The sequence below is a fragment of the Nelumbo nucifera genome, chromosome 2 (assembly GCF_055504915.1).
Source record: "Nelumbo nucifera cultivar China Antique chromosome 2, China Antique-T2T, whole genome shotgun sequence".
Classification (NCBI taxonomy): domain Eukaryota; kingdom Viridiplantae; phylum Streptophyta; class Magnoliopsida; order Proteales; family Nelumbonaceae; genus Nelumbo; species Nelumbo nucifera.
In genome coordinates, this window is record NC_142650.1 from 51,413,523 (window position 1) to 51,485,611 (window position 72,089).

Genomic DNA, 72,089 nt, shown 5'->3' on the forward strand with positions numbered 1-72,089 from the left:
TAAATGTCGAAACATCCGATGTTGTCCAGGTGACAAGGTGCACAAGTTGTGCAGGTGCCAAAGTGATTAGATTCATAATTTTGACTATGTCAAAAATGATACCAACCTGTCGAACTGTCAATGTATCCCAAGGTCGGCATAGGGGTTCTTAGTTAAATGCGGTTTGGCTTCCCCTTAGAATTCGGTTTAACCAGGTCGCCAAAGTGGATGGTCATTCTATAGTAGCTTTAAACATGGTTGTATCTATACCATCACATGGGCTTGACTCTCCCGGGTCTGCATTTGCAGGTTAGTGTCGCACATGTACTGCACCTACTCTTAGAACTACCGGTCTCCCACTCCTACTAGAGCCATGGGGGGCTCACCTTGAGGGGGTAGTTCTACTATCTACAGGTCACCTACTCTCACGGGAACCATGAAAGGTTCAATCTGTTAGGCTGGTTCCACAATCAGCCAGCTGCCAACTCTCACGGGAGCCATGAAGGGCTCGATCAGTAGTGAGGCTTTGCAGTTTGGGCTAGGAGACAATCAAGACTAGATCATTAAAGCTCGCCCAGGCTGATCGTTTAGATTCTACCCCCCTTGTCATAGCATCGTCGATACGTGCATTACTGTTGGCATTGAACAGTGGGTCGGTGCCACAACTACACTATGTCAGCCTTCAGAGACGCAGAACATCCACTCCTATGATAAGCCAGAGGGAGCTCAACCTACGGGGGCGGATCTACTATCTGTAGGTCACCAACTCGCACGAGAGCCTTGAAAGGTTCAACCCGCAAGGGCAATTACATAGTTTGTTGGCCACCAACTCCCACATGAGCCACAAAGGGCTCGACCTATAGAGGCAACCTCGCGAACATAGTCGATGAGGCTTGTTCGGGATGATTACCATTGAGTGTGAATTTAAAATTAGAGTTAAGAACTTGGCTTTTAAGTAATAGTTCCAACAGACGGCGCCAGTCGATGATGTGCGATCTAACAGCTCGAATGTAGAACTGGTGAGTTCGCCAGGTTGACCTGCAATAGGACATTATCAGAGTACCCGAGTTGTTTTACCCGAGTCAGGCACTTCGATGCTTAAGTCAACAAAGTATATTGGAGAGGTAGAACATTGTGAGAGCTAAATCGCACATACCTTCTCTGAGGGAGCAGATGCCTTTATATAGGTGTAAGAAACTGGGAGCTTCCTATAACACGTCCGAGATTCCAAGAAAACCGTGTCTACCATGTCCGGAGGAGATCTCTTAGTCGAATACGTGATCCACATAGAGGGATAAGGTCCATCCGATCAACTCCAATGCAGTCAATACGGAAAGACGAGTCTAACGGTCGAGCATCATGATTTCGGAGATGTTGGAGACGATAACTCACTCGTTGCAGGAGTCGGCCACCACATCCTATAGGTCGCCAATCGCATTCTAACCAGGTCAACGGAGAGAGGTCACCTCTCATGCCTAGGTCCCTAGCTAGCTTGAACCTACGATGGCCGACCTAGTCCTAAGCCGAGGTGCTTAAGTGGCACCGAGGTGTTAAGTAACAGTTCAAATTTGCCACGTGGTGTAATATCACTGGAGGGCCAAATCGCCCCTCATCATTAACCATATTTAAATTATCTTAATTAATTATTTCCTTACTTATTTTATTTTTTGATATTATTAATTATAAACTAATGATTAATGTAAACATTTATAATCATGTAAAAAAACAAAATATATAATATTCAGTGTTAAAAGACCCAAGAAAGTCAAGCAGATTTATCTAGAGAGGTAATATTATAACGCGTACAGACCATTCTCAAAGATTACAACATTCAGACATCCAAAATTCCAACAAAACAATTTCACTATATTGAGGATTAAAAAAAGGCAGATTCAACTTTTCGGTGATCATTAGAACTGTTAACAAAATTTCTCATTTATTGGGAGACATAAAAAAAAGAGAAAATCATATGATTTGAATTTTAAGAAAGGTCTAGCTAGCATGTCTGTTGTGCAGATGTGATGTGTGATCTCCCACTGAACGGCTCTAGTGAAACCCATTGACACCAATTTCCCAATCTTGAGTCGTGGATCATGTTCAGACGGTTGAAAGCTTTGCACAAATTAATAATTTTATCTGTATAACTGCTCCTAGTAACATTATTAAGAAAAAAGTTGAAAGGTTCATACTTTTCCTTTCTTTGGGCCCGTGGAGCACTTGCAGAGACCCTCTTCAATTTAGGAATAGACAGGTTAAAGCACAATTGCAATAGCATGAGTTTAGGAGCCTCAATTATGGCAGTATGCATGGATGGCTAGGATGAGCCCAAAAATCCCAAAGATAAAAACTATGGCCAGTATATATGGCATGCACCACTTGCTGGCCTTCAGGTTCAATCATTCAATCATGTAATTAATGTAGTCTCTAGTCTACAGGCTTACAGCCTGAGGGGTTTTGTCAAAATAGAAAAATATTAAATATGATCTTTTATGAAATTACACAAAGGATATATACATATATACATACATATATATATTGAAAAGCACACAGACAAAGGATATATAATTATTCACATAAAACGCCAAAAAATATTCAATCAAATTACCATTTATGGGGATTTTGGCATAAATTAAAATAAGATAAAATACATACTTCGTTGATGAAGTTGTAAAGTTTAGTAATTAATTCAGATATATGTCAAAAGAAACTAATATAATTACCATCTAAATGGCACGCTCGGCTTTATTCAATCCCAGATGAAGTTGTAGCTAGCTAAGACTTGGAGGGTATGGGTATGGATGACGGGCTAGCTACCGCGTTGTTGTGTAGGGGAGAGAGAGAGAGAAAAGAAGAAGAAGAAGAAGAAGAAGAAGAAGAAGAATCTCACAACATCTTCATCTGGGGACAAAAGACCCATTTAAGCAGCAATTTAATTGATTTGGTATTGAAAAAAAATAGTTGTTCTAAGAGAGATCATTTTATACAGTATAGCCCTCTAGCTTGTTCATCTCCTCCTTCAACACTGACCAATATCTTCCTTTAACAACCTAGCTAGCTTCTAATATCAAGCTAGAGGACAATAACATATAGCTAGTTGATTCATTCCTTGCTAATTATCAATTATACTTGAATCTTGCAAAGTAATGAACATTGGGCCTGAGGCTTTGAAATCAATAATTGCTTTGCATGTTGAATGGAGAAGACTAGCAACCAACCAGAAAATACTTTTAGAAGAAGCTGATCAGATCAGAAAATAATCCAGAAATCTTAGAAAGAATTAACGTTCCATATATATGTGGGGAGAACGTCGGGTTTCAGTTCAGACATCATGAGGATTCCTATATAATTTCCCCGTGGACAGCACCTTCGCATCGCATGTAGTACTCTTCCAATATGACTGCTAATTAGTGCTTGTCCATGTGCATGCAGCAGACACATGCAAAGCAGCATAGAAATGTTTAATTTCTCTCAGCGATATCATATATATATAACATCTGCAAATTAAAGAGAGCACTTGCAGTAGTATGTATCTGTGGACAGAAGAAGAGAAAAGAAACCCAGAAAAGAAAGAAACAAACTAAGAATAGAAACAATTGTAAATCAAATCATGCACGTACCAACATATATATGCAGCAGAGATTAGAGATTCTTTAGGTGGTGCAGGAGATTTGAGCGCGCATTGATGCAAGGCACTATATATTAATTAGTGTTGGTGAGGAAGAGGTAACCTGCATCCAGAGGATTAGATTGTCATGCTCATGGCTTTCTAAACCTAAACCTCAGGATGCAGATTATCCACTCCTAACTCAACGGGATTTGATGATGATGATGATCAGGGAGAAAAACTCCATACAGATCTATTTGAGAGAATAATATGCGTGTAAGCTTGCTTGCTAGCTCCATGGAAGAGTTAGTTTGGTGCCTATGCTATGCTAGCGAGCAATTTATAATAGTTCTTAAAGCTTAGGAGGGCATTTCTCCAACTAGACGATGGTATGGTGTAAAGAGATATATGCAGAGAGTATAAAGCCAGGATTAGGTTCTCTGAGAGCCGAATCATTTGAGGGTTTGTTCTTTCCTCACAATGATATATTGGATTTGTGCTCTCACTTTCTGTAGACATGGGTGTGTTCATCTTCAAGTACTACTTTCTCAATAAGAATACTCACTCCCATTGTAATTGAAATCCATCCACATATGATGACCATGATGATGATAAATTGAAAACCCTGCATCTCGATATGATTAATGATGTGATCATTGTCGCCCTATGACACCCCCGAATAATTTCATGCTTTATGCACTCTCTTTGTGCTCAGAGATATTCTCCATATATATCCCATCATTTTCACACAAAAAGGCATTAATGCATATTGCCGACTCAGGTCTTTTACTCAACTCGGCAAGGGTGGAAGATGGACTCAACTGGATCGAGAGTTATGGAATAATTGACTCAATGGTTCAATTATATTAAATTATAGTTTATATAATTATTAAATTAACACCAAACTTTGTATTTAAAATAGTGGGTATATAGTGACATAGGTTATGAGTAGGAATGGATGAAAAACAAACTCACCTAGAAGTCAAGTGCCTCACTGCCTTGACCGAGTATCAATGGAGTAATTATATATAAAGGAGTCATGCAAAACGAGTCACCCCCACGACTCGACTCTCCATGCTTGTGGGTTGACTCAAGTTGGAGAAGCAACTGGAATCAACCCCTGAGTCTGAAAACTATGCGAAAAGATGGCGAGATGAATGAGAAAATTAGTGATAGTTACATTTTGTGTCAAGTTTGGTGGTCTCTTTCAGCTTTTATGACATATATTCTATTCCCTAAAGATTTGCAAATGGCACCATATTTTTCTAACCATTCAGATCGGGACAACCAAGGATGGTATCTCATTTATTTATCTTCCCTCCTTTGCGAGTTTGGATTTCCTCCTTACACCCACTTCGCAGCATTTACATTTATACATTGAAAATATTTCTCATGAATAAAAATATATAAGTATACGAAAAATGTTATCCATGTACAGCTGCAACATGTTGTGAGATGAGTGTAAAGAGAGGAGGAAATACCGATTCCTTTTAAGCATGCAGCACATGATCAGGTGTCAGGCTATTCTGGTAGTTAGAATATATAGAAGCTGTTTCAGGAATTATTATTGTTTTGTAAAATTTCCCAAATCAGGTTGAAACTCTATTTACAGAAATTATCTACTGATCCTAACAAGTTAAAATTTTTTTAAATGTTTAGAAAATCATGGTGTAAATTGAACTATTGTCTTATACTATAAGACTAGAACCCAATTCATGCATAGATATTCTCTATGAATCAATATGTTCTAGCTTTAGTAAGAATTGTGGAATCTATCTCTCTCTCCCAAAACCTTTTTTGGGAGGTGGGCCTGTAAGTACGGATTACAATTATTGGCAGCTACGTTGCAAACGTCATTGACCTATACTGGAGTAGAGTTTAAGATATATATATATATATATATACAATTGTAGAAAACTAAACCGCAAGACAATATCTAAACAGTAAGGGTATAAAACCTCTCTTGCCGTTAATTATCCGGCACACTCCGTTCACATGTGACATCACGTGAGTGGTAATTATTTTAAAATTCCTAAAATACCCATATTGTTTATCGCTACTGTTGGAAGTTGCAGCGGTGGCGATGATTTTGGTATCGTCATTACAGGCAACAATGGCCACACGGTTGCCGGTGCTAGAGTCAACCCTCTTTTCCTTCTCACCAACCCAGAACTGGCCTCTCTCTCTGCAACGGACATTCTTGGAAGACGATGATGCCGATGATAGTTCTCTATTCACCGTTAAGAAGACAATGAACAGAGATGAAGAAGAAGGAAGTTGAAGCAGAGGAAAGAGAAAGAGAAGAAGAAGAGGAGGAAAGAGAGAGGGAAGAGGAGAGAGATCGGGGAAGGAACCTGGCCGTCTGTATCCGAGTGCATGAAGGGGTTTCAACGTGATCAGGGATGAGGAATGGAAGTTAGCAGAAAGACCTCTCTCCACACCATACTTGTCCAAATCTCCAAGATTTTTGCACACAAAGGCTAGCTTCCATATTCCGAAAGGATTCGAAGGATGACAAATGTTGATGAAATTTCCCCCACCCACATCACCACACGAACAACATGGCTATTCATTTTTGGAGAGGGAGTGGAGCTCGGAGAGTCCAGTTTGGTAGTCGAATGCGATTGAGATCGAGGGATGAAGGATTTTAGAGAATTCGAAAAGGCATCCCAACCACCTCCAGACAAACCTTTTGGGATGCAAATCCCCATTGTTCTCTCCTCACCCACCTAAGAAGCTAGGCGGAAAAAACGACCACGAACATTTGATCTTAGTTGAATGGTCCGGTGACGACCATTTAGGAACAACTTCCTTAACTATGGACCTTCACGATCTCTCCCTAGGAGGATAGAGAGAAATCTAATGAGGGTTAAGCGAGTCCAAAAACCCCTACCTCTCTTTGTGATAGAATAGGTTGGATTACCTTTCTCATGCGGGAGCCTTCAAACTCAAAAGACTTGCTTCAATCTAAACGAGGCTTTTCCCCGAGATGGTTATCATCATTTAGAAGGAAGTGAAGTTTTTTTCTCTGAGAATGCTGAGTAGCCGATGATTTAGTGTTGCCAGCTTGCCGTTGTCATTGGCGAAGGGCTGTCATTGAGCCCTTCGTTCTCTCTCCCTCTCGGCATAGCCGTAGGCGACGACAGCCACCTGCGAAGGGGAGGATGAGAGAAAGAGAGGGAGGAAGCCCTTTGTCGGTGGTTGCCGTCACGGCTATGCCGAGAGGGAGAGAGAGAACGAAAGGAGATTGCTCAGCACAAGCGACGAGCCCTTCGTTCTCTCTCCCTCTCGGCACAGTTGTCGCAAGCGACGGCAACCACCGGTGAATGGCTCCCTCCCTCTCTTTCTCTCTTCCTCCCCTTCGTTCTCTCTCTGTCCCACCATTCTCTCTCATCCCTGTTTCACAGCGGACCCCTCCATCTTTAGCATTTGTGATTAAGCTTCTAGGGCACTTGAATCAAAGACCGGTGACAAAGAAGATGACCATTGCAAATCCCAGTCTCCATTCTTTGTCACTATTGGAGAAGGAGAAGAGTCCAGGGAAAGAGAGTAGTCCATCTAAGTCGAAGAATCCAGATGAGGGTTTTAGAGCAGATGAACACCAAAATTAGGAGGGCTTTGTTGAGAATTGTTGTTGGGCAAGTGAGCTCTAGTTTCCTACTTCTGGTTTTATCTTTTTTCTTTTCTAGAGATGGGATTTGCCATGTAGCCAAAAGCATTGCCAGAAGAGCAATCCCAGGTGGAGGTTAAGAGAGAGAGAGAGAGACCAGAGAGAGACAAAGGTGGAGGGGGAGGTCTGAGGATGGAGAAAGAAGGAGAGAGAGAGAGACCAAAAGCAGAGGGGGAAATCTGAGAATGGAGAGAGAGAGCAAAGGCGGACGATGAAACAGGGGATGAAATTTGAAGAATAGTGGAGGGCAAATTTGATGTTTTGTTTCCTTCTGTTAGCACTTAACGGCAATGTCAATTGTTAGAAAACTTAAGAGATTATATATATATATATAAATCTATCCTTATTTGTTCACGAAATTGACAAACTGTACCCTTATTGTTTAAATATATATATATATATATATATATATATAAATCTATCCTTATTTATTCACGAAATTGACAAACTGTACCCTTATTGTTTAAATATATATATATATATAATCAGACATCCATGAATAATGGAAGTGGTGTCCTAAGGTGGATTGAGGATTTGACGGGCATTTCTGTTAAAATTGAAGAGAGAGGAGAACTATTCTGGGCTACCTTTATTAATTTGAAACGAAAAGATACAGAGAATAAGTAATAATAGTAATAGTCTAAAGTATCGTCACGATGAACTCATGAACATGGCCCAAAAAGTAGAAGCAATTCAAAAACGTATCTTACAAAGTTCAATGTAAGGATGTTATATATAGCTATATACCTATTTTAATTTATTTAGGGCACTACTATTTTAATTTGATTTAGGATATTAAATTTGATTTTATTTGTGATTAAACAATTCAGTTTAGCTATAGGAATGGGATCCAACAAACGTAGGTACCATCCACGAAAAAAAAAGTAATTTGAAAGCCTAACTTTCAAATTACTTTATTAAATCAGAATTATATATTTTGTTATTGAAGAATATAAGTTAACTTTCCAATTTAAATTATAAACTAAACAACTTTAAAAGTAGAGTGGGGCCCATGCCACTTTACATATATTTAATTTTGAATTAAAAATTTTTAACCCCCTGATTTTTTAGTGCGAGGCCAAGGCACCTGTTTGTAGGAGAAGTTTTCCTATCTGAGGATTTTCTTTAGGCTATGTTTGGTTTGAAGGATAAAGTAAGAAAAGGAAGGGAAAGGTAAAGAAACCTTTACAAACTTTGCATAGGTTTCTCTGCCTTTCCCTTCCTTTTCCCACTTTTTCCTTTAAACCAAACACAGCTTAAATGTATAACAGGAGATTTAGGGAAAAGAGGTATATTTAACCACCAAAAGAAAACTTAATGATTGGGAAAAAAAAGGTTTTGGATTGGTAGGGAGAAAGTAGGAGATGAAAGCAAGTTAGAACTTAGAAGAGAAATGGATCATGGTGAATGGTCATGTGGTAGGAGAAAAAAAAGATAAAGTAAGAAATAAGAAAGGAGAGGAAACATATTCCTGGTGTCATGTGTGAATTAAATTTTACAATTGTCTCTATCCTATGATATAGAGCATAGGTACTCTCATCCTTAGTAAGGGGCCTTCGACTATTGGTGTGACAAGTCTAGAAGCAATTTAGATTGGTTTTTTGCTTGATTGAGGAGACTAAATTAGGCTTCATTTGCAATAAACATATTTTATCTAGGGGAATGGAATCTAACATCTTGGAATTGAACTCACTTCCTCTGTCTCCTTGCTACAACCAATAGTAATCTGCCACACCAGCCTCTTTTCCCATTTCAAAATTAAAGTGTTTTTTTTTTCTTTTTAATGATGTGGGACATTGTTATTGGTCTGGTGTAGAAAATTTTCTGTACCAAGGGGAGAAGATGCGAACTTTTTGGAATTAAGAAACTAATTAGATTTGGTTTGTGGTGAAAGGATATGAACTAAGGCTACATTTGGAAATGATGCAAATAAGTGTGAATGCAAATATGTAGAGTGTAAAACGGTTCATATAAATTGCAAAGTTGGACTAGTTTTGCATCGACAAATTTACCTTTTTACCAAACAGACTTTTAGCTGTAATTGATGCAAACAAGAATTCCAAGAAAGCATATGCTTTTTTTATCAAAAGCCCACTTGAATGCAAATTTACTATTTTTTTATTGATGTACTTTTACATTTTATTATCAATGTAAATATGCATTGGAAAATGTGTTTTCTGTCATTTGCCAATGCATAAATGTTGTGTTGCCAAATACAAATAAAAGTGAACCATAGTGCAAATTCACCCTGAACCGGGATTTACACTCTATTTGCATCGTTTCCAAATGCAGCCTAAATTTTTTATTTGAATTAAGAAACAAGATGATTTTAAAGCTAGCATAGCATAGGACACACTCCACATTACATATATAGTCCCTACTGTATTCTCAAGTTGAAGGAGTAGCCATGTATTTTAAGGAGAGAAGCACCCTTAGGCTGCGTTTTGAAACGATGCAAATGGAGTGTAAATCCCGGTTCAGGGTAAATTTGCACTTTGGTTCACTTTTTCCTGTGTTTGGCAACATTACATTTATGCATTGACAAATAAATGACAGATCAATGCATATTTACATTGATAATAAGATGTAAAAATATATCAATAAAAAAAAGTAAATTTGCATTCAAGTGGGCTTTTGATAAAAAAAAAAAGCATATACTTTATTAGAATTCATGTTTGCATCCATTACAACAAAAGTCTGCTTGGTAAGAAGATAAATTTGTCTGTGCAAAATTAATCTAATTTTATAATTTATATGAACCGTTTTACACTACATATTTGCATTCACACTTATTTGCATCTTTTCCAAACGCAGCCTTAAAGACAGTGAAAATGTAAACTAGTAGGAAAGCCCATGCAGATGCATGGGTGTGCACGGCATGAATTGCAAAATGTAAAAATAGATCCCACATAATAGATGGCATGTTTATTGTTAAATAAGGTTATCAACGGGGCGATCTTCAATGTGAATTGTTTTTATTATATATGTGCTTTTTTTTTCAAAACTGAAACGAGAAACGTGTTCATGAATTTCTAATTTAAAGAACATGTTTTCATCTGTTTGTTTAATATCATATATTCTATAAATTATATAATTTCTATGCTACAAAATTTAATTGTTTTTGTTTTTAAAAATTATATTTTGATGATTTGAAAAATATGTATTATTTTTTAAATAAAACTAACCTTTTTGGCTTTTCAAAACAATAACACAGTTCAAGAACATTTTTATGAATATTTTCTGTTTTTTCATGTAATTTTGGTATTTTATTCACTTTGGATTGGATTGGACCCAATTTGGTCCATTTACAGATTAATTGGTTTAGATTGGATTGCAGCAGATGTTGTAGTTTTTTTATATATTTTATGAGTTTCTTATATTATTTTGGCATTTTATTCACTTTAGATCTGATCCCATCTATTTGCATTTTATTTGAACTGGGTTGAATTTGATTTGTATAGGTTTAGACTGGATTGGGTCAAATCTATTTGTAAATGGGCCAATATTGAATTAGATCGAATTGGACCAAATCCAATCCAATAATTGACAGCCCTACCCACAATCGCTCCATCTCTCATTTTGCATTTTATAACTGGCAGAATCTGTATTTGTTCTTCACTTTAAAATGCCAAAATCTGTTTTTTCATGAATTTCTAATTTAAAGAACATGTTTTCATCTGTTTGTTTAATATCATATATTCTATAAATTATATAATTTCTATGCTACAAAATTTAATTGTTTTTGTTTTTAAAAATTATATTTTGATGATTTGAAAAATATGTATTATTTTTTAAATAAAACTAACCTTTTTGGATTTTCAAAACAATAACACAGTTCAAGAACATTTTTATGAATATTTTCTGTTTTTTCATGTAATTTTGGTATTTTATTCACTTTGGATTGGATTGGACCCAATTCGGTCCATTTACAGATTAATTGGTTTAGATTGGATTGCAGCAGATGTTGTAGTTTTTTTATATATTTTATGAGTTTCTTATATTATTTTGGCATTTTATTCACTTTAGATCTGATCCGATCTATTTGCATTTTATTTGAACTGGATTGAATTTGATTTGTATAGGTTTAGACTGGATTGGGTCAAATCTATTTGTAAATGGGCCAATATTGAATTAGATCGAATTGGACCAAATCCAATCCAATAATTGACAGCCCTACCCACAATCGCTCCATCTCTCATTTTGCATTTTATAACTGGCAGAATCTGTATTTGTTCTTCACAAAGCGCTTAGTGCTCCTTACACCAACCTGATAAGTCATAACACTTGATATTCCTAATACACAGCTTTAACATGCTATGAGAAGCCCTCTGTGGAGAGCAAATACGAAGCTCCAAAACTTAATAGGTATGTATATATAGATTAACCTCCAAAACTTAATAGGTATATATAGGGGTGATTGTATGCATTTTGTTTTTAAAAACAAAAACAATTACCATATTGTCAAAAAACAATGTGATTTTGGTGATATATAACTGTTAATTTTGTTTTGAATGATGAAAACACACGTACTGGAGAACAGTCATTGTATCTCATACTACTAAGGCCCCGTTTGAAATCGGAATAACCTATTTCAATTCTAACTGTTTGGTTAGATAGAATCAGAATCTCATTTTCAATCCTGCTGGAATGACATTTCCCCATTTAAGGGAATGGTCATTCTCTGTCCCTCCCTTGGGAATGAAATTTCATTCCTAGTGACTTCAATTCATATTCTCATTCTTATCTGAATCAAACAGACTATAGGAATGGATCATTCTGATTCCAATTCCGGAGGATTTTGATTCCGATTCTAACTACGAACCAAACAGGCCTTAATATCAAATGAATCGCTGTCCCTAATCGTGTTTATAAAGCTTGTTGAAATATTTCCCTTTTTTTTTGTTTTTTTAAACACTAACAAAATAAACCAAGGCAACATTTGATTGTGGGAATAAGGGTTTGAAATCAGAATGGATTATTCTAATTCCAACTGTTTGGTTAGCAGAATTGGAATCTCATTCCCATTCCTGCTGAAATGGCATTTCCCCATTAAAGAGAATGGCCATTCCCTACCCCTCCCTAGCTTCAGAAAGAAATCCCATTCCTGTGAGGGAATGGCCATTCCCTATCCCTCCCTAGTTTCGGAATGAAATCACATTCCTGTCTAAACCAAACAAACTATGGGAATGAATTCTGATTCAGAAGGATTTCATTCCAATTCCGACTACAAACCAAACGAATCCTATAACAGTGATTATCAAAATATTTGGCTTTGTAAACTAATATATGAGCAACTATGGTGAAAGACACTAGAAATGTAATTACAATAAAGGTTCGAAAAAATTCCAGAAACTGATAAAATTTGGTTTGTCATGCCATTATACTTCCAGCGTAGCTCTTTCCCTTACAGATTACTGTATTGCCATTTTAGCCTAAGAAAATTCAGAACAATTCCTTCAACCTTTACCTAGAACAAAAACCAGAGCTATCAATTCTGCACACAATTTCCCATCGACAATTCCCAATAAACCACCTGAAGCCACCAAAAATTCATTATTGTTACTATAGATACAAAAACCATATGAGCCATATAAAGCAACATCCTTCATAAAGGTATACCCCATACTGAATTATAATTCGATCACATTCCACATTTATATTGATAAAGTCTGATTAGAGGCATACCCCATACTATCCTCATAATTCCTCATCATTTCATTCAAGAAAAAAATCACTGAAGGCATCACCCAATTATCATGTTGTCTGATATTTGGTTGTAGTGCAAATTTATTTACACAAGTACAAATGTATGGAGGTGCAAATATAAAAAATGCAAATTCTTGTTTAATTTTGTTTGGATTTTATTTTATTCTATTTTATGTTTTAATTTATTTTATTTATACTGCAATCAAACAAAATAAGCTAAATTTTGAAATAAAAATAGGTCAGAATTTACACTCAAATCATTTGCACTGTCATGATTTTGCATTAGTACAAACTTATTTGCATTACAACCAAACACAGCCTTAAGCTCAGTTTGGAAAGAGAACAAATGCAAATATGTACAGCATTTACATATAAAATAATACAAAATATAAGGTTTTGCACTCTACATATTTACATTGCAACCAAAATATAAGGTTTTATGAGAACACACACACATATTATATATTTTATATCACGAATGCTTTGACTTATCCAAACAACATTTGATATCATTGTTGTTTCTTGAAGAGACATCAAATTTGGTGTTTCTATTATAAATGCCAACACCAAATTTGATGCTTATGTTTTTTTTATCTGATGTGATATGATAAGACAATTTCTCAAAAACTCGTATTGATCAACGTAAAATGTTGCAAGTGGTAATCTTACCAAATACAACTTTAATGAAGGGTCAAATGTCTACAATGGCCAACAAATACTTTTTACTTTAGATTTAATTATTTATACTAAATATTTTGATTTGAGGCTTTTTTTTTTGGAAAAAAGGGGGTCTAAGGCACCTTCACAACCGTAAAAAATTGCCCACAATAAAAAAATAATAAAAAAGGAGAACATTATCACTAAGCTCAAAATTATGGCCTCCTGAAGTTTTCATATAGCTTTTGAACCAAATCAACGAGTTTGACCAATTGCTAGGTTCAGGGTTAACCTGGACCACAATTGACGCCAGATGTTAGTTCAAAGGGTCCAACCACTTAGGTCAATGACAGTTTGAACTTTGAAACACTATAAAAAACCCATATCTCTGCTCGCATTTCAGTTTGGCAACTGACCATAGCTTCCAAATTTCATTGTATGAACCTATTTACTTACAAAATGAAGCCACTTCAAGTAGGTCTACGTGAATATTTCAAGTAAGGTTTAGTTAAACGTTTTGGCTGTTTAGCGGGCTGTAGAATCAATGATAAAGTTCTGCAGCAGTAATAAAATACATGGGCCTGCACCTTTCACAGTGGGCCCATGAATTTTATATCCTGGCATGGAACTTGATCATTGATTCTACAGCCAAAGCATTCAGCTAATCCAAATTCAAATATTTCATCATATGAACCAATGAAATGATCCCATGTAAGGAGTGTGTCCACATCAAAGTGATGAATAAAATTTAGCCGTGAAGAAGAGACTTGGGGGGTATTCTACAACATGACTTGGTTTTCTTGTTTCTGATTTCAAGAATAAATCAAAACCATCTGATCTGAAAATAAATTGTTTTTCAAAACAAAAATACAAAAAACATGTTCTTGATTGTATATTACTTTTTATTTTCAAAACTGAATCATGTTCTTTAATTTTTGTTTTACAAACATATTTTCATCTGATTATCCAACATTATGTTTCATAAGTTATACAATATAAAAATTTTTATGGTTCCATGACAAATTCAACTTGTTGAAACAAAAAACAAGTTTAGGTCTCACTTTTTTCGGGGGGCGGGGGGGGGGGGGGGGGGGTTGACCATTTGTAGTTCGGCCTAGCCCAGCCTTAACATTTCCAAGCTTTGTGAATATGTTTATTTTGTGCCCAGGCCCAATGCTTTAAGCCCAACCTGTGCTTTTATATGTTACCATCCCCTCCATTAAAATGGTGAGAACTTGAAAGAGCATATTCATGGTTCTTTGGATTGTATTTGGTTCGCAATAAACAGAAGGTCGAAATAAAGTTGTTAAGAACGTAGGCTTTTTAGGAGCAGATAAAAAATCATAAATCGGACTTAAATATCAAAATCCCCCATATTGCTCATCTTGGACACCTTGTATGTAGTTTCATAGATTTTCGAAATCAGGGTCACTTTGGTTTTTCTTTAATAAGTGCCTGCAATTTGAGTCGGATTTTTTAATATAATGAATATACAATTTAAAGATGCACTATAAATATTTTCTGTATTTTTTATATTTTATTTATGTTTTTATCTTTTTATTTATATTATTAATTATAATATAAAAGGTTGACACATTTACCATCTGTTTGGCATCCATGCCATTGCTCCAGAAAACGGTGATAAATCAGTGCCACGTTGGAAAAAATGGTGCTTTAGGAAATGTCAATATGTTTGGAACTGTTTTTCCATAAAAGACGGTGTTCTAAGTCATGCCTTGAAAATCGAGAAGGCATGGTTTGGAGCAACGTCGAATTCAACATTTTCTCATATTGGAGCCCGTTGCTGCCAACGAGGACATGATATGGCAGTGACATGCAATTCCTATAATGGGTACCAGTACTGAAAACAAATATGGAGCACTGATACCAAATAAAAAGTGTTGTTGTTGCTCTAAGAAACGTCCTAACTAGCTGCAAAGTTTCCAAAAAAAAAAAAACACCATTTTCTCAGAAAACGATACTTCTAACCCATACATCAGCAGAAAATGATGTTGTATCTGCAGTATCAATGCCAAACATATTACTTAACTTAAAAATTAAATGTTAATCCACCGCCAAATTGAAAAAAAAAACAATTTCATTTTTTGTTAACTTTAAATTTTTATTTAATTTCCATCATCAATTATTTCATTCATTAGCTTTTAATTATATAAACATCTCAACCAAATCTTTTTATTCCCATGTTCACTTGAATAAGCACTACCAATATTCTCTTGGACAAAGTGCGCCTTCACATGGTCGAAGTACAATGTCTTCGTGTGCTGAATGCCAATGGACCCACACCGCCCCTATGGGGCCAAGGCCGAATCAAATTTCAAATGTACCAAAACCACACACATTGAGTAGAGTCTGGTGAAAGGTGTAATATTCTTTTTTTTTTAATATTTATGAAATGAGAATAAAAAATAAAGGCCGTATATTCTTCTTATTAAATCTGCAGCCTTCTGTGCATTGAAGTTATTGTTTTTTGCTTACCAGTACACTTACCAAGCTAAGTTACATTCTTTCTAATTTCCTTTATATAGCGTCCTGTTAGAGAATCCTTGCCTTGTTTGAACCTTTATATCCTTCATCCATAATTTCTTAATTATACACACCTCTGAAACAAATCTTTTATTCCGAGAGAATTACAAATCCATTGCATCAGGATATGGATATCTTTAACATAATTTTTAATTTATTTATATCCAATATCAATGTACTTTAGTCAAATGATCCTTTACATGGGCATCTCTATTCCTGCACCACTTTATAAATAAAAGGCTAAAAACGACTTCTGAAATACTATAGTTTCCTACAAAAAACTGAAAAAAAAAAATTAAAAGAAGAAACCGCAACTTCCTCAAAAGAGTAATATGAAATTTAAATATATATATATATATATAAGAGCCCAATGGCCAAAGAAAATAAATGAACATCGGAAAAATTATAGTTAAGTGTACTGCGCTCCTTTTAATCATCATACACCACAGCACAACACAATGCAATGTTCCCTTTATGATGCACTCACACCAATCATAACGTACATTTGTGTCATTTCAGATGGACCTAGAGTTGAAGCTTCCCCACCCAATATATTCATGTCTGCTTGTATAAATGTAAAACATATTATGTATCTAAGCTTTTTTATTATTTTTGTTTTTTCTTTCTTTCTATTTCTTCTTGTTTGATTAGATATTGTACGTATAGCTAAGTTTAAAGGATAGGATTTTTCTTGTATAAGCATACTATTCTATCAGTGACCTAGTAGGGATCAATGGCAGAGTCGGAAATTTTTCTTTTAGGCTATGTTTGGTTTGAAAGAAAAAAATAGGAAAAAGGTAGAAGAACAAGTGGGATAGGGGAAGACATGACAGAGAATTGAGACATGGCAAAATTTTTTTATAATACACCTAGAAGCAGAAAATTTGTACATCTCAAAAAGTTCAATTTGAAGTTTCTCCACAAGTTCAGACCCATGAAGAAGTTAGTGGACCTCACATGAAGCAGAGATATTGGGTTTTGGATTATAGTTGGGATACGCTCCCAACAAAATCTGTCCCAATGCATTTTCGATATGATTTCTATATACACATCTCACCATGAGACTAAGCTCTGATCTCACAACATTTCCAGCTGTCAGGAGCAGATGCTGCGAGGTTGGTGTGATGAGTGTTCTGTGAAGGGCAAACCTGGATTCTATGATAAAAATGGGACCCATCATGATGTGTGAACATGCATTATGTTGAAACATTTTGTTAGGAACAAGCACCATCCCACCGTATGTTGGGAACATCTCCCTCACATGCCTATATGAGGAGTATACCCACACTCGCATTCCACACCAGAGTTGACCTTTTACACGATTGACGCAGGACACTACAATCAGTCAATCACGATTACACGATTTACCAAACTGTTAAATGGCAATAAGGTAAATAACTCAAGTTCCCTGCCTCCCGCTCCCGGCAAAAGAAGCCTCAAAATCATTTTTTTTTTTTTAATTAAAATAGTTAAAAGGGAACGTAAAAAGAATTCCCTTCACCATGCGTGCGCTTCCCGCTGTCCCGCAGCTTCTTTCTCTTCTCAGTTGTGTCTCAACCGTCCACCTCCTCTATCCTTTTCGGCTTATTTTCTTTTCGGTTTTTTTTACCCAGTGTCTTCCCAAATCCCAATCAGCAGATTCCCTTAAAATTTATCTTTTTGTCGATCGATCAACTTTCTTCGTCATTGCCTTCGAAGCAAGAATCTATCTCACTCTATCCATCTTTCTTTCTTCAACAGATATTCCCTTCTCCTATCTCTTTCTCTTTCTATATCTCTTTTTATGATGCCTTGTTCTTCCTTTTTCTCTCTATTCCAATATTTTCACCATTCTTCTTCTTCTTCTTCTTCTTACTTCTTTTCGTTCCACGGAGGTTCAACTAAATCTACAATTGGGTTTTGTTGTTCATGGCTTCTTCAGAAATCAACCATGTCTCTCATCCCTGCATCCATGGTGTGCTTCCTATTTTTCTTCCCTTTGTTATTACTTTTTAGTACTATTTTTATGCTTGTTTTAAGATCTTTACTCTATTTGATTCTATTTTCACCTTCAACATTTTTGGTAAAATGCATTAGCGGTACTGTTTCCTGTAAATTCACTACTATTATTGTTGTTAGATGTCACAATGGTAATAATGCCAACGATGATTATTGATGGATGGTGATATTCAACCAATTTTTGTTCCAATAAATTCTTTGGATTGCAGTTGCTACATTTTGGAATTTTTACACTTCATGTTTGGCCAAGTTAGTTGTGGTTGGAAATAATTAATGTTGGTTTGATATTAATAAGCATTTGCTATTAGAAGAGTAGTGAAGGATCAGGTTTCTCTCACTTTTCTTTTCTTTTGTGTTTTTTTTTTTTTCTGAAATTTGATTACAAAAGCAGGGCACATTTCTGCTGAGAGAAAGTTTGGCTTTATGAGGTGGATTACTAAGATACTTAAGTTGGGCTCAAATCAAGGGGTAATGAATAGACGTTCTCCGCAGTTCCTTGGTGAGGATAATGTGGCTTTTCATACTCCGGTTAGATCCATGGTAATTTCACATGTTTTTTTTTTATTTTTTTCACATGATTTTTAAATTTTAATTGTTCTTTTACCCATTTCGTTTTAACTTCATTGTTATAATGATGGAGATAATGGGACAGTAATGAAGGCGGGAATTCATTAAGAATAGTTATATACAACGTTTATGGAGATAAATAGAAAAAGTTCAGTAAACCCTTTATGCTTTAGGTACTCAAGAATTTTAGTTTCATCTTTACAGTATTTTTTTTTTTAACTTTTCCCTTTCTTTGTTAGAATGAAAAGAACTTGAATTCAGTATTGAAATCTAAGTGGTATGGGGAAAAAATGATAGATTGATGCCATTTGTGTACAAGTAGATCTAACTTTTCTTGTGTAAATAGTCCGTCACTGTTCTAAATGGCTTTGTTGCTCTCTCTGTTTTTCTTGGGATCAGTCCCCTTCAAACAATTTTCTGTCAAAAAGCTGCATGACTTGTTTTTGTATAAGCTTATCAGGATGACCATTCCAGATCTGAGCATGAGGAGTTGGACCGTGCAGCTGCGCTTTCTCTCGCTGATGACTTGAAAAGGCCTAATGGTAAGTTTAGTATGGTGAAAATTTAAACCACAGTTGCTGGCTTTGAGATTTGTTTGACCTTCACAAACGCTCCCACCCCTGAGAAAAAAGTGTGTAAGGATATGTATAATAGCTCATAATACTTCTCCTTCTCTCTTTTTCTTTGGTTTATAATATTATACTGAATATTTGAGATTTCTTCAGGATACAGAAGACACACAAACAATGATGAAGACCTAGCTAGAGCACTCCAAGATAGCTTGAACATGCCTTCATATCCTCCATATGCTCCTCCACAATTTTCGCCTGGAGGATATAGGTCAGTTTTGTTAAATCTTTCTTTGTTTTGGTCCCTCACGCTCTCACTGTACTTCAAAAAGTTGGAGTCGAACTCATGGTTCGAATTAATTACTGCTTCTGGAGTTCTGGATGGCAAACTAAGTCAAAATGCCAGGGGCCTTGGGTAGGACCAATAACAAAATTAGTAACTTTGTGATAAACTTATTCCCCCCCCCAAAAAAAAAAAAAAAGAAAAAAAAAACTACCAAAATCATGTGGCTGGAATTGCCAACAAAAAGACTATTACACTGTGGCCAAGTCCTATTAAAACCAAAAGAGGAGTTAATAACATATTCAACAGGACGACCCTTTGATTGAAACACCCTGCCGTTTCTCTCTAATCCAACAGCCCAAATTACAGCCAGAGGAATGCAGACCAACAAATCTTGCCTCTCCTGTTCTTGCCATTTACCCTCCAAGCATTGAGCAACTCCGACACAGATTCCAGCTGAAAACCTTGGAGATGAATAGTCAACAAAGTGCATGGCTTATCAAGTAATAGACTTGATTCAACTATGTCACAGCTCACAATCTTATAAACAACTTATGGGATTTCCCAGACGTAAATTTCCTGACATTTGTCTTGATTGGTTATGGCAGTACATATACGCATGTTCCTCTCAGATACTGTAGTGGCTGCAATCGTGAAATAGGCTATGGCAAATACTTAGGATGCATGCAAGCTTTTTGGCACCCAGAGTGCTTCTGCTGTCATTCTTGCGGTTACCCAATCACTGAGAATGAGGTACATTATTCTTTGTTGGAGTTTCAGCACTCTTTCCATCTAAGTAATCTTGACTCATTACAGGAGGCTTTGAATTCTAGAAGCCCTACCTCTTTTTTCTGTTAAATCAGTTAAACTACAGTATAAAATAAAATGTCAAATGTTTATTATACCTTGTTCTTACATTTTTATTTGTCAAATCAAGTTTTCTTTGTCAGGGAAAAATCCATACCACAAGTCTTGTTTCAAAGAATTGCATCATCCCAAGTGTGAAGTTTGCCTTCAATTTGTAAGCAAAGTTTCAGTATATTTTAACTTCATTGCTTGTTTTTACTTTATTGAAGGAAAATGAATAAATTTCAACCCCTAAACCCAACATTGATAAATTAGAATATACAAGTCCTCCTATAACTGTTTTGCTTTCAGTTTAGTTCTCCCATCTTAGAGACAGTTTGTAGTAAATGAAACTGTATTTATAATGATAATAGAGGACTAAAATCATTCAGTTAATGTAAGAATAACTTGACTTATGTGAATTATGTAAATTTTAGTGTCCAAATCTATTCAACCATTCCCTTTCTATGTTTGAATTACAGATCAAGTAATTCCAGAAAGGGAATGTGGATCATGATACTAAAATATTATCTCATTGACCAAAAACAAAATGTGGATCATGATACAAAAGTTTGTACACCACAATCCAGAAAAGGAAACCCATTTCAACCTCTCTCTCTCTCTCTCTCTGGTACATAGAAAATCCTTTTTTCCTTTCTCCATTTAACCATCTTTTCTCATTAAAAATGTAAACTCCTTGTATGAGGCTTTTTTCCATTTTTCACTTAATACATAATACAATAATCTTTAATTATGAAAAGAAAAATAAATAAATACTCCTTCAGTCCTTTATCTTATGCCAATAAGATACTTAGATACAAGTATCAATGTTTTAAAAGTGCAAAGGGCTTTTTGCATCCGAGGCATAAGGGACAAGGTGAGGTGTGCACCTTATGAAGTAAGGCACAGATTTTCTTTTTAAAATTTGCAAATAATGCAAAATAAATAAAAAAAACTTAGAAATAGTATTAGTTAAAAATGCAAACTTTAATTTTAAACTAAATGTTTTAAAAAGCTTATTAGCCCAAATTAAAATACATAAACATAACATGTAAGACATATTCAAAGTGAAAATACAAAAAATAAAATAAAACATAACATCTAAACCACATTCAAGCATGTCAAACTTTCAATCTTTTTATTTCTTTTATAATCACATCACTTCAAAAGAATAAAACAAAACATCTTTTGTTCCTAATTCTATGAGCCATCCTTTGTACCAAGCCCCTTGAGGCAAAAGCCCAAACAAGTACATGCTAGGGTCTTAATTCTTAGTCCACACAAAAATGATTTCATAATTTTAATTATAGTTCCTTATCTTTTAAAAGAAATGTTTTGTATTAAGAAGAATGAATATAAACATCATTAACAAAAAGGGGGTTCTTGGAGGATGCTTAAAAAGGCACCCCAAAAAAAACACTATATTTAACTGAGTCACACAATTGAGCTGAGACGTAAGGCACACCAGGTGCCCACTATTTCAAAGGGGCTGTGCTTAGGCCTAGGTGAGGTGCAAGCCTTGAAGTGTGCCTTGCTTGTGTGCCTAGGCGCACCTTTTAAACCACTGAGAAGTACTGTAATTAATGTAGATATTTTTCCAAATTTGACTACAATATACTTAACAACCGGCTAGCAATTATGATTCCCCTATTGTAATCCAACTAAACACATACAATTAATTATTATACTTGTAAATAATAATTATATACATATACACACACAAGAGGCTAGCACATGCAACAGAAACTTATGAGAATAATTAATTATTATACTAATAAATTAGATAGTGCATAATGAACCGTTTTCTCTAAGGGCAAAAATGTTTAGTAGAATAAATATTTATGCTACTAATTAAAAAGGCAAATTGTCCTTGAGAAATGAGGAGGTAATTACTTGCCTCTTCTGCTTTTTGTATGAGGTAATTACATACACACACAAACAGGTAATTTATGCAATGCATGTCATAAACAAAAGGTAACAAATTGTGCTTTGTGCATTTGGTGAAGAATTTAAGTATATTTATATTTGTGTTGGCATTTAAAGCCTATTTATGACTTTACTATATTGACTTTAGAGGATAGAAGATGATCAATTCTGCTTCGTGTTCCAGCTCCAAGCCTAGGCTGCCTAGCACATATTGCTTTCCATTTTAATATAGTTTCATATCATTCATACTGTAGTATGCACTATGCAGTATCTCTGGCTATACTCAGCATATACTGTGGAATCTGTTTTGCTGTTAGGGTAACTGATTTTTCAAGTTATCTTACCTTGAAATAAAAATTCTTATAATTTATTCCGTTTCCAGATTCCAACAAATGGCGCTGGCTTAATTGAATATAAATCTCATCCATTTTGGTGCCAAAAATATTGTCCTTTGCATGAGTATGACAATACGGCTCGTTGTTGTAGTTGTGAACGGTTGGAGGTATGATGACTTTCTGTGATATTCATTAATGGGGCATCTAAGAAACACATCATATGAAGTCCTTTAATTTTTTTTCCTAAATTATAAAGGTATAAACTAAACAGGCCATTACCCATTGTGAGGGGTGGACTGGATACAGATCAATTTTGGGTGATGAACTTGTTGGTCTGCAATCTAGAGTAAACTAAGATGAAATGATTTGAACTTGGCTTCTAAATGCCAACCAAGTAATTCCGATGGTTCAATTGTTTTTCTCCTCAGTAGATTTCACAAAAATGTTATGATTTAAAAACAGAATGGGTTTTCTGTAATTTTTCTGTTTTGTTCTTCTTTTGATGAAGTCATGGAATGCAAGATACATTTTTTTGGGGGATGGACGGAGTTTGTGTTTAGAATGTATGGAGACATCCATTATGGATACTGGTGACTGCCAACCCCTTTACCATTCCATCAGAGACTACTACGAAGGAATGAACATGAAAATAGAGCAACAGATTCCCATGCTGTTGGTGGAGAGACAAGCACTAAATGAGGCTATTGAAGGAGAGAAGAATGTAATTAATGACCTTTTTCCCATTGTTAACATACTTTATTTCTAGAAATTCCCTCTTTACTCAAAGCAGGTTCTTGTTCCAGGGACACCATCACATGCCTGAGACAAGGGGCTTATGCCTTTCTGAGGAGCAGAATATTAGCAGTGTATGAACTGACATTTATGATATGAAGAAATGCAATTTCTTCTTCATTGAATAAATTAGCAAATATTTATTATGTACTTTCTTTCTGTTTTTGCCTTTTAACATATGCAGATATCCAAAAGGCCAAGAATTGGGGGTAACCGCCTCATAGGTATGAAAACAAAACAACAGAAGCTGGATCGGAAATGTGAGGTCACAGCCATTCTTGTTCTGTATGGCCTCCCAAGGTAGTAGTTTAAAAACTATTTTTAACTGTTTGACCCTTTTAATTATTATGTTTATGGTTCAGAGTGCAGTTTCTTCTTTAAATTTAGTATCCATATATAATATGGATTAACATAGGCAACAGAAGATGTATTTTGTGATTTGAGATATGATGATCTTCCAGTGACTAATTCTTATGTATGGAAATAAATTAGGCTAGTTTTGAAAACTGGACCATTTGTTATCACGTATTAGGTCAATGGCTTAACTGCTTAATTGGACTATGGATTTATAAGAAAATTATTTAAGAATACCAAAAAACATTAAGGGAAAGAATAATGCACAACATATGGAAATTTAAAATTAAGAAAACAATGTTATCAAGCACGAATACTTTGATGCTAAAAACATTGGAAAAATAGAAGTTAATAAAAAAAAACTTAATGAAAACCCAATGCATGAAAATGTTTCAACAAGGAGTCAAATGATGCAACTGTCTGGCTTCAAACAAAATGATGCGACTGTCCAACATGGTTCAATCTCAGAGATCCTAGTTTTGGTGCTTGGTCTTAAGGCCCTAGACAATGATTTAGACTTTAGAGTGACATGTTAGATCACATTGGCTTGGGGTAGAGGTGTAATGTGGGCTGTTCCATGTCGGCACACAGGCCAAGGCAGGTTGTGCCTGCTTGGCCTAGAACCCCTCAAAGTTAAAGCTTGGCACATCTAGCAGCATGACCCCAAATGGGCCCGTGCCAGGTCAAGCAAGGCTGTGCCACGAGCCTAGGTTGGGCTGGCCATAGGCTTGATCCGTTTTTTTTTTTTTTTGCTAAGTATTTTCCACTTTTTTTGCTAAGTAAAAATGACAATTATTTTGAAAAAAAAAATCAATAAAAAAATACTTAACAAAATACAAAATAGACAACAAAATGAAAAAAGTCCAAAAATTTTATTTTATTTGAAATTAATGCATATAATTGATCATGCATGAAGTAATAAATTTAAATTGAAAAAAATACAAGGGAATTGGAATAAAATAGTATAATAAAATTGAAAATAAAAATTTACAATGGCAATGAAAAACATCACAAATAACTTTTAAATAAAATTGAAAACAAAATTTACAATAATTTTAAAAATATTGTACAATTTTTGAATATACAAAAAAACATTGACTTCAATATTTTCCACCTCCTCCATATCCTTGATCTTGATCTACATCATTTGCATTTGGTGAACCATCAATTGAGGTGTCATGTCCTCCTTGATCTTGCATTCTATTTTTCGCATCCAGTCAACCCTTCAAACATATGCATCTCTAGACTTTTGTTATATAGTTTCTCTTACCGTCCAATACCCTAATACCTGCACTAAAACAAGACTCCTATGGAACTGTGGATACTAAAAGAGTTAGTAGGTCACATGCCATGGTGGTAAGCACTGGATAATTTTTTCCATATTCTTTCCACCAGGATAAAATATCAAAATTATGTAATTCCTCAGATGTGAGGAAATCTCATAAATTAGTAATAAAAATGAAATTTAGTACATGAACTTGGTTCATGAAGTGGCAACTAATCGTTGCCTTTTATTTATTAAGGGCCAAACTTTATCTATTCCACTATTGGAACCAGTAGTGGAGGCTATACAAGTTCACCTATGACCTAATGCTTGTGATTCATAATTTCATATATACTATACATTTCAAATAATAAATTTAACTTCATCTTCTTTTATTCTAATATCAACTCCCATATTTTCATAACAAGATTCAAGTTAAACATTTACACCATTGGTTTTAATCCTCAGATCTAATATTGCAACTAAGCAATATAAAGGAAAATATTTTTTAAATTTAATTTTCACTACATCAACAATATTTTTAAATTTTAAATCATTTATATATTTTACAAAACATTCACTAATTATAAACAATTAATTAACTAAAACACAAGATGTTGAGTAATAAATACCTGAAAATACATTAGTTGTATCATAAAAAAGTTGTAAAAAATCTTTTATACAAGTTGTAACTTTCCAATCATCATTAGTTATAAAATCATAGGGCATTTTCTCATTATAAAAATTAATAAGATTGCCTTTATATGAAATACAACTGTCTAACATGGTATATGTAGAATTCCATCTATGTTGAACATCTAGTACAAATTCTTTTATATTTTATCCCATATTTTTGACATAAATATTTAAATTATTGTTTCCATTCTAGAAGTTCTAATATACATAATACAATTTCTAATTTTAGAAATATGAGGTGAAATAATTTTAAAGCTTCTTGCATAGTTTTCGAGGTGCCAAGGCGAGGTTAGGCAACAGGGGTGCCTTGTCGCCTAGGCGATGGATTTTTTTAAGTAAAAACATGTATCCTAGGGTAGTTCCCTAGGTTCCATAATCATATTTCCTTAACAAATATCCATAATTTTCATAAGAAAAGTATATACTTCATGTTAAAGTATAGAAAATCAACATATTCCAACATATTCATGAGAAGAAAAGAAGAAAAGAAAATTAAAAAAATATAGGGCCTGAACCCCTATTTCTTTTATAGGAAAGGAAGAAAAGAAAAGGTGGAAGAAGAAGAAGAAGAAATTAGTATATGAACACACAAAATTAGTAAAGAAAAAGAAGAAAATGTGTTGATTGGACAATATTTTAAGTTCTTCCTTACTTATTGGTTTAGGTTTTGAAGTCTTTGAGGGTTCAATATGGCATTTAGCAATGTTTGTGTTGATTAAACCCTAACAAATAAGAAAATAATAAAAAGAAATTAGTATATAAACACACAAAATGAATATTTTAGTTTAAAATGTCTGTTTTATAATTAAAACCTCAAAAAATTAAGAATATAAAAAGTTTTTTATAACACGCTGTAGAAAACTGCTTGGCGATTAGGCGAGGCGAGCTTCCAAGGGCGCCTTGTCGCCTAGGCGCCTGCCAAGGCGTCGCCTTGACAACTATGGCTTCTTGTACACATTTAAAATGTGACACGCAAATCTAATACGAAATAAGTTTTCATTGAAAAATGGTTTTAATTGAGATTTTAAAAAATGTACAACTGAATCATTATTACTAGAATTATCAAAACTAATAGAAAAAACTTCATTTTCAATACAATATGTAAAGTATTTAAAATACTTGTAGCAATTGTTAGGCCAATATGTAGCCATTGAAATCTTACAAAACTTAAAATTCTTTTTTGTAAAGACCATGATTCATCAATAAAATTCCTCGTGACACATATAGCTAATATTATATTTGGAAGTTCAAATATCAGATGCAAGTGAAATTTTAGAATTAAGACTTGATAAAGTAGAAATTAAATTTTGTTTATATGAATAAAAAATTTTAAAGCATATGCTCTAATAGTATTTCTAGAAACTTTTAAATTGGGGATTTACAGATTGTTGTAAAAAACTTTCAAGTCATCTTCAACTAATAGAGTAATAGAAATGGTTGTTCAACATGTACAATATATGCTACTAGTTCTTGCCTCAATTTTTCTTGTGAATTTTCAAATTTACCAAAAAGCTCACACCCAATTTGTGATTGATTTTCATTACTTTTTTTTTCTCAAATAACTGGCCATATGTCTAGCCAAATGGCCATTATCACCTTTGCTACTGTAACTAAAACCACTCCTACATTTTATGCAAACAATTATTTTTCCCTTTCCCTTAATAGTTTCTACATTAAACATATTCCAGACTTCGCTGGTCTTTCACTTTCCACCCTTAGCTAGTGCAGCCCATTGCATGCCAACTTCGCGCCATGCTAGGCCATTGCCCACTTTTTCATGCTGTGTTGTGCCAGCCCATGGACCTCCAAACCCAAGCCCAGCACGGCATGGGGCTATCATAGTTTTCAAGGCACCAAAACGAGGCTAGGCGAGATAGGAGGGCGCCTTGTCACCTAGTCACCTAGGTGGGTGCCTAGGTGGTGGATATTTTCAAGTAAAAAATATATATCCTAGGGTAGTTCCCTAGGTTCCATAACCATATTTCCTAACTTCCTTGATAATTATCCATAATTTTCATAAGAAAAGTATAAACTTCATGTTAAAGCCTAGAAAATCAATATATTCATGAGAAGAAAAAGAAGAAAGAAAAGAAATTAAAAAAATAGGGTGCTGAAGCCCTATTTTTGTTATAGGAAAAGATGAAACTGTGTTGATTAAACAAAATTTTAAGTTCTTCCTTACTTATTGGTTCAGGTTATGAAGTCTTTGAGGGTTCAATACTGCAGTTAGCAATGTCTATGTTGATTAAACCCTAACAAATAAGAAAATAATAAAAAGAAATTAGTATATAAATACACAGAATGATCATTTTAGTTTAATAGTGTCTATTTTATAATTATAGTTTCAAAAAATTAAGAATATAAAAGTATTTTATAACACAGTATACCAAACTGCTTGGTGATTAGGTGAGGGCGCCTTATTGCCTAGGCATCGTCTTGACAACTGTGGGGGTTATGGGCTGACCTGGCACAGCCCAATTGCTACAGTGACCACCACTTTACAGCTATAGTTTGGCGTAATTACTGATCCAAAGTGGATATGCTCAGGCAAACATTAGCGGCTCAATAAAACATAGACTAAGTTGTCTTGGTACTACTATTTTGAGTGGTCTCTTTAGTTACACATCTGTTTGTTTCCATCACTAAGTTTATGTGGACAAGGTTTTACATGTTAAACATGATTAGTGCTGTTGTTCCATGTAACTTTCCACTTGTCTGGTAATGTTGAGGTAGTTACGATTTAAAATCCATGTGAGGCCAGTATTAACACCTTTTGGCACATGACTATCTTCTGTTCAGCTATGAATTTGGGGTTGACAGGTGTTTTCACACCTGGATCATTTTGCAGCTAAATGGAACTTAAGATGTATCAGAAGACATTCTTATTTCTATTCCCACATTCATCCAAAATAGTATGGAAAACGTAGCTGAATTCTGCATATCAGACTTCAATAGTAGGCAAAAGAAAATGGTTAGTTTTAGCTATATTAAAATGAGTGAATTTGTCTAGCCAGTACTAGTCTCTCCTTGTCTGTATTCTGGTTTAGATGTCTGTGACACTTTTTATAGTACAAGAGAAGAAATTTTATTAAAAATAAAGACTGCAGAATTACAATAGGTGGAAGGGGTGATGAGGTAGCACCCAATCCCAAATCTTACATAACCAGAACACATACAGAAAACCATTCATTGCAAATGAGATTCTAATGCTATCTCCAATGTAGACCATAAAGCAGATCTGAAGTTGTTACAAATTACATTTGCAAATTTTGGGAGTATTAGAATCCAGTCTATAATCATATTTCCTATATCTGAACACAAATTGTCCTTTCCTCATTTGGATTCCTTCAAATGTTCTGTTTATTTCTTAACAAATACCCCAACAAACCACAAATAGGATACAGCTCCAGAAAATTTTAGTCTTTCTGCTACCTTGAATTGCTGGTCAGATAGAGAAAATCTCACCTGGATATCTTGGCTGTGACATTGCAGCTATAGTTTCTATAATCATTTCATATCAAGCCAAGCAATAGGTTCTCATTTAGTCAATGTTCAATAGTCATTGGCTGGACAGCAAGGTGAACTACATTTTGTTGAAATTATATGGAAAAGAAGCAGGTTTAATGCAGATACTGCATTTTTTATGATAGTAAACACTAGGGAGAGATCAAAAATCCAAGATGTGTGTGTCCAGAAGATAAACAACAGAGGAACATTTTTTTTGGTAAAGAAGTTGACTCAAAATCCAACTAGATGTAAGTTGGAACAAATCATGCCTGAAAGTGCATTTCTTTGTCCAAAATGAACAAACACCAAGTGAAAAACACTAACATTTTTGTCTAAAGACTGGCATACCAGATGTCTTCACCCATTTTCACCTGCTTTCTGTTAGGCATCCTTATGAAAGGGAATATAAACTAGAGGAGTTCGACAATGATACTGAAAAAACTTGTTACCAATCAACCGATATCATAAAAGTGATAACCAATCCGATAGTATTTATCAAAATTCCCGGGGGGGGGGGGGGGGGTTTGATTGGTCAAAGCCCTTCCAGCAGCATATAATGTTCCATATTAGAGATACAACTTCAAAGCCCCTCTCTCTCATGTATATATGGACTGAATTTGTGCGGTTATAGTTTTAATTCTTTAATATAAAATTTGCATATAAAAGTGCAATTATTTTGCAACATGTCAAGGTTTTTGGACCATTTTTTTCCATAAATAGAGGATGAGCAGAGGAACTGAGACTCCTTTCAAGCTCCAAACTAGTTTGTCACATGTAAGATTACTTGTTCTTTTAGGGAAAGCTCACTAGATAACCTACTATAACAACTCAAGCACAGGATGCCCATGCTTTTGATTCTTTGAAGAACCAATTCCCAATTCAAAGATTGGTGTCCAGTGACATGGGTTCTAATGGCAAGATGAAAGATACATACATGTTCCTGACTAACTAGAAACTTCCACCAAAATCTATAGAAAAGGTCTCTCACCATGTAGAGGGAATTTTGGTTTTTGGGTTTCAATTTTTTTCATTGTTCTTTTCAGATCTCTAATATCTTGTCTTTTGGTTTTTAGCTTCAAAAATACTATGGAACTAAACAACAGAAAAATCTTTTTAGTCCTTCCATTTACAAGATGAAATTACCTCTTACTGTTCAAATATTTTCGAGCCAAAGATCTGCAACTCACTGTAGGTTGTGAAAAATCATATTTCAGATATAACTGATTGATAATCAGAGATGTGGTATACATCTTCCTTTCCTTTCAACTCCTCAAGTCTTCCTTCATCATCTTTTTTTATAATATTTTTATATTCATTTGCTAATTGAAATAATTGTTAAAAGCAGTAAATTGGAGGAAGTCCGATTCTGTGTCTTCAGAAGGGAAAGCTTGAAAGTAGAACTATAGCATTTGAAATGAAATGGGAAACCTACTTTTATTTCCCCAAAGAGTCCAGTTGATAGTTGGTCCCCTTTGCTTTGCGCAAGCCTAAAGCATTGGCACACCCTGATACCTTGCCTGGTCTCTGGTTCACGTTACACCAGTTAGCCAAGAAGGGTTGTCATAGACACCAACAGAAAACCACATTCTTAAAAGTTGATTTAGTTTTATTATTTTATTTTCTCCAAGCTATATTGTGAAGCGATATAAGTTGCTTAACTTATTTGACAAGGCACACAAGAGTAGCATCTTCTGTTCTTTTGTAGTAAATGCAAGTAAAAAGGCTCCAGAGTTATGTCATGAATCCCTGTGGCCTTATGGTTCACATCATAAGATGCAAGCATTATTTTTTTTTCCTTAGAAAGCGTAATCCTTGACAAAATCTCTTAGACCTTGATACCTGTACTGGATGGCAGATTACTTACGGGTCAAATTCTTGCTCATGAGTTAATGCATGGATGGTTACGCCTTAAAGGTATTACACCATACCTCTACCCTTTTGTGCCTAGAGGCGGTATTTGGTTTTCTATTTCCATGGGTTTTTCATAGCCCTTTGATTTTGTTTTCTAAATTAATGAAGGATACCGTAATCTAAGCCCGGTGGTCGAGGAAGGTATCTGTCAGGTTCTCTCTTACATGTGGCTCGAGTCAGAGGTCATGCCTGGGTCAAGAAACATACCTTCTACCTCAGCTGCAGCTTCATCATCGTTCTCATCCAAAAAAGGTGGAAAATCCCATACCGAGAAAAAGCTAGGTGAATTTTTCATGCATCAGATTGCTCAGGACACATCGACAGCCTATGGGGCAGGATTTAGAGCAGCCAATACAGCTGTCAATAGATATGGTTTGCGTAGTACCCTAAACCACATTTACATGACAGGAACTTTTCCTGTGTAACAACTAACAACAATTACTGTGTCCCATGTTTGTGGGAAGGGTCTGGTATTTGTTTCCTTTGGAGATGGTATGTACTGCTTTCCCTTACAAGTCAACAATAGAGCTAATCAAGTAAGCTAGGATTAGCTCCCCCGTCATTTTTTATGGGGTCCTTTGAGGTTGGTTATTTTGTTAAACATGGGTTTTTATTATAAAATGAAGGACGCATTGCGTATCTATCTTCTTACGGGATTCTTCATTTTTCTATGCATTTATGGACTCGATTCCCACCACCACTCACTGAAGTACGGGTTCTCACGGTTCGGTTGTGAGGTGTTTTTTTAACCAATCGATTTGATTTGTTTTTTAATAATTCAAATTGAAATTGAATCGATGCAATTGGTTGATCGGTTAACTGTAGTTCGGTTTTTTGGTTTTTTGTGTAATAATCTTTCATTTAAAATTAAAAAAAAAGGAAAAAAACCTTCCCAATTCTCTCCATCAAAATCAATTTATATATTAAAATAAATTGATTTAAATTTAATACACTTTTTTCACTTTTATTTTATTGAACAAAAATCAATTTACATTTAGTAACAATCCAAAAAAATGAAAAAAAAAAACATTAAAAATGAACACACTAATATTTATGTCAAAATAAAAATAAAATTAAATACCTAAAACAAGCTGAAATAAAAATACAACAAACTAAACTATTAATCATAACAATCCAAAAAATTTAAAAAAAGACACTAAAAATGAAGAAACACTAATATTTATGCAAAAAAAAATACCTAAAACAAGCTGAAATGAAAATGCAACAAACTAAACTATTAATCAACATTCATTCAGTAACAATCCAAAAAAAAATGAAAAAATACACTATAAATGAACAAACACACTAATATTTATGCAATAAAAAAATAAAAAAAATACGTAAAATAAACTGAAATGAAAATACAACAAACTAAACTCTTAATCAACATTTATTTACTCATTCAGTAACAATCCAAAAAAATGAAAAAATACACTATAAATGAACAAAGATAAAATGAAAATATAAGCTGAAGCCTGAAGGCTTGTATATTTATGCAAAAAAATTAAAAAAAAAAAACACTAAATAATATTTATGCAAAAAAAATAAAAAAAAGAACACTTAAACAAGCTGAAGGCCTAAAGTCGAACTTGGACAATGAACACTGAAGTGGTGGCCGATTTGCTAGTGTCAGACTAGTTGTTGTCGCCTGAACCTGAAGTGAGGTGGCAGAGATGATAGGTGTCGCCAAAGAGGGAGTATTTGGCGCTTGGCTTTGGTGGCTTGGTGCTTGCCGGCAACCGAAGTTGCCGCTTGGCGATTGGCGCAGAGCAGTAGAGGAGATGGCAAGCGAGCAAGAGAGAGAAAAAAGACAGAGAAAAACAAAGACAGAGAGTGAGAGAAAAAGTTCTCAGTTCTGGGCCTTCTAGCATGGCCGTAACAGAGAAGGGAAGGGGAGAGGTCATCAGAGGACAACCGTCGACCAAAACTAACGTCAAACGACAGAAGATGACAACCGGCGCTAAAGGAAAGTAAGGGGAACCTGGGAGAAAAGACAAACAAGAGATATTCCCAATACATGATTGCAGATCCCAATTCTGATCTTTGGAGTCCGGATTTTCTACCCACCCCTATGCATATATGATTGCAGCCACATAAGGAATATTTCACGTTCTTACATGTTATTATGCATGGGAGATATTCCCAATACATGGGGATAGTGTTTAGTAGGTGTGCCTAGAGTTCTTGTGGGTAGAAGATCCAGAGTCTTGATCATGCGCTTTTAATTGAGAGGTGCAAAATGACCATCTCAACCAACCCAGATCTCATGCAGCAAGAACTCTGAAATACATGGGGAGATGATCCCAATGTGTAGCTGAATTCCTATTCTTTCAGAAAGTGTGCAGAGCTTTTGCTTGCAGGGGATCCTATTGCCCCTACAACTGGGTCACCCACGTTTGTCACAAGAAGTTGAGGATTCTGGACATTCTACCATCCTCCAATAATACCCAATAATACCCATTTTGCCATTGACATCAAAACTTGGAAGAATGCTAAGCAGATGCCAAGTAGCACAAGAAAAGAATTTTGGATAATAGAAAAGGAAAACTCGTATTTTCTTTAGCCAAAGGAAGAATATAATCACCTGGAGAAATGATGATTCAGAGAGAATGTTCTTGAAAAATGGAATCTAATGCAACTCAAACTGTACATTGGTAAATGAAGAGCGTTGTATGGGTCTGATCCAAATTCTAAATGTTTACAGAACGTTGTTTACTTTTCTGAATCATTTTCTCACACCACCAATACAGAATGAATTCCACAAATGCTAGATTGTGGAAGATGCCAAATTAGAAACCAAGCGGTCTTGTGCCTGTAACAATGCTTCCTGGACACCGAATTTAAACCAACAGCTCATATCTCATATGCATGTTCACCTGTAAGAAAACTGGTTTTTTAATCATGTAATCATATCTAGTAATTTTTTTCTTTTGGTTAACAGACCACTTGAAGTTAAAATCTAAAAAATAAATAAATAATTTTGAGAGAAGTTGACGCTTTCCCAGATTCAGCTGTTGTTTTATCAATTTTCTTCTAGTAAAGGAAATGTCAATTGCCCCCATTGTTAGCTGTTGTTTCATTAAGCACTATCGACAATTAATTACAAAATTTACTGTCCTGAACCCTCAAGTTTTCTCAATGATAAGAAGAGAGAATAAGTTCTGTCCACTCTCAAAGACTCTGAGCTCCATTTTTCAGAAATTAAAGAGAAAAATTTTAGACAAGTAAAAATACAAGTTTTGAGTACTGACCAACAAAACTGTTGTGATGAAAATGATCATCAATGAATACTGAAGTCAACAACTAAATACGCTTGATACACTTGATATGATTCAACTGTTTTCCTATTTATCTATCTATACATGGGAAAATATGGTTTTATGGAGGCAATCACAAAATTTACCACCATGGAATTTCCTCGCGGCACCAAAAACGAACTCTTCATTTACCTACCTACCGTTAACAAACCTGACCAGTTCCATTGGATGGCCAAGATGATTGCTGAAAAGAAACCTAAAAAGCCACAAACTCTAGTCTTCGGCAGGAACCTCTGACAAGAGCATCTTTATAGTCTCATATGTCATGAAGACAATGCCCACACTTGGCACAACCTTGTAATATTCTGGTAAGATCCCCCGGTAAAGGCCACGGAGGCCTTCAGTTCGGATAATGTGCCTGAATGTACCTAATAGGCCTGTCTTATATACACGGGCTCGACCAGCTGCCCCTTCCAACTGCATCCTCCGCCGCACAAGATCAAGAGGGAATGTTGCTGCATGTGATTCAAAGAAACATAAATAAGTAAATAAACAAGCATACTTGCTAGACATCCAAAAACATAAACTGGTTACTTTATTACAAAGTGTTACCATTTTTTTTATAAATAATTTTAATTTTATTAATAGACTTTATGTAAAATCTATACAAGCATCCCTAGAGAGGCAAAAGCTGCTACCTCTTATATCATTCACCCTTTAGCCAAAGCATCCGCCATCCCATTTACTGATCTCCTCACCCAATGGATCCTCAAATTCATATTCCTGGTTAGCCATGTAAGTTTTTTCATTTCACTCCTGTAGCACCAAATTATAGACTCAGGATTCTTTAGCCATTCTACCACCACTTTTGAATCCCCTTCAATCACCACATTTTTCAAGTTTAGCTCACTATCTGCACCCCTTGAATTGCACAGTTACCATTAATTCTTTTGAAAATCTGATTATTCTATTTATTGTTATATTGCACAGTTCAACAATTTCTTGATGAAACCACACTTAAAGAATAACCACATAAACCTGTGGCTTTTCATCTTTGATTCAGTAGAGCTCCGTTGTACCATTTCAAACAGCCCTTCTCCCCTTCCCCCCTAACTTGACCATGACTTGGTCCAATGTTAAAACCGCCACCAAACATCAGTATATTAGGATTCAGGGATAATAGTAACAAGTGCATTGAGTTACTATTAAGCTTCATTTAATCCAGAAGTCTAGCATCATGCTTGTAAATGAGGTTGTACAGCTGGGTAAAGAGAACTGCCAAGTCACTCGCTGATGGGTTAGCCAAGCAAGGGGTGAATAGGTGTTCTCTCTTTTGGGTTCATTTCTAATTTTGTATCCTTTGTTTTGTGCTGGTGGGGGAGTAAAGAAAGTTTACCTCCCCCCTCTCTTGTAATTAAAGTTTCAGAATCTTAGTAAAATTTGTCGTTACTGATAAAAAAAAACACGTCACATATCGGTGAGTTACCAAAACACTAAATCAGAAAGCTTTGGGGGTTTGACCTATTTCAGGGGGTACACAGGCCTAAGACCTGCCCCCTGACCTATTTTTGAAAAAAAAAAAACTAAAAAAAGGATGGGTGCAAGGTTCAAAGTACCAATACACCCCTTGACCTACTTTGAACCTTGAGTTTAAAGTCAATATCAAAGAAGAGAAATAGACACAAAAATTCAACATTATGAATTATTTATTACCCAAAAACACTATTGGTTATTTTATGATCATTAATCAAAACTGTGCTACCCAATTAGCAAGTGGATAAATTTTCTTCTCTACATGAAAAATAGAAAATTTTGACAACCCAGAGGATGCAACTCATTAGCAACAGCCAACAGCATGAGGCAACTTGTGGCCTGAAAAACAATAGTGATAGAAACAGAAGAATCCAAAAAAGGATGACCCATATCCTGTAGTGTAGCCAGGACCATAATTTGATAAAACGGAGTAATAAGGACATTGTCCTTATTCTGTCAATCTTCATATACTCATAAATCCAACTCGAACAATCTCAGTATACCATATGGAACATACACCTAAAAACAACCACAGTCAAATCATGAGATCATTTAAGAATCCAATCATGAGATCATTTTGAGGGGAAGTATGTCACTGCTGATGGCAAAGAGGGAATTGGAGGTAGAATATTGTTAGGCACCATTACAGTACAAACCTTTTTTTTCTTTGATATAAAATCACATTATCTTATCAGATCAACTAGATCAATCTACTAATCAAACCAACTTAAACCAAAATAGCACCTTGGCCAGATTTTTATTTGGCTTCATCTTGTGGATTAGGAATAGAAATCATATATTTGTCTTTTATTTTCATGTCCTTGATCAGTAATATCAACAACATTGGCAGCAAGCAACTCAGGTATCTCACTTCCTTAAGAATGGATGGGTTTTAGGTTTTAAATCACTTACCTGTTGATGATGCAATTCCTGAAAGACTGCCACAGGCAAGGCTGACAAGGACAGGAGAATCTTGAGGCCTGGATAATAAGAGTTAGATTAGAGTAGATAATGCATGAGGCATATGAAGCTTTCAACAATAAGACCACTTCACCAACTGAATTTGATTACAAAGAAATAACCACCTCTGTGACTGCCACAAAGATCTCAAGGTCTCATAAACTGAAAAACTGATGGCTATACTAGGGCCCACTCCCTGCATAGAGTTTCACTATACAGTCAGAGTAATAAAGAAGAGAAGAGAACCACTTGATTAAGGAAACAAAAGAAGCATACCAACAAAGTTGCTCCAAGACCTTTATACAAGCCAACAACACCTTCGTCTCGGCTGATAGTACTAAGTGTATGCCACATGCCTCTATAGTAAACTACATTTGTCTGGAAAAATAGAATTACATATTAGTTTCATTTAATGAATATGAATGACATGTTAGGTTAGTGCAAAAAAAGGTCAACACTTAACCCATATCCATATGCATTACTGATGGATAAAATGGTCATTTACAAGAAGAGGCATGGTGTATATGATATAGCCTTGATTGCTGAGACTGAAGAGGGATAGATGCAGGGATGGCAAAGAAGGTAGGTTGATCAGATCAATGTTTTAAAACGTGGAGGCATGACGCAAGGCGTTCCAGAGGCGTGAGGCGTAGTTCAGAACGCAAGAGGCGTAAGCCTCCTTAAGAGGAGGGGGGTTAGGAGGAGGAAGGGGGGATCTCATTTTTTTCTTTATTTTTAATAAAAATCTTTTATATTAAGAAGAATAAAGATGCATAGCAATAGTTGAAAGGGGGGTCTTGTCGAAGCGGAGGGGCAGGGGGCAAACCACTTTCTTTCCCATTATCTTTTCTTTCATTTTCTCTTTTTCTTCTTCTCTTTCTTTTTCTTTCCCTTCCTTTCTTTTTCTTTCCTTTCCTTTTTTTTCTTTTTTCTTTTTTTTTTTGTCTTTTTATATAAGATGTGCATGAGGCACATGAGGCATACGCCTCTAGCACGCCTCATGAAAAAAGCACATGAGGCGTACACCTCTTGCACCTAAGGTGTACGACTCAGAGGTGTCAGCGCCTCTGGCATACGCCTCAAGGTGTTTAGGGAGCGCCTCCAGGCATACACCTCCCTCACCTTTTAAAACACTGGATCAGATTGCCCAGTCTCACCAAATTAGCATAGCATTAATTGGGAGTAAGATTGGTACAATTCCTAAGGCCCTGTTTGGTATCGTTCCATGGGAACGTTTCTCGTGTTCCGAATGTTCTCACGGATCAGAAATATGTTTGGATGCATTTTGTCACAACTGTCACTCCAAAACAACACGTTTGGATGCATTTTGTCACCATGAAATATCGTGTTCTGGAACAAGAACAAACTGCCAGGAGTGTGTTTTTTTAGAGTGACAAAACTGTCACTCCAAAACAACACGTCCCATGGAACCGGTAAAGTGTCATAAGATATAAGCCAGCAATGTCATGCAGAATGGAGTGTTGGAAAATAAAGAAATAATGTTGTTCAGAAAATGACTAAGATGAGGTCATTATGATGGATGAACATGAATATAAGGATAGAATTAAGAAATTGCACATCGAGAAAAGCTAGGAGTAGCCTAAAAGGTTGCAAGATGAGGAAAAGTTAACGAAGATGGTTTGGCCAAGTGCAATAATGGCAAGTAACTAGAGGGCTCAGTAGGAAAAAGAAGAAAAAGTCTGAAGTAGAGAGACTAATAATGGACATTGAAGGGGATATCGAGTTCAGTGGCAGAGGGGAAAGGAAAAAGGGTTCTAAATGAAGGAACCCAATACTGGAGGGCTAAATTCTTGAAGGTAAATGAAAATAATCAGTTGGTAAGGGGTTTGGGCAATGCCAAAAAGAGGAGATTGATTAAGGAGTTACTTGGGAGAGAAAGACCGGATGTTGTGATGCTGCAAGAGACAAAATTAGCTGAATTGGGTAGGAGATGGGGAAAGGAAAAAGGGTTCTAAATGAAGGAACCCGATACTGGAGGGCTAAATTCTTGAAGGTAAATGAAGATAATCAGTTGGTAAGGGATTTGGGCAGTGCCAGAAAGAGGAGATCGATTAAGGAATTACTTAGGAGAGAAAGACCTGATGTTGTGATGCTGCAAGAGACAAAATTAGCTGAATTGGATAGGAGATGGGTTAGAGAGGTTTGGAAAATAAGAGGGGTAAGATGGTGCTCAGCTCCGTCGTGGGGAGCTTCAGGGGGAATAGTAACATTGTGGAGGGAGGACTTCATAGAACCAGTAGAGGAGTTAATAGGAAACTTTACTGTATCCCTAAAATTCAGGATGGTGGAAGATGGCTTCATTTGGGTGCTAACAAATGTGTATGGTCCAAATAATCACAGAGAGAGGAATGAGTTATGGGAGAAGCTTCATGGAATTCAAGGTTTATGGGAAGGCCCTTGGTGTTTGGGGGGCGACTTTAATGCAATAAGATTCACGACTGAGTCAAATAATCCCAGACAGGCAGGCCATCACAACTAGTATGAGAAAGTTCAATGACTTCATTAATTCTTGTGAGTTACGAGAGCTTCCTTTACTACAGGCTACCTACACCTGGTCCAACTTCCAAGAAAACCCAATTTGCTTGAAGCTTGATAGGTTCCTATTTAATGAGGGTTGGGAGAGCCATTGGAGAGGTTTGGTGGCTAAGGCCCTACCTAGGATAACCTCTTATCATTGCCCTATAGAAGTAGGACAAGAACATCTTGGTAATGGACCCAAACCATTTAGATTTGAGATTATGTGGATGACACATCCAGATTTTTTGCCTAAGGTTAAGGAATGGTGGAGTGAAGAGATGAGAGAAGTGAAATGGAATGGGGTTAGATTCCACAAAAAATTAAAAAGGTTGATAGGCAAAATAAAAGAATGGAATAGGGATCAATTTGGAAGAGTGGAGAAGGTAAAAGCTAGATTATTGATTCAGGTTGAGGATTTAGATGCAAAAGAATCCCAGGGAATGATGGGTGAGCAAGACAGAGAAAAAATAAGGAAATTGAAAAAGGAGTTAGAGGAGATCTTGTTGAGGGAGGAGATTTCATAGAGACAAAAATCTAGACATAAGTGGATCAAGGAAGGGGATGGGAATACCAAATTTTTTCATGCTATGGCTAATGGGAGAAGAAGGAAAATTTTGATACTAAAGCTAGAGGTTGATGGTGTGGAGATAACGTCTCAAGAGGAGATTGCTAGTAGGATTGTGGATCATTTCAAATCAATCTTTTAGAGACCTTTAGAGAATCGGTTAATAGTGGGGGAGGAGAATTGGCCAATTTTGAACCAAACAGATACGGGATAGCTAGAAAGAATGATAAAGGAAGAGGAAATTAAACAAGCTGTCTTTTCTATGGATAGGACTAAGGCACCGGGTCCAGATGGATTTACAATGGCTTTTTACCAGGATTGTTGGGACATAGTCAAAGAAGATTTAATTGAAGCCTTTAGAGAATTTGAGGACAAACATGTTGTGAGTCCTGGAATCAATACCACCTTTCTAACCTTAATTCCTAAAAAGACTAATGCCAAACACCCCAAAGATTTTCGGCCAATCAGCCTCGTGACAAGCATTTATAAGATTCTGGCAAAAGTGCTCTCTAGGAGGATCAAAGCAGTTCTACCTTCTCTCATTAGCCAAGCACAAGGAGCCTTCATATAGGATAGACAAATTACGGATCATATCCTTATTGCAAATGAGAGTGTAGAAGAGATGAGGAGATCGGGTAGAAAAGGATTTGTCTACAAACTGGATTTGGAGAATGCCTATGATTTAGTGGATTGGAGTTTCCTGCTGGAGGTGTCAAGAAGATGTGGATTTGGGGATAAATGGTGTAATTGGATAAGAGGATGTTTAAATTCTTGTCATTATTATGTTTTGGTGAATGGAGTGGTTAAGGACTTCTTTCCAACCAATAGAGGTTTAAGACAAGGTGATCCACTTTCCCCTTTCCTCTTTACTCTTGTTGCTGATGTCTTCAGTAGATTGATCTCCAAAGCAGATGAGGAGGGCCAAATAAAGGGATGGAGAATAGGAAACAGAGGCATTCCAATAACTCACCTTCAGTTTGTTGACGATATTGTTATTTTCTGTGAAGGGAATGAGTTAAGTAAGGTGGAGAACCTTAAGAATCTAATAAGAACCTTTGAGAGTGTCTCCAACTTGAGGGTAAACTTTGATAAAAGTTGTGTGGCAGGAGTAAATATGGAGAATAGGGAGATTGAATCCATTGCAGAATGCTTAGGTTGCAACATTTCTTCTTGGCCTTTGACATACTTAGGGCTACCCTTAGGAGCTAATCCTAAAGAAAGTAGTTTCTGGGCCCCTATTGTGGAGAAATTTGATAAATGCTTGGCAGCTTGTAAAAAGAATTACATCTCAATAGGGGGTAGGCTGACTTTAATTAAGGCTACACTTTCCAATCTTCCAACCTAATTCCTTTCAGTGTTCAGGATTCTTCCAAGGGAGGCTAAGAAACTAGAGAAGAGACTGAGGGATTTTTTGCAGGAACCAAGAGGGGTGAAAAATGATCATTTGGTTAGATGGGAGATAGTTAACAAACCAAAGGAAGAAGGGGGTCTAGGGATAGAGAACATAGTGCTAAAGAATGTACCCTCTTAGGGAAGTGGTTATGGAGATGGCCCCGAGAGAGAGATTATGGCAATGAGGTGGTGGAAAGCATCCATGGCTGCTCTGGAAATGGTTGGGATTCCGGGATATCTCGTCGAGCTACCCTCACGACACCTTGGAAGGCTATACATGGTATTCTCCCTCGCTTCCTCAGTTTGATCAGGTATGATGTTGGTTCTGGTAATGTCATTCTATTCTGGGAGGATATTTGGGTGGGTACTCAACCCCTCAAAGATCGTTTCCCCTTGCTCTATTCCCTTTCCCATCACAAAAATGAGCCAATTGCAAACTTTCCCTCAAGCCCGTTAACCCCCTTGTCTTTAAACTGGGACTTCGGTTTTCGTAGAGGGTTAAGGGATGGTAAGTCGAGTTGTGTTGTTGAGCTAATTCATTTACTAGAATCTGTTTGCTTGGACCCTATTTCTTTTGATCAAAAGAAGTCTAGGCGTGACCTATTCCCCCAAAAATTGTTGTATTCTGCTGGGAAGTCTACTATGGGAAAATCAATACTTTGGAAAACTTACAGAAAAAGAGACCCTCTCTGTCTTTCCCCAAATTGGTGTTCCTTGTGTAAGGCCAAGTAAAGTGGTTAACCAGCAATATGAGAGTTGAGGTAAAATGGGTTAGCAGGTCTACTAATTCTATGGCTGATTCTTTAGCCAAACAGGGGGTTTCCAGGGAAGACCTTTTTTGTGCTACTTTGTAAACTATTAGTAATCTGAAATTTGTACTTAACTAGCCTGGAGAGGTTGCAACTCGTGCCTCTACTCGGGGACTTTGTACTATTGTCTATTGCTCATTAATAAACTTATTTCAATTATCAAAAAAAAAAAAAAACAATGGCAAGTAACTGTACCAATGAGAAGTGATTTGGAAGGAGAAGGATGTAAAGATGCAAAACCAAGACCAAAGAGGGCATTGATAGAGGCGGCATCAAATATCTAAAGATTTACAATGTCTAAAGACATGGCCCGTGCACTTATGTGCTTATGGAACAGACTTTCTGCAGCTGACCCAAAGAGGCATGTTAAGGCTTTTGTCAATCTGTGCTTTATTACCATATTTACAGTTGGGTTAAGAGTTTATTCATCTATACATATAAATACAACATCCTGAACTCAACATAGAGAAAATTCTTACAAAAAACATCAAAAGCAGATAAATATTGGAAGCTGCTTATGGCCTAATACGAATATCATAAATAGCATCTTTATCATTGTAAGCCTATATTACCTGAGCTGCAAGTCGTGTTCTCACAAGATCCAATGGATATGTGATTGATGCAGCTGTTATTCCTGCTAAACCACCACCTACTAGACGCACGCAAAGGTCTGCAGTGATGTTTTCTCTATGACTCTCTAGTCCTGGAATTGACTGTAGTAACTGCAAGAATTATAGAAGAATAAGAATATCAATCCATTTCAGCTGTATACAGGCATAAACAAAGAAAGTGTGTACTGACATTCTTGTAGCGTTCATAAGCGTAGAAGCTGACAGAAGAATATGGCAGACGATGAGCAATAGTAACCAGGTTTCCTTTCCAGAATGCTCTAAAACCTTCTTCGTAAACAATACGTGAAGCCTCACGCCATATGCTAGCCTTGCTCAGTGTAGCAACATCAGAGTGCATACCTTGCACCTAAGAGATCATATGATGTGAAATAAGTAACTGAAATAAGGGAGAATACTTTCTACAACCAATACAATTATAAAACAATACCATGGAAGTGGTGTTTGGAGAATTCATCTAAAACTTAGGTGGTGTTTGGTAACTGCTGAAATAGGAGACCTACTTAATTGCTGAATAATGAAGCACAGGCATTGGGGTGATTATTTTACCTCGAAAATTTTATCATATACCAATAATGCCCCAGGGCTTAAGCCAATTCTAAGTCTGTAAACTTTTCTGCATTCCACTTTTGGCACCTATTTCAGCTGTTATCAAACACCACCTTAGAAGGAATGTGAAACTGAACAGAATGATAATCTGCAATGTGTTAGCAGCGAGTTTAAAAGTGGTATTCTAACTTCTATAACATCATCTAACTTCCAAAACAGCTGAAAAGAAGTATAATCCAATTTCACTAATTTTCTTTTTAATATTCCTCTCACACAAACAAGTGGAAAACAAACTAGAGGAAAAATGCAAAATGTATTGTACAAACTAGAACTCAAATGGTGTCTTATACTTGTATGTTTCACATTAACATGCATTCTTTTACTGATTTGAATTTAGAAAAAGTAGAGTTAACATTGCATACACCTGTTTAAACTCTAAACTACATCATGTCAACAAATGAGCAAACCAGTAATCTGTATGGAGAACAGTAGAGAAGCCAACTCTTTCACAACTAGACTGTGCCCAAGTATGGTTACTAAGATTACTATATTTCTGATCAATAACAGCAACTTTTACTAAAGAGTTAATAGAAAGGTACAGAAGAAGCAAGGGGAGGGGTAAAATTTCATTACTAAGATTGCTATTAGTAAGCCTACATAGTACTTCCTGTGGTCTTGTTTCGTTTTTGGATCAGTGCTCTTGTCCATTGTTCAAGCAGTTCAATAAAGTGATAAAAATTGGAAAAAAATTCTGTTTTTGGATAATCGAAAGAAATTTTATTGCCAACAAAGCAAAGAAGGGCCAAGCCCATGATAGAGAGTGAGGACCAAGCTTCCCTCACATGAACTACAGAAATAACAGCCCCGTCTATGTACCAAACACCATGGAACTACACCCATTACAGAAGTCAGAAAACCTAAGACTTCTGAATTCTGCTAAATCAATGCCAATGAAGCTATGGTTCTTTAAATGATTCCAATCACTAAATTTTCTTCTTATGCCTTCAAAAATTTTGTTATTTCTTTCCACAAGTTCCCTTGTAACCTGGTGTATTGAGTGGTTTCCTCATCTGCTAGGGGTTTTAGTGAAAGGGGAAATCCATTCTTGGCCAAATAGCTTGACAAAATGCCATGACACTGAAGATGAAATTCTACAGTGAATAAGGAGGTGCTGAATTGACACCAAGGCAAAGGCACATAGAACACAAACATTTGGTATAGTATTTCCCCTTGTTAATAAGATTATAAACGGTCAGTGTTGTATTGAGTATGCAGTCCACATGAAAAAGCAGATCTTAGTAAGAATAGATCACCAAATCCACTACAAAGAAAAGACATTTATTTCTCCTATAAGAGTCACATAAAGAATTTAACCAAGAATACTCCAGTAAAGTTCAGATGTTAAGGAAAGACCTACTGTAATTTGGATGCCTCCTGAAGAAGGTTTCATAAAACTAAATTTCGACGGCAGCAGCCTAGGCAATCCAAGGCCTTCGGGAATTGGGGGAGTGTTCAGGAATGCAAAGGCCATGTTCTTGCTTTGTTCTCAAGCCTGGCAAGATGGGGGATTCGGTTCATGCTGAGTTTCAAGCAGTTTTGCTGGGAGAACAGATTGCTAGAGAGCTGAATTATGACAAGCTACTAATTGAAGGGGACTCTAAACTGATAGTTGACTGACTGAAGGAACGGACTCAGTAATTTGGACTTATAGGGAAGCAGTGAAGCGGTTTAAATGGCTGACTACAAACATGACTGTTAGAGTTCAATGAGAAAGGAGATTGGCAAATGGGCAAACTTGTTAGTTAAGCAAGGGGTGCATAGAAATCAGTTATGGTGGGCTAAATTGTAATTCAATCTTTGTAACTGAGGCTGCACCTCACACCTCTGTTTGGGAAGCCTTCATTGTATAGCTCTCTTCTTTTGCTTTTGATAAATCCATTACCAATTACCAAGAAAATGGCTCAGACTCCAAATCCTTTTGTCTTCATCCTCTATAGTAATCCTTATTTGTTGAATTCAACTTAGCAGTTAGCAACGAGATCAAAGTATCTCCCTTCCCAGTCAATGACATTCCATCTGAGATGGGGTGCCCAAATCAATCATTAGCGATCACTTCATATGACTCAAAAATGGTTTCCTACTTATCACAAACCAATTCAAACACGCTAGTGAATGATTGACATTGTCTCTTCCGAAAAGCATCTTCCTACTTCACCAATACGAAAGGAGGTGAGTTTCTCTAAGTTAACTAAATGCCTTAGGACGCCCCTCCACACTAGGACCATCAGGACCTGAAGAAGGCTTCCAATTGCACCCAATAAGTCCTGTTCTTTTGGATAAGAAATCCCTGTCCATTCCATTAGATGATATTTCTTTTTCATCAAACATCATTAGGATCACCCAACAAAAAAAACCTTTCTTTATTTTCCAGAATTTCAGCCACTGAAGCAAGCACAGAGAATAACAGCATGAACCAGAAGGTTGGCCATGGCACTTTTAAGAGTAAGCTTACCTCCTTCAAAGAGAAGGCTTTTCTTCCATCTGGCCAACTTACCTATTAAATACCCAATCACTGGGTCTCAAATCATCTTCAATTTGTAATTAGCACAATGCCGTTGCCACTTCAAAAATGTTCTCAACCTTTCCTACTCCATAGACTTTACATTACCAGTTTCCCAAAAAAAGACCTTACTTTTTGTCAAGTTAATTCTCAAACCCAAGATCACTTCAAAACAAACCAAGACACATTAGATATCTCACATATCAAAAAAAATAGTGTCATTGGTGAACTGAAGCTGAGTCTGTGACACCTTAGGACCACCTGGGCTCACTGCAATTCCTTCTATAAGGCCAATGACTTCCAATTTCTGAACCAACCAATTGAGAGCTTTTACCAACAGGATCAAAAAAAAAAAAAAAAACAGGAATGGCAGAACTGCCCTATCAAAGTGGCCTGTTGCACCACTGATTAAGATAGAGGGGGAAAACCCAGAAAGACAACACAGTCTTTCAACCTTTTATGCCATTTAGAACTTTACTGTAGCGTATAACCCACAAAAAAAAAAAAACAGTTAAAATTGTCATAAACATTCCCCATGTCAATCTTACATTGTTACACCCAATGCCCAGCTTCCTAGTTTACAGCCTCAAGTTGACAAATTCGTGGCAACTATAACACTAGCTACCATTTACTGACCCTCCACAAAAGCTCCTTAAGCCACAGAAATGATATGAGGAAGAACACTCTTCAATTGTAGCAAGAATTTTGGCAATCATCTTGAAGTTGACAAATTCGTGGCAACTATAACACTAGCTACCATTTACTGACCCTCCACAAAAGCACCTTAAGCCACAGAAATGATATGAGGAAGAACACTCTTCAATTGTAGCAAGAATTTTGGCAATCATCTTGTAGAATACATACTATGGATATGGATGAGTCTGTCATCTTTGATTTGCTCCAACCTCCCAATTTCCAAATTAAAGCAATAAAGGTACTCTTAGAATAGTCAGAGATGGATCCATAGGTATAGAATTCTTCAATCAACCTTTGACAGGATATCCATCTGGGCGAGGTGCTTTATCCCCAGATAAACCCGCAATGGCCTGCACCTTTGCTTTTTAATTGGTCTTTTAAGCCAATCAGCATCACCAATAGGGTTTTCACGGAAACCTACACCATCCAACTGACAGGATTGACTAGAGAATAACCATCAAAATTAATCAACAATTACCTTATAAACCTCCCTTTGTTCCCCAACCACCTCCCTTTGGATGCATCCTTTTCCCCCCTCTACATGCATTATGCAAAATTCATTATTATTTGCTTTTATTAGTATTTTTCTATACAAAATAATAATAAAAAAAATTGAAAACACAGTACATAGCAACATGAATCACATCGAATAAATTGTCTTATTTGTCAAAAAAAAAAAACATAGCCCAACTGGTGGGCGCCGGCAGCAGCAGCAGTAATTTAGTGTTCTCAGCAGCAGCAATTTAGTGTTCTCATCCTATCTTATCTGTTCAGTATTCTTACCTTTTCTGCTTTCAGTAGCAGGGATTAGTAGGAGTCTTATCTATTCAATGTTCTTATCTTATCAGTTCAGTAGTATGGATTAGTAGGGAGTCTTATCTTATCTTATCAGTTCAGTAGGATAGATTAAGGGAGTCTTATCTTATCTTATCTTATCAGTTCAGTAGGATAGATTAGTAGGGAGTCTTCCTAATTAGCAAGGAGTCTTCCTAAAAGTAGGACTCTTATCTCTTGTAATCTCCTATTTAAGGAGCTGAGAATATTGAAAAAAGGCATCGAAAATTTCAGTCAAGAAAGAGAGCAAGGAGAGTTAGGTGATCTCTTGGACAAATCACCATTAAGGCGCCAAGATAGGTTCATCAAGAGCAGGGAGGAACAAGGGAAAACAGGAGATTTTCCCGTGGACCGACCCGTGACGAGATCCTATTCGCGGGCCCATAACAAGCAGTACCTTGTTACCTGGTCTCACCTTGCAGACTTGATGACTGGCCTTAAGTAGATAAACATTCCATTTGCCAGAACGGAGTTAAAAAATTTTAAACAGTCCATAAATGTGAATACTCTGTCAAGTTTATAGGAACTTTAACTTGAAATGAAGGATGCACACCAAACACCAAAATAAAAGCATGAAATTTGAAACAATTGCAATTCTTCCAAAGATGCCATCACAATCTTGTTAAAAGCAAGCAAGGTGCTCACCAAAGCCTAGAAAGTTAAGATATCATCAATCAATTGCAATAATTTCTTCTTCTAAAGATAATGTCTGTTTTGTTGTTACAATCTCAGAAAGTTAAGAATGTGAAAGTATCCAAGAGCACCATGTAAATAATATATTGGCAATTAAGTGAGACGACCCTCCGTGAGTGCCTTACCGCCTAGGCATAACTTTAAATGTTAAGCTACCTTGTTATTACCTGATTGTCATAACTAGGTAGTATATCCCAAAGGTAGCCTCTATTCTATATGATAGTTAATTGTTATTGTATCATTTAGTGTAGCAACAGCAAACATACCTTCGTTGGGTTATTTGGTTTTCCATTTCATTGATAGCAGCATTTTGTGTTTTATTGGATGGTCAGTCGCAAGAAATTGTTGTGACTATGTGAACTCATGAAAACCAAACCACCCAACCACTCACTCACTAGGTGTGTGAGAATCCGCACTCACTAGGTGGTTCAGTTTACCCTTTGACTTATAGCATAACTAGGATTTTTTTAGGCCACATAAAAGTGTAATTCACATTAGGCTACCTTCGTATTTCTTGATATTCCTAGTAAGGTACTAGATCCTAGAGGTAGTCTCCATTTTATCATATGCTAGCGGGTAGTTAATGTGTCACTTGGGCTAGCGGTAATAAGCTGCACTCATTGGGTAATTTCACCCTTCATTTGATTGATAGAATGTCTATATTTTATTGGAGGGTAAAAAAAAGTGTTGTGACCATATGGACTAATCAAAACCAAATCACCTAGCTATGCACTTACAAGGTGATTTGGTTTTAATTTGATTATTAGCATGTTAGTGGCTTATTAGAGGTCACAAGAAAATTTTGTGACCATGTGGATTAATCAAAACCTAATCACCTAGGCACACACTCACAAGGTGATTTGGTTTTAAATTTGATCATTAGCATGTCGATGACTCATAAAGGGTCACAAGAAAGTTTTGTGACCATGTGAACTCATTGAAATCAAATCACCCAAGCATGCATTCGCTGGGTAATTTGGTTTTTCTTTTGATTAAAAGCATGCTAGTGTTTTATTCGAAGGTCACAGGGAAGTAATGTGACCATGTGAACACATCCCAACACATCTTAGGCTACCTTGGCATTTCTTGATTGCCATGGTAAGGTAACAGACCTTAGGAGGTAGTCTCTATTTTTTTTTTTGATGAATAATAATAAATTTATTGATTCAGAAGCAAATTTAGAGTGAGTTCATACATCATCCCAGCGAGAGGTGCGAGCTGCAGCCCCTCCTTGAATCTTACAAGTAAACTAGGAAAGAAAAACAAGAATCACAACTGAGCCCAAAATAATTCTTCCCTATTTACCCCTTGCTTAGCTAGCATATCTGACAAAGTATTTGCTGATCTCCCCACCCACTGTACAGTGACCAACATATTCCTTGTCAACCAACTAAATTTCTTCATTTCATTCTTGTATCGCCACATAGCCTCTTCAGAATTTTTCAACCAACCCACCACCACTTTGGAATCCCCCTCGATTATTAGGTGTTGTACCCCCAGCTGGTTTGCAAATTGCACCCCTTGTACAGCAGTTAAAAGTTCTGCCCTGAAGGAGTTCCCAAATCCCAAGGGACCTGAGTAAAGCAACAAAATCTCTCCCTTCGCATTTCTCAAAGCACCCCCCATTCCGGATAAACATGGATTACCCATGCTACTTCCATCAAAGTTCAACTTTAGTGAGCCTTCGGATGGAGGAGACCAGCTTGTAATTGATTTGTCCTTTAGAGATGAACACCTCGCTACTGCTGACCAATTTCTCCAAAGGTCATTAAAGGAGAATTGATGAAAGATTTCCAAGGTCTTCAGCCAATGTATTGCCCTATTTAACACACAGTCTTTCAAATCCTGGCTGCTCCTTTCCTTTTCTTGAAAGATTCTAAGATTTCTTTCTTCCCAAAGAGTCCAAATCAAGGCAGCATGAGCACATCTCCACATAATTCTCCCTATTTTTGTAGGCCAATAAAAGGTAGAATGGTTGAAGAGCATGTGAACTTCTGCTGGTAGACTCCAACTACCCCCAAACAACGAAAGTAGCCAAGCCCAAAGGTCTGCAGAAAAGGGACAAGATATTAATAGATGGTAACAATCATCACCGTGAGCTCTACAGAGGATACACCAATTAGGAGAAATACAAAGGAAAGGTCTTCTCTTTTGTAGGTTATCTAAAGTGTTTACTTTCCCATGGAATACTTCCCAACAAAATGCCATAATTTTTGGGGAAACTGGCATACACCAAATTTCTTTTGATAGAAAGGGTTGGTGAGTAGAAAGTTGAGAGATGGACTTGAAGAAAGAAGCACAAGTGAAGGTTCCATTGGGTCTAGGAGTCCAAACCCTCTTATCTGGCTTGGAGGGATCCAAACAAACCTGATTAAGACAACCAAGCAAAGCAGAAAGAGAATCAATTTCATCATCCCCAAGTCCTCTACGAAACCCAAAATCCCAAGTAGGATCTAAGGGTGTTCCCAAAGGTGAGACAAATTTTGAGACCACCTCCTTTTTGTACAAAGAAATAGAAAATAGCGAAGGGAACAAGTCCTTTAACGGTGAGTCTCCTACCCAAATATCCTCCCAAAAAAGAACAGAGTTGCTAGAACAAACTTCATACCTGATAAAATTGAGGAATTGAGGAAGGGTGTTGTGAATAGCCTTCCAAGGTGCTGCTAGGTTAGCTTGCCTCAATACACCAGCATCCCATCCATTCTCTGACCTCCCATGAATGCTTCCCACCACCTCATGCCACAATCTCTCTCTTTCCAAAGGCCATCGCCACAACCATTTCCCTAACAGAGTTTGATTTTTTCTAGTTACCCTCCCAAGTCCCAAACCCCCATCTTCTTTACTTCTGCACACAATTTCCCAATTAACCAAGTGATCCTTTTTTTCTTGTCCCGGCTCCCATAAGAAATCTCTCATCAACTTCTCCAGTTCCCTAGCTTCCCTAACTGGTATCCTAAAAACAGACAAATAATAGGTAGGTAAGTTAGCCAAGGTAGCTCTTATTAGGGTAATTCTCCCTCCTAAAGAGATATAATTCCTCTTCCATGAGGCTAATCTCTTCTCAAACTTTTCTATCACTGGGGCCAAAATCTACTCTCCCTAGGATTTGCCCCTAAAGGAAGCCCTAAATATGACATAGGCCAAGCAAAGGTGGAACACTCAAGACACTCCGCAATAGCCTCGACTTCCCCTACCTCCAAATTTATACCCGCTATGCAGCTCTTTTCCAGGTTTATTCTCAAATTAGAGATACTTTCAAAACCTTTTATTAGCTCCTTTAGGTTTGCTACCTTTTCGCTAAGACCTCCTTCACAAAAGATCATTACGTCATCTGCAAACTGAAGGTGGGTGACGGGGACTTGGTGTCTCCCTATTCTCCAACCCCTAATGGCATCTTCACTATCAGCCTTAGTAATGATCCTACTAATCACATCAGCTACTAAGGTAAAAAGGAAGGGTGAGAGTGGATCCCCTTGCCTAACACCCCTGCAAGCTGGAAAAAAGTCCCTCACCATACCATTTACCAGAATAGAGTAGTGACAAGTACTGATACACCCAAAGATCCAATTACACCACTTGTCCCCAAACCCACAATTTTGCATAACCTCTAATAGACTTGAATCCTCTCTTACTAGACCTTTTCATTTCCTCCACACACTCATTCGCGATTAAGATCTGATCTGTTATTTGTCGCCCTTGAATGAAAGCCCCCTGTGTTTCACTAATGATAGAAGGGATGACTGATTTGATCCTCAATGAGAGCACTTTAGCCAGAATTTTATAGATGCTTGTCACCAGACTAATAGGCCTAAAATCTTTTGGGTGGTCGGCATCATTCTTCTTAGGTATCAGAGCCAAAAAGGTGGCATTAATTCCAGGGCTTATAGTGTGATTGTCTACAAATTCCTTAAAGACTTCAACTAAATCCTCTTTCACCACCTCCCAACAGTCTTGATAAAAGCCCATTTTAAAGTCATCTGGACCCGGAGCCTTGGATCTATCCATTAGAAAGACAGCTTTCTTAATCTCTTCTTCCTCGAAATCCCTTTCCAGCCACCTTGCCACTCCATCATCAATTCTTGGCCAATCCACCCTTTCCAAGACTGCTCTCTCACTCAAAGGTCTTCTATAAATAGATTTGAAGTGGTCCACAAATTTTCTGACTATGTCATCCTGGTTGGTAATTACCTCCTCTCCTATCTCTAGCTTGGTCACAAGATTCTTTCTTTGTTTCCCATTTGCCAAATCATGGAAGAATCTAATGTTCCCATCGCCTTCCTTAATCCACTTGTGTCTAGATTTTTGTCTCCAATTGATTTCTTCCCTCAATAACACCTCTTCCAAATCCTTTTTCAATTGTCTCCTTAACACTCTGTCCTCCTCGGTCAGCCCATTTTGAGATTCCTTTACATCAAAGTTCTCTATGCGAGAAATTAGGCACAGTTTTTGCTCCTCAATTCTACCAAGCTGATCTCTATTCCACTCTTTTATTTTGGCTCTCAGCCTTTTTAATTTCTTATGGAACTTGATCCCCTTCCATCTTACCCCCCTCTCCTCTTCACCCCACCATTCCTTCACTTTTTTCACAAAATCTGGATGGGTAAGCCACATATTTTCGAATCTAAAAGGTTTGGGTCATATAGAAAATGACTCGATACCTATTTGGATAGGACAGTGATCGGAGGTGACCCTAGGTAACGCTCTAGCAACCAAGTTTTCCAAACTATTCTCCCAAGCAAGGTTAAATAAGAATCTGTCCAGCTTCGAACACAAAGGGGTTTCCTAAAGGTTGGACCAAGTGTAACTGGCTTGCAGTAGAGGTATTTCCTTCAGTTCACATTCTTCAATAAAACCATTAAATTTCCTCATGCTTGTTGAAATTACCTGTTGGGGATTACTGGTTTCATCAGAAAATCTAATGACATTAAAATCCCCGCCCAGACACCAAGGACCATCCCATAGCCCCTTGATTGCATATAGTTCCTCACACATCCCATTCCTCTCTCTATAGGAATTAGGGCCATAAACATTGGTTAAGACCCATACACATCCATTCTCTACATTCTTACACTAAATGGAAACTGAGAATCTGCCTATCAATTCTTCCACTACTTCCACCACATCCTCCCTCCATAGTGTTATGATCCCCCCCGAGGCTCCCCAAGAAGGAGACAAGCTCCAACCTAAACCTCTAGATCTCCAAAAACTCCACACCCATCTCTCATCTAATTCCATCATTTTGGATTCTTGTAACAGCACAATATCGGGTTTTTCCCTTCGGAGTAGGTCTTTGATCACCCTTCTCTTTCTTGCACTCCCTAACCCTCTTACATTCCAGCTAATAATTTTCATCGAGACAAACTAGCAAAAAACCCATGAAAAGGCCATAGTCTCCTCATTTTAGGCCCTTCCTCCTATCCCCTCTACCACTGAATTCTAAATCCCCCTCAATGTCTGAAATTAGCCTTTCCACTTCAGATCTTTTTTTCTTATTTGTTCCTTCCCCCCCCCCCCCCCCTTCCTAATACAACAACCATCCTTTTTCTTTTCTCCATCCTTTCCAGCCAATGTCTGAGGAAGAATTTTACCCTGCTCACACTTATTTTGGCTACAACATCTTTCTAAGAGTCCTTCCTTTTTTTTCCTCCATCATTGTACAAATCAGCTCCCAAATTCTGTCCGCCTCCCCCTTACTACTTCCTTCCAACACCCACTCTCCTTCTTCCACTATCACCCTCTCTCTTGCATCAGAACCTCTTGGATGGGAAGCTGGGATATCTGTTACAAGCATAGCAAACAAGTCAGTACCTATAAAAGAATTGACACCCATACCTGGTAGGACGGGGGTAAGACTAGAATCACTGGAATTGAATTGCTGACAGGCGGCAAATGGTTATAAGGCCTTTCCCCTTTTTGGACAAGGTTGTGAAGTAGACATAGTGAAATAATCACTTCCTGACGACCTACCCACTTGGAAAACCTTTCTCTGTGTTTCCAACACTAAAATACCCACATCCATCCTCATAGCCGATTCTTGTCCCTCTCCACCAACATCCTATAATTCATTAGACTCAGGGTCAGCTCCCTCGACGAAGGGAGGAGTTTTCACAACTTTAGAACCATTTTCTTCACCATTTCTAGTCTTCCCGCCACCTACCTCTTCAGTCTCTTCCTATAAAAACAACAGCTCTGTAATGCAAACTTTCTATTTCAAGTAATTCATTGTTGCTTTTCGGAGACAGACTTCCCAAACTTAACGTTTCGTCTCTATCAGAATCGTCACTGCTGTTTTGTTCACACAACCAATCTTCAGACCCTGTTCTGTTCAAATCACTAGGCTTCAAGTATCTCGGGTTGCGCCTATCTGGTGAAAGACGGTTCGCCAGGTTGGATGGAACCCACTGTAGAGAGCCTCGAGACTGAGAGTCTTGAGATTTTGCGACTGACCTGTTCGATCAAAAGGAGGGATTCGAGGTAGAAGAAGATAGACGCTTAGTCTCGTCTATCAGCTCATCCCTCCTCCCAGTCACATGCTTACTTAAAGTGTCCCTCGGCCCATCTGTCTTGTAATGGGCCTTGGGCTCAAGACTATAGGAACTCAACTTTAAAACCTTTACTTGAGTTGCCTTCTCCAGCCCACCACAAAAGGGATCCACTCGATTGGGCCCATTTTCTAAGTCTTTTTGTCCCACGTGACCTCTTAAAAAGTCACGCCCCCCTGTTTTAATGGTCGAGCCAGCAACCTTCCCTGTCTGAGGTTGCTGGTTCAGCCCTCTCCCTTTCACCACTGGTAAGTTTTTGTCTGTTTCCCCTAACACCACCTGCGCAAAGGATCTGCCATTTGTCATATCCTTATCTTGCTTTCTCCAAGTTTGACCTTCCAACTGCCCCAAAGCTTTTTGGCTTCCCAGAACTTGTTGGCCCTTTTTAGTGAAACATTCCTTCCCATTTGAATTAACCAATCTTACAGGTCCACGTAATGCTTCTTCTTCCTCCTTCTCCCCTCCTACCATACAAGCCTCCTTCCACAGCCCTGCTTCAATGGAGGAAGCTAACCACACAGAGACAAAGCTCCCCTCTGTTCATACCTCTATCTTTCGTGGAATGTCTTCTGGCTTCACACCACTTAGCAGGATTGCTACTGAGTAAAGATCACCCCAGAAAGCTCCTTTCAAGATTCCTCCACACAATACAGCTATAGACTCTGCTATTTCTTGTTTCCATAGATGAAATGGCAAGCCTATTACACGCACCACCACACCATCTTCGACAAAAAAATCCTTGGAGTTGGATGTTGGATTCCATTTAAAGACTGTGAATGATCCGAAATCAGCCTGAACATTGATAGCTGATATTTCCAAATCATTCTCTATTGGATCTAGGATGGCTTTAGAGCTATCGAAGGGGGTTACTATGAAGACACTCTTCAGCTTCAACCTGGTTGCCAGTAAGTCAGCTACCCTCCTCCAATCATTAACCTTTTCCTTGGCTTGTATCACAAACTTACGATCCCACTCCTCTCTCTCTAGACCTCCCACCATTCTGCATTGGCCTTTTGTTTTTGCCATGACCACTGGTCCTTGTTCTACCCTGTTGTTGTTGAGATATGCCTTCTCCTCCCTTATGGAGGCTTTTTTATCATTTGCTACTCTTTGGACTAAGAACTCTTTGAGCAACCAGTCAACTTCCCCCCAACCCTGGTTCTGTTTTCCTGCTGGTAGACACACCAGTTGCCTTCGTCCCTTACCAAAAAATTCAGCCAAAGCTATGAAGAAACCTTTTCTATTCCTCTTACATTCAACAACGCATCTTCTCCCTTCTAATGTACTAAAATCCTGCCAGTTTATCTGCTTACCTTTTGAGCAGGCTCCAGCTATGAACTCTCTTAGCCACTCGATCACTTCTAATCCTTCCAGCAATATTGTACCCTTTTTCGCTTCCCTTACCTTCAGGCTTACCTTCCCCTTGATTCTCATCTCTTCGAACATGAGATTTTTTGCTTCTATCTTTAAGGATCTCCTCCACTGACCTGCCTACACGAACTCCATTCATTGCCTTTCCCACACCCCAAATCTCCTCAAATGATTGATACTCGTATCTTAGACAATAAAGTCTTGGATGTAGGGTAGGAAAAATGAGTGCATTCAAACAAGGGGGCGTATTGTAGTCATATGAGTGCATGCATTTTTCCTACCCTACATTATACAAAAATAACCCACTAACAAATGAAATCACCCAATAAAGTCTTGGGGTGTGCCTTTCCCACACCCCAAATCTCCTCAGCCAGTGCATGCATTTTTGTATAATGTAGGGTAGGAAAAATCCATGCACTCATTGGGTGATTTCATTTTTCATTTGATTGTTAGCATGTCTGTGTTTGATATAGAGATGCAAGAAAGTGTTGTGACCAAGTGAACTCATCAAAACCAAAGTATTGCTTAAGAAACATATTTTCCAGCACCAACGTAGCTCCTACATGTGGCAGGAGGTAAGAGGAGATTCACAAGAATCTTCCAAGGGACATTTAACGTTTTTTTTTTTTTTTGAGAAGTGGTAAAGTATTGATTCATTAAAAAAAAGAAAAGAAAAAGAAAACCCATGTACAACCAGAGGCTATACAATGGGGAATGCAAAATAAACGTTAAACCACTATCCCATTTGTCATTACAAAAAGGTTTTCAAAATGAAAGAGAGAACTAAGGGGAACACTGTTTATTGATAAATGTGCAGATGACAAGGATAGCAGTTTCCCAACTATTTTTTGCCACACTTCCTCTTCTTGACAGCCTTCTTTAACTTGTTCCCTCATTGATACAGCTTTTTTTCTTTAACTGGATGCTATTTCTTTATCTTTCTTCTTTTATGGATTCAACTGACATCCACATTCCCTCTTTCACTCAACAACATCCATATTCCTTTATCTTCTTTTTTGAGAAAAGGTAACTTTCATTTCAAAAAGGAATGGTAAGGATGTACAAACAAAACAAGACCTTGGTATCAAAAAAAACCAAGAACCCACCCAAGAAATAAGCCAACCAAAACAATATCTCTCTCAACTATAGATTGGATAAATGTGATAATGACTTTAGCAACAACCCTGCCCAGAAGGAACAGTGAAATGGAGAGAGCAAAATTAGAATTAAGTGTTCCAATTTCTTTCATTGGTTATGTCTAACTAAAATCATAAAAATTAAAGATAGCATAGAAAGTCGATCATATGTTATTTTTTATGAACCTTATATGCTAAGTCCTGACTCCTAAAATTCTTCACAACCCATCCAGGCAAGTAGTTTACTAAAGATCACCCAGGTTACATGATTGAAAGTGATTTTTAGACTATCTCAAGTAAACTGTGGAACAAACCAGAAGAAAAATCTAGTTCAAACATTAAGCTGTCCATTCATTGGTTCAAGCTGGAAATATTTTCAAAACTACTTGGAGACCTAACTCGATTCTGGCCACAGAAACATTCATCCTTACACAAACTGTAAACTTTTAGCTCAAAAAACTCCCTCTTTTTCAGGTCTTAGCTCCACACCTCCACCATAGACCCATGTCTCATCCTCGCTTGAGCAAACTAATCATTCTCAAGCTATCCGTTGTATCTCAATCTCTCCATTAACCATGACACTTCAATAACTTATGCTCCTTGTACTGCCACTAACAAATGATTTTTATGGGAAATATTCAAACTAAAAGTACTTCCAGAAAACCATTCTACGTTGCATTCACTTGTAGCCCTTAATGGGACTGGTTTTCTGGTAGGAAACCGAACTGTCTAACAAACACCTCTAGCAACCTAAGCCGAATGGAGGGTTTCTTTACCCTTTTGATCCTGATTAATGACTTACGCACATTCACTTTTGAAATAGAACAACTACCAAAAAAAAATCACCTTGCACAACACAATATGTGAAACCTCCAGAAATTCATAATAGAATATTTGGCATGTTCCAACTAATGTTAAATTTTGTAGAGACCGCTGCACCAATAACACAAGAACCGCCCCAACCAACCAACAGATATAGGAGTAGATGGATCTTTATAAAATTGAAACCAAGCACCATCCCCTCGAAAAAGAAAATTGAACAAAATTAGAAATTAAGAGAAAGAGTGACTGCTTTTAGGAAAAACAACAAGAACGGTTAGGTAAACCGACCTGAAATAGAATGGTAAGGCGAGCAAGAGGGGCCGTGCAGGTTTTACTAACGGCGCCAGCAATGCCTCCAGCGAGTAACTGAGAAACCGTTCCTATCTGCGATTGCTGATGCAACGATTGCTGGTGTTGCTGCCGATGTTGCTGGTGGGCGAACTTCCGAGCACCAGCATCCCTCGAGGCTCCATGGCCAGAATTGAGAGCTCTCTGCCCTCCCTCAACGACGACCCCTACTCGAGCTTCCGTTTGCATAGCTGCTCTCCCCCTTCTCTCTTTTTCTTCGTATCGGGAGTCGCGAAAGCCCAAAAAAGCAAAAGCCCTAGAAATACAGAGCGACCTCTTCCAGTCACATAAAAATCTGGTTCGTACAAAGATCAAGAAACCCTAGAAAAAACCTAAGCAGGAGCATTAGCTGGAGGTCGAAGTGTCTTCTCCTGCCCTTTTCCTGGATTTCAACTGGTTTTGAGGAAACGGACGGGAGCTTCGCTACTTGGCGTGTAATAGATTTCCTCCTCTGCGTGGTTCGAAGACGAAAGACAGAAGTTTTGAGTCATTTTATCTTAAACTACCCTTATGATTTTAGTTAATTCACTAATTCTATCCTTATCGTTAACTTTTCATTATAAATCGTTCACATGTTTACGTATTGTCTTAAGTCCCCCTTATCGTTAACTTTCCATTATAAACCGATTTATTTTTCGAAAAATCCTAAAATAACCTTTTGTCACAGAGAAGAATATGAAAGCCTTTGGAAGGCTTTACTGGAACCGGAGTAGGCGTGAGGGAGATGTGCATATAAAAAGAATCCACTCAATGGCATTTTTGGGGTCACGGGAGCTGTCTATAAATTTTCTGTGGGAGTTGCGGAAGTGATGTAAGGTGTTCTCTTAAACCAGATTCACTGTAGTATGAGATATGACCACACAAATCAACAAATCTAGATTTAGGTTTTGAAAAAACAAACCTCGACATCAACATGCTCTGAACTAGGCCTTATGTTGAGATTTTGGGAGATTTGTTTGCATTAGGAATGACCTTTGACATATCTGGAGAAGGACAGCCCATAAGTGTTGACAATTGCATGTCGTATTTAAGTCCATCCAGCTAGGGGTGGCAATTTTACACCCAGCCCGCTCAATCCATTCAATCCACCCAACCTTCCCATTTATTTGGCGGGTTGAAAATAGGTTGATCACCTATTGGGTCAGTTTAAATGAGTTGGGTTGTGGATAACCATTAGGTTAACCACTAAAAATACAAGTATTAATTCTTTAGTCTTTTTTTTTAATTTTCTTCATTTGAATGAAATAATTTATAGTTAATGTATTAATTTTTTTATTAATTATTAATTATTGACTAAAATTAGTTTTGTCTCAAATCAATACACTTAACCTAAGTCGACATAAATCCAAATCAACTTGACCCGAGTTCAGACCAGCTCAACTTGGTCTAAATATGAAAAGACCCGATCACCTTGATTTGGTTCGTTTGGGTCGGTCATCCCAGTCTGGACCTAACTCGACCCAAGGTAGACCGACCTAGGTTGACTCGAAGCCGAAAAGGGTACGGACGGAACTCAATCCGGCCTGACCCAAAATTTGCTCCGCTTGTTTTGCCTAGTTTGGATTATCTGGTCCGATCCATATCCACACAACCCACCTCGAATCTAAACCAGTTCAATTTACTTCTATTGACTCGCTTCGAGCCAGTCGGTTTCGGTCCCAAACTTGTCCAAAAACCTGATATGGGTCGGTCCAAGTCAATCTGCCATTGACTGAACCGGTATGACTTAGTTTGACCGAACTGATCTAGATCTTAACGGTTCAACCACCCTTAATGTGATTAACTCAAAAATAATCCAATTAGATAGTTCAAGTTGGTTTGATCGGTTTGAACCTAAGTGGTTCGATCAAATGGCTTCGCCACTCATGTAAAAACAACATGCATGTAATGTAATTTAAACCTTCACCACTTGTGTAAATAGCAACTACTATTATCACTAAACTATGACCAACTTATTTGTCAAGTGAGAGTTATTTTTTGTTTTAAGTACATAAATATAAGATTAATGGGTTTGGACGAATTGGATTAGGTTAAAGTGGGTTTGGGTTGAACCCAACCCATTTAATTTTATTTAATTGGGCCATTAATGGATTGGCGGGTTAGATAGATTGAGTTGAAGCTCAACCCAAACCAATCCCACCCCAACCCGCCCAATTGCCACTGCTACATCCAGCTCCCAGGGTCTTGCATTTGAAGCCGGAGATCCCAAGCTAATATTCTTCCGAGCTAAAGCTTCTAAATCCTTCAAATAGGAGTAACAAGCTCCTACATCTTTTGATATGCACGTTTTATCTTCTCTGTTCACTTCTAAAGCTTCTTCTTTTTCCTGAGATCATGATAACCACTTCAACCCCATCATTAGCGTTGAGTGGTTTTCCGTTAATGTCCATGGAAAACCACTCACTTTCTCTCTCAAAAACTGAAAACCAGCAGCAATAGAAGCTCGTTTGCAGGTCTACACCTTGCTAGCCTGTAGCAAACCAATTCGTATACCACTACCAGTTTTTTAGGGTTGGTTTCTCTGTTCAGGAAGGCTATAGAGCTAATGGCAACGAGGGTTTCCACTCAGAGTGGTCAATCGTGTTCTTGGAATATCAGACACCACTTGATTGCCATAGAAAAGTTTAATCTTATGGTCTTCAAATCGATTGTATTCTTGCAGTATCAAATGCCAATAAATGGATCGAAACTGAATGAATGTGGCCTGGAAGTTCTAGAGCAAGAGAGCTACTCAACGAAATACTATCTTCTAGACTTTTCCCGCCTTAGCTTTATAGCCTTCATTTGTCATATTCCAGCATCGGACAACGTTTTCTTCGCTGCATTAGCTAGAGATAGATAATGGAGAGAGAGAGAGATTAGGAGCCACTGCCGTAGAGGAAGTGATAGAACGCTATCACCTCTGGAACTCGTTTCACTTTTGCTGTGCAGTTTTCAGCCCCTTCGCCGGTAATGGTGGCGGTGGTGGTGGCAGTAGCAATGGTGAGGGGAAAGAAGAAAGAAGAGGGAGTGAGAGAGACGAAAGGGGAAAGAGGTTATAATTCTTCAAAATTTTTATTAGTTGGATTTTATTTTAAAAATATGAATAATAGTGAAAGACAATTTTGGCATTTCATTTTTTTCGTAAACACTTTGTTGATATCAATTGTCATAAAACGTTAGAATAAGAATAGTCAAAGAAATTTTTCCTTTTATTTTTTCCTCTCCTCTTTTTCGTCAATGTATTTTTCGATCACGTGGAGGCTTGAGAGTTGGGGCCGGGCTGACCCACAGGGAACCAATCGTACTAAAAGAACGATCCTTACCATACTATTGATTTAATCTGACGTAGGGCCCATGTAGATCAAAGTGAGACCTAGGAAAATGTGAGATATAAATTGTACATTACGATAATCCTTCTCATTGGACGAATGAGATTCATCAAGATCGTGATAATAGTAGTTGCTAATATGAAACTCATGAGATTTATGTATATAATTGGGTTATTTATATATATCAAAATTAGGTGTTATTTATATATGATATGGAAAGATTTTTGACCAATCAAAATCCATTCATGAATTTTGATAAATAACACTTAAATTGTTACCAAGTCCATGATTCTAGTTCATTGGTCATGTGTTTTTTAACTTTTCCGTATTATAGTTGAACCCGTGAAAGACAGGAACTGTTTTATGGACGAAAATACCCTCCACTAAAATATCTTTCCTTTTCCCGTGCCGCTCCCTGAAAAAGCTGTGGCGCCCTAACGTTATGAGTGTGGTACTAGTTTGGGAATTGGGAGGATTATGCTCGTGGTCTTGGACCCTAATACCCTTGACCAGAGGCAGAGGTCTTCCCTCGGTGACTCGTCCTTGCTGCAATTCCATTAGCAATAGCATATCGATTGATTTATTTTTATTTGATTTTTTGTCTTATTTTTATCTATATGCATTGGAGTTTTTTTTTGATAGATACTTGCATTGGAGTTGAAAAAAAATAATGTAGAAGTAAGGTTTTTAAAACCGATCCGAACAACGAATTGGTTAGGGGTCTGGTTTTTGGGTCGAACAGTCTGATCGTTTAAATCGAATGGTTAGCCTTTTGTGACAACAAAATTTAAAAAAATTAAAAAATGATTAAAACCGTTGAACGGCTCAAACGATTAAACTGCCTAGGTCAATGATTTATTGACCAAATCAACATTTTTTTGGCAAACATCTGATTTTGGGGAAAAATAAAACCTATCATCCTGGTTTTTCCAATCTAGCCATCCAGTATGGTCTGGCTTTGAAAATCATGGGTAGAAGTAAACCAACCAGAATGTGTAATTTTCTCGTTTGCACTCTCATTCATTTGTATAGTGTAAGTGAAATCACACTACAAACAATAGGCATTATAGAACTGCTAATAGATGGAATCAGATGTATATTCAAATTTGATTCATTTATATATAATTGGTGTTCAGGTCATGGCTGAGCTGGCCCTGTAAGACATGTGGCCACCTAGTTATCACCCGGCCATGTCGGCCTAGCTCGACTGAGCTACACTATTATGACGGCCCCCCATCTTCTCCTTTCAGCCACGTCAACTACACGTCATGTGAATGAGCACAACTACGGATAAAGAGGAATAAGGAAGACGACTCCGCTGAGGAATGGGACTCTATCCCGAATAACTCGGCGGCTAACCGCGGAAGCCTAATCCGACCAGGACACGTATCTTCAGCTATATAAAGGTACTCCATGCTCGAGGTAAGGGATCCCCAACTTCTAACACCCATACTACTAATTAGCTTGGACCAACATCCCTATAGCTCGGCCCGGCCATCCATCACATCCTACTAACTTGAGCGTCAGAGTACCTACCCGGGGATAACTCCTCAAGCCTCTAACTCCTTTCTTGATCATAGGTCTTGAAGCGCGACTTCGTCCTTGTAGCTCGGGCTCGCCCTGTTAGCAACTTCTAACACCCATACTACTAATTAGCTTGGACCAACATCCCTATAGCTCAGCCCGACCATCCATCACATCCTACTAACTTGAGCGTCAGAGTACCTACCTGGGGATAACTCATCGAGCCTTTAACTCCTTTCTTGATCATAGGTCTTGAAGCGCGACCTCGTCCTTGTAGCTCGGGCTCGCCCTGTTAGCAAGGACTATCTGGTTGTTGTCCTCAGTTCGTGCACAACCTCGGATTGAGCAGCATCAAATTGGCGCCTTCTGTGGGAAACACACAAAAAGCCTTTCTCGAAAATCTTTCATTCCTCACCGTGCAATCAAGAAAACGATCAAGATGCCTAAGAACTAGTCCAAACAATCAACAGGCCGACCCCCTATCTCGGGAATCTTGTTATCGCAGCCCTTCGCATCAAGAAATTCACAGCCTCCGCATCAAGAATCTTCAAGATGATGCACACACTAGGATGCGCGGCACCGCCCAGCCGGGCCGTCCCCCCACGCCCCGATGCGTACGAAGGACGATCCTCATCCCAAGGACCCCAAAACACGTCGGCCGGAAAGGAGGGGAGCATGGTCCAAGCGTGAAAAGCAAGACACAGTAAGGTGGTTTACCTCCACGGCCCGCTCTCGCGAGCCCGACAACCACACACACAACCGCACTACACAGTCGCGCTACATTGCCGTGCTACATCGCCACGCTACACAGTTGCACTACATAGTCGCGCTACACAGCCGCGCTACACTGCCATGCTACATAGCCGCACTACACCGTCGCGCTACATAGCTGACTGACCGACACATTGCATTGAATCGGCTAAATCGGCTGACCTACCAACGAGCACGGCACGAAGCTCGGTAGTGTATCACCAACTAAGAAAACTGACTCAGCTGACCTATAACAGCTCGAGCCCTTAACGCATAGCTAGTAGCTAGCTCGGCAGTGTATAGCTGAACATCTAACTCGGTTGATCAACGGCCAGAGCCCAAACCGGAGAAGATTGCTCCTGCCTCCGAGGCCAAAGGGCGGTCAACATACTCTGTACTTCGGTGACAAAACGTCGCAGAGCCAACTGAACAACGGCTGACCCACGAAGGGCCCCAAAGGCTCTCGAGACCAAAAACTGAGTGTCCCAAAGATAAGACCTCGGAATATACTCTGACCCCACTAGCCGGAGACTGAAGATCTCGGTCAACCCAGACCTCGGCCAAGGTAAGGCCGAGGAACCAACTCGTATGTATGCACACAAGTTCAGAACAAAATAGTTTCATTAAGTGAAGCCATCAGTACAACAGGTTAAAGCTCGGCATACCGAGCTATCAAAGAAGAAAAAGACAAAAGAAAAAATTCTAAGATCAACCCACAACTGTTCAATCCTCGGTAGGGCAATCGACAACAATGCCGACAAAGGGAAGCCGCACTACACTTCGGACGAGCACTCCACCCTTTGACTTCGGAACTGGGGGAGTGGTGTTCGAATTCTGAAACTTAAGCTACAAATTCCTCAATCAAAGAATAGAGAGTTCATCCTCGGTGCAGCATCAGGGGAGCTCGGCCCAACGGCTCAACACCTTCCTCGGCACTACGGTACCGAGCCTCGAAGAGACACAGACTTCAAAACTTGACACCTTCCTCGGCACTGCGCTGTCGAGCCTCGGAGAGACCCAGACTTCGAAGCTCGACACCTTCCTCGGCACAGTGCTACCGAGCCTCGAAGAGGCGCAGACTCCGAAGCTCGGCACATTCCTTGGCACTGCACTATCGAGCCTCGAAGAGACCCAGACTTCGAAGCTCGGAACCTTCCTTGGCGTGACGCTACTCGACTTTGGAGAGGCGTAAACTCTAAAGCTCGGCACCTTCCTCAGCACTGCGCTACAGAGCCTCGGAGAGACCTAGACTTTGAAACTCGACACCTTCCTCGGCGGGGCACCGAAGAGGTGTAGACTCTGAAGCTCGACACCTTCCTCGACACAGCGCTATCGAGCCTCAGAGAGGTGTAGACTTTGAAGCTTAGCACCTTCCTCGATGCATTACTACGGAGCCTCGGAGAGACCCAGACTTCGAAGCTCAACACCTTCCTCGGTGCAGCGCTACCGAGCCTTAGAGAGGCGCAGACTTTGAAGCTTGGCACCTTCCTCAGCACTGCACTACCGAGCATTGGAGAGACCTAGATTTCGAAGCTCAACACCTTCCTTGGCGCGATGCTACCTGGCTTCAGAGAAGCGCAAACTCTAAAGCTCGGCACTGCATTACTAAGCCTCGGAGAGACCTAGACTTCGAAGCTCAACACCTTCCTCAGCGGGGCATCAGAGAGGCGCAAACTCCAAAGCTCAGCACCTACGAGGCCCTCAGCTTTGAAGATCGGCAAGCCACAACCGAACATCACAACAAGCTCGACACCTGCAGGCCCTCGAACATAGCAACAGCTTGGCACCTGGGGGCCCTCAACTCCGAAGCTCGGCAAGTCATAGCCGAGCACCGCAATGGCCTCAATTCCACAGCTCGGCAACCCCAAGGGCCCCGTCTCCATAGCTCGGCGCCCCGTGGCCGAGCATCACAACCTCAATTCCGAAGCTCGGCCTCTGATCGACAGCAAAAAGCCTTTACTCAACATACGGCCAAGCTAAGCCCCAACTTCAGAAGCTCGACACATCATGGCCGAGCATCACAACGGCCTCAACTCCAAAATTCAGACCCAACTCCAAAGCTTGGCGCACCATGGCCGAGCATCACTACGGCATAGAAGCTCGACTTCCACTTGGAATCAGAGTCGTTCCTTGGCTCCACTAGGAGGACGGACCTGGAAGCTCAGTTCAACACCTCAATACTTTGCCGAGCTACGCAACCGTGCAACACTTCAGACCAGACACTTCCCCTCCTCGGCTTTAGAACTGGGGGAGTGGTGTTTGGATTCCGAAGTCAGAGCTCTTAGAGTTCTATAGCCGACAATGGGAAGATTCCTCTTCCACGTTCCATATTGCCCAATTCTCAAGATTGCGAAAGGCGCCGAGGAACACCAAAGAGGCCAGACGCCCATCCAGACATCAACTTGAAGTTCTTCATTCGAAGAACGAATTGGACTACTTCATTCCTCAACTTCAGAATTGGGGGAGTGGTGTTCGGGTCATGGCTGAGCTGGCCCTGCAAGACACGTGGCCGCTCAGTTATCACCCGACCACGTTGGCATAGCTCGGTCGAGCTACGCTATTATGGTGGCCCCCCATCTTCTCCTTTCAGCCACGTCAACTACATGTCACGTGGATGAACACAACTACGGATAAAGAGGAATAAGGAAGACGACTCCGCTGGGGAATGAGACTCTATCCCGACAATCCCAGAAGCCCAATCCGACCAGGACATGGATCTTTGGCTATAAAAAGGTACTCCATGCTCGAGGTAAGGGATCCCCAACTTCTAACACCCATACTACTAATTAGCTCGGACCAGCATCCTTGTAGCTCGGCCCGGCCATCCATCATATCCTATTGACTTAAGTGTTGAAGTACCTACCTAGGGAAAACTCCTCGGGCCTCTGACTCCTTTCTTGATCACAGGTCTTGAAGCGTGACCTCATCCTTGTAACTCAGTCCCGCCCTGTTAGCAAGGACTATTTGGTTGCTATCCACAGTTCGTACACAACCTCGAATTGAGCAGCATTAATTGGGTTCAAACCAAATAAAATCCATGGGATTTATATATGTTTCTAATCGAATTTGTATTGCAACCGGTGCAATAAATTAAAGTAAAATTGATGAAAACATTATATCTTATTAAAATGAATAAAAATTAATTTATATTATGAAAAAAATGTATTAAAAATAAATTTTATGAAACTCGAACCAATGATTGGCTAGCAATGCTAGTGTATATGGTAGTGGGTGAACTTGGCTATCACAACACAAGGCCTACGAAGAACATTAAGGCTTGGCATAATATTACCAAATACCAATGGAAGATTCATAGTGGAACTACTAGTGTAATTAGACAAATTCCTTTAAAAGACATTACTGTTAAAAGTGTAGAGCTCAGATTTCCTGCCCACAAACTCCCACCACTTCCCCTACCCACAAGATATCACTGCTGCGTATTGGGAACATCTAGGTAGTGAGTAGGAGATCCAAAGTGACAAGAGTTGCAGCAGAAATTAAAGATTATTGATTATAAGGGCAAGTTTGTCCAAGAAGAATCTTTTATCATCTTCATGGATTCCCATATTATTTTTCTAAGCTTCACTGTTTCTATCAATACAAAAAGCTTGGTCATTTATTTTGTAAAAATTATCCAATAAATAGAATATATTTTTTATAACAAGAGAATAATATAATATAAATTTTAAGTATACATTTAAAATCAAATTGATAGGGATGAATCCATATTCAAACCAATTATAAATGGATAGAGTAATAAGTAGTTTGGATCGCCCCTAACCAGATCAAGCTTAAATTCAAAATTGGTTAAATGAATACCATTTGCAAATAATAGAGCCTAAATATTACATTCCTTTCACACCGTTAACATTTTTATTTAATGTGATGACAGCATGTAAGGGCTCACCAAAGTACTGTTTTTCAGTTTATTCATCAAATCCCAATTGGTGATAATTCATCAATTTGAGACTAGGCTGCATTTGACATTCCTTATTTTAAGGATGCGTCTCCTTTTTGCCCTTAAAAATTCAGTGTTCAATTGTTTATAGGGCATTTTAATTGTAAAGAGGAAATAAATCCTTAAAATAAGGAATGTCAAATGCAGCCTAGGTTAGGTAAAGTAATGGCCCTAAGAAATGAGATAACTTTGGCTGTTTGGGGACAACAGCATATATCGTTGTGAATATTTTTAAGGTGAGCACATTCATCTATTCACACCCATGTCTTTTCATTTACGTCAAAGGCAATTACTAATTTACCCACTCTGATGATAATATGACAGTTCCAAAGTGATTACATTATTTGCCTCTCCCAAATTCAAACCAACAGCCAAAAATTGTTAGCCCCATCCAGCAAAGTGATTACATTATCTGCCTCTCCCAAATTCAAATGCCCCACTTTCCTGACATGGTTATTACTAATAGGAATATTCCTATCGCCCTATCAGTCCATCCATTTACCTTCCAAGTACCGTTGAAATAACCTCTTCTAGTTTTGGCTCGCTTCAGACCATGAAATATTAAGGCTGTGTTTGGTTATATTGGTCTAAATGCATGGGAGTGCAAATAGTTAGGTTGAGTATGAATTTTGGTTTACTTTTGTTTCACATTTGACCCTGTCTTATTTGTTTATGAAAGATAAAGTAAATTGAATGGTGTGATCCCACCTATATATGCATAGGTGGAGGTAGGAAGAGGGTTGTTTGCTTGAGGGTGAAATGGGAATCCAGATAATGTGATACTCTGTAGTCTCCACTTTATATAAAAGAGAATTGGGGTAAGAGAAATGTGGTGTAATGTTTTTTTATTTTTTTGAAATCGCTCATAAGCATCATATTTCATTCAATCAAGAAATTGATACAAAAAAAGGCCAATGAGACCAATCAAAAAACCCATGAACAATTTCTCAAGAGAACAAAATAAGACAATGGATGAAGGAGGATCAAAAGATCTTCTGCAAACGAGAAATGGTGAGGACAAATCACCAATAAAAGAAAATAAACTCATTTCCAAACCATCGAACCACCACAAACTGTGGATGAAGTTGACAGAGGAGGAATCCAAAAGATTGCCATCACCGGAAACTCACTATGGGCTGCATCAACTGGAGAACCGCGAACATGACTTACCACAAATAACAACTGCTGGAGAACTGTGAACTAGCAGAGGAGGAAACCAAAAATTGCCTTTGCCTGCAAACAATGAGCTTGAGCGAGGACCTCGAACAGTATCAAACCATGAACAGAGAAAACAAAACCTTGAGAAAACTAAAGAGAAAAACCTCAATAAAACTCGAGAGGGGGGCTCTCTCAAAACAGAGAGAGAGTGAGGCTCTCTCAAAACACACACACAGAGAGAGAGAGAAGAGGGAGAAAAATCAAAAGGAGGAGGAAGGTGGAGGAGAGTCCAGATGGGCGGCTCTTCAGGGGACCCTAAAGGGAGCCGTCCCCAACGAAATCCCTTTGGGAGTGCTTTAGTGAAGAAACCCTAGCACTCAATATTGGAATTCCTTTGGTGTAATGTTTGCATTAATTTTTGAGATGCAAAAAGGTATAATTCTTGTATCAAGCAGTACAAATCATAATTACAAACAAATAAATGCAAAGATGAATTTGATGCAAAATTTGTATTTGATTTGAGATTTGCATTACAATCAAATGCAGCCTTACTGGCAAACGTAATATGGAGGATCCTTGCAAAAACACTACTTAAATTCAGGGTCTTAACAAGTACTTTTCATTTGAGGATTTCTTGGCTGTTTCGGTCAAAAAGAGTGGTTCTTATACTTGGAAAACTATTTGTAATGCAAGGTAGCTCCATGTGCAATGTTGCACGAGTATTAGATATAATCATACCATACATATTTGGAAAGACAAATCGGTCCCCTGCTCCCAAATTATGTGATGTTAAGGCCAAATGTTTAGCTAATAAAAAATATATTGCCACTGTGGCAGATCTTATTGATGAAAATTGTAAGGGATAAATGCACTGCACTCTAGCTCAGAATTCAGAATTTCACTGCAAATCTATAACAATTCAAAATCAAACACCTCTACCAATAATATCAATACCCATCTGTGTATTGGTATCGATTCTGAACTGACACCTACCTCAACCGTACTGTAGAGCTAATATTTGTTGGGGTGAATTAAACAGTAAAAACCCCAAATTATAATTGGAGACACTATAGATTCAGCATATATTTTGAGACCTATGTATAGAGAACTATTAAAAGTTTGATGCTATCAAGAACAACGGTGAACGTTGATGGTTGGACAAAAGAGGAAAGTTCAATGTAAAACTTGATCAATAGAGAAGTGGTTGTGCTGTAGAGAAAGTTTTATGGAAGAGTGCAAATGTAAATGTGTATGGTTCATGAAAATGCAAAGTTGGTTTAATTTTGCATTGATAAATTTTTATTTATACCATATGTATTTGGTTGTGATGGAAACATGAATTCCAAGATTGGAATTTACCCTATTTATATTAACCAACTTTGAATGCAAAGTTTGCTTCTATATTTTGGAGGCAAATTTATTCCACTATGATACCCCGAAAAACAGTGTTATAGAAATGGTAACCAATTATGTGGTATAAATTAAAAATTGCAAAGGATTTTGATTGGTCAATGTTCTTCAAATATCATGTCTTTCCAACAATATAGACTTTCTTTGCTCCTATTTTGAGTGCAAAATTGTCCAAAAACAAAAAGCAGATTTAATGTCATTTTCAATAGAAAATACACCTATAAAACTAAACTACAATGCAACTTGGCTTTGGTGTAGTGTTTATAGTCCTACCAAACACTTTCTAATGAGTCATTATAGTACTTAATCCGAGTGAATTCTTAAACCTCGTGTGTTTGAGGTCATAAATCTTTAATTATTAATTGATATTATTAAGTAAAAGAAATTTACAACCCAAGGACCACGTTTTTTTGGAAAGTATCACATTCGCTGTTTTTATGGGTTTCTCTCGTACCATTTTTGAAGGTGATAATGAATCAATTATCAAGTTCTTGTTAGAGGAAAACTCTCAGCCTCCTTGGAGTATTTTTACTCTCTTATCTAGTTGCAGGAGTCTCCTCAATCACCTTGATGGTTCCTCAGTTATTTTTACTTTGATATCTGATAACCAGGTACCTCACCACATAGCCAAATTTACTATTATTTGTCACTGTACTCAAATCTGGTCCTTTATTCCCGAGTTTATTTCTTTTGTATTGATCAAGGATGTAATTGAGATTAAAAGTTAAATGAAGTTGCCTAAGGGCTATAAAAAAAAATCAAGTAAAGCCAAGCTCTTTAATATTTGGGACGATAAGGGTATTGGGACGAGAGAGGGATGTAGTGTCATTGAAGAAGCAAGCAAGCTTCGTAAGTCAAAATGGCCTGTTATAAAGTTAAACAAGTTTTTTATTGTATTAATCACCACTTGACACCCTTATAGGGGTCTTTATTCTTTAAAGTGAACAATACAACATTACATTAACAGCTCTTTTCATATAAAGATTATAATAGTGGGACTCGAAACTACACTGCTGAGACGATTCATCCAATGCACCAACTGGGTTATTCCTCAATTGGTTTTAGCTCTTATCATACATATGTCATAGTCTCGTGGGGAATGCTAAGAAAACTGGGACAACTGGACAAGGCCACAAGGGATGTCAACAAGTTAAGTCTGGTACAGGTTTCATTCAACCCTAACTTGACCTGACTCAATAACATATAGTTTCCAAAACCGCTTTGATTCTATTGGGTTTAGCCAGATATTGATACCGATTCGACCCAACCCAACTTATAGCCTTTGAATAGTAATTCTTAATGACATATTTTAAAATTTTAAAAGCTATAAATTTAAGTTGAAATTTGGCTTATGGGTTTGAAGGTATCACCATTGATGCAACTCAAATATGAGGAGAGAATGTGAAAGAAATTTATTAAAAAATAGAAAAAAGAAGAGGAAAGTTGAATCGAATTCCATTAAGATAAGATGAATTATGAAATGAACAATAAGGTTGGGAACTCACTCACTCAAAGAGAGGACTCTCTCAACCTTAA

General features: G+C 37.7%; 2 protein-coding genes across 4 annotated transcripts; one reads left to right on the forward strand and one right to left on the reverse strand.

Annotated features, from left to right (window-relative positions):
• Nucleotides 1-17,674: 17,674 nt before the first annotated feature.
• LOC104601134 (protein DA1-related 2-like) lies at nt 17,675-31,849 on the forward strand. Of its 3 annotated transcripts, none has more exons than XM_010264350.3 (12): nt 17,675-18,114; nt 18,550-18,698; nt 19,186-19,267; nt 19,451-19,565; nt 20,186-20,330; nt 20,515-20,598; nt 22,732-22,851; nt 23,193-23,405; nt 23,488-23,550; nt 23,661-23,776; nt 31,153-31,211; nt 31,317-31,849. In XM_010264350.3, the coding sequence occupies exons 1-12, from the start codon at nt 18,069-18,071 to the stop codon at nt 31,631-31,633; spliced, it is 1,509 nt and encodes a 502-aa protein (XP_010262652.1). In that variant the 5' UTR covers nt 17,675-18,068; the 3' UTR covers nt 31,634-31,849. The 3 variants fall into 3 exon arrangements, with proteins under 3 accessions (XP_010262652.1, XP_010262650.1, XP_010262653.1); XM_010264348.3 differs by having other exon boundaries at nt 17,894-18,114; nt 18,547-18,698; XM_010264351.3 differs by lacking the exon at nt 23,193-23,405 and having other exon boundaries at nt 17,894-18,114; nt 18,547-18,698.
• Nucleotides 31,850-34,398: 2,549 nt separating this feature from the next.
• LOC104601135 (uncharacterized) lies at nt 34,399-58,968 on the reverse strand. Its single transcript, XM_010264352.3, has 7 exons — nt 58,383-58,968; nt 43,064-43,240; nt 42,835-42,984; nt 37,235-37,336; nt 37,084-37,154; nt 36,911-36,978; nt 34,399-34,980 (listed from the first exon to the last, which is right to left on the reverse strand). Exons 1-7 carry the CDS (start codon nt 58,629-58,631, stop codon nt 34,739-34,741), a joined length of 1,059 nt encoding a protein of 352 aa, XP_010262654.1. The 5' UTR covers nt 58,632-58,968; the 3' UTR covers nt 34,399-34,738.
• Nucleotides 58,969-72,089: the final 13,121 nt, after the last annotated feature.

Coding starts and splice junctions, on each gene's coding strand:
- LOC104601135 (XM_010264352.3), bottom strand. CDS start 58,631: ATGCAAACGGAAGCTCGAGTAGGGGTCGTCGTTGAGGGAGGGCAGAGA. Junction 36,979..37,083: donor TCTTTGTGGCAGTCACAGAG/GTGGTTATTTCT, acceptor CTTATTATCCAG/GCCTCAAGATTCTCCTGTCC. Junction 34,981..36,910: donor AGGAATTGCATCATCAACAG/GTAAGTGATTTA, acceptor AATCACATGCAG/CAACATTCCCTCTTGATCTT.
- LOC104601134 (XM_010264348.3), top strand. CDS start 18,069: ATGGCTTCTTCAGAAATCAACCATGTCTCTCATCCCTGCATCCATG. Junction 20,599..22,731: donor GTGAAGTTTGCCTTCAATTT/GTAAGCAAAGTT, acceptor TTCCGTTTCCAG/ATTCCAACAAATGGCGCTGG. Junction 23,551..23,660: donor AGGAGCAGAATATTAGCAGT/GTATGAACTGAC, acceptor TAACATATGCAG/ATATCCAAAAGGCCAAGAAT.